Source organism: Brachypodium distachyon, chromosome 2 (assembly GCF_000005505.3).
Source record: "Brachypodium distachyon strain Bd21 chromosome 2, Brachypodium_distachyon_v3.0, whole genome shotgun sequence".
NCBI classification, from domain to species: domain Eukaryota; kingdom Viridiplantae; phylum Streptophyta; class Magnoliopsida; order Poales; family Poaceae; genus Brachypodium; species Brachypodium distachyon.
The window spans coordinates 22,035,329-22,096,957 of NC_016132.3; the positions used below are offsets into that span (position 1 = coordinate 22,035,329).

General features: G+C 45.7%; 5 protein-coding genes and 3 long non-coding RNA genes across 12 annotated transcripts; 3 read left to right on the top strand and 5 right to left on the bottom strand.

Moving 5' to 3' along the window:
• Positions 1-5,450: 5,450 nt before the first annotated feature.
• LOC112270993 lies at positions 5,451-9,596 on the bottom strand. 3 transcript variants are annotated; one of them, XR_002963745.1, is made up of 4 exons: positions 8,784-9,596; positions 6,265-6,347; positions 6,026-6,175; positions 5,451-5,806 (listed from the first exon to the last, which is right to left on the bottom strand). It is a non-coding gene; the product is annotated as an uncharacterized LOC112270993 (long non-coding RNA). The 3 variants fall into 3 exon arrangements; XR_002963744.1 differs by having other exon boundaries at positions 6,019-6,175; XR_002963743.1 differs by having other exon boundaries at positions 5,451-6,175.
• A 7,256-nt stretch (positions 9,597-16,852) lies between these two features.
• LOC100823050 (probable serine/threonine-protein kinase At1g01540) lies at positions 16,853-20,295 on the top strand. Of its 2 annotated transcripts, none has more exons than XM_014898033.2 (7): positions 16,853-17,699; positions 17,813-17,917; positions 18,033-18,155; positions 18,293-18,463; positions 18,581-18,710; positions 18,816-19,025; positions 19,812-20,295. In XM_014898033.2, exons 1-7 carry the CDS (start codon positions 17,005-17,007, stop codon positions 19,959-19,961), a joined length of 1,584 nt encoding a protein of 527 aa, XP_014753519.1. In that variant the 5' UTR covers positions 16,853-17,004; the 3' UTR covers positions 19,962-20,295. The 2 variants fall into 2 exon arrangements, with proteins under 2 accessions (XP_014753519.1, XP_010231330.1); XM_010233028.3 differs by having other exon boundaries at positions 16,855-17,699; positions 17,810-17,917.
• A 6,392-nt stretch (positions 20,296-26,687) lies between these two features.
• LOC100838388 (fruit protein pKIWI502) lies at positions 26,688-34,591 on the bottom strand. Its single transcript, XM_003568332.4, has 5 exons — positions 33,979-34,591; positions 30,270-30,369; positions 29,946-30,041; positions 29,782-29,862; positions 26,688-27,082 (listed from the first exon to the last, which is right to left on the bottom strand). The coding sequence occupies exons 1-5, from the start codon at positions 34,506-34,508 to the stop codon at positions 27,020-27,022; spliced, it is 870 nt and encodes a 289-aa protein (XP_003568380.1). The 5' UTR covers positions 34,509-34,591; the 3' UTR covers positions 26,688-27,019.
• LOC112270839 lies at positions 30,597-33,972 on the bottom strand. Its single transcript, XR_002963337.1, has 3 exons — positions 33,610-33,972; positions 32,354-32,424; positions 30,597-30,895 (listed from the first exon to the last, which is right to left on the bottom strand). It is a non-coding gene; the product is annotated as an uncharacterized LOC112270839 (long non-coding RNA).
• A 3,952-nt stretch (positions 34,592-38,543) lies between the features above and the next one.
• LOC100823367 (subtilisin-like protease SBT1.8) lies at positions 38,544-41,359 on the top strand. The gene has a single exon (XM_003566162.4). It carries the CDS (start codon positions 38,798-38,800, stop codon positions 41,135-41,137), a length of 2,340 nt encoding a protein of 779 aa, XP_003566210.3. The 5' UTR covers positions 38,544-38,797; the 3' UTR covers positions 41,138-41,359.
• Positions 41,360-42,040: 681 nt separating this feature from the next.
• Positions 42,041-42,853, top strand: LOC100838692. The gene has a single exon (XM_010233029.3). The coding sequence runs from the start codon at positions 42,304-42,306 to the stop codon at positions 42,622-42,624; it is 321 nt and encodes a 106-aa protein (XP_010231331.1). The 5' UTR covers positions 42,041-42,303; the 3' UTR covers positions 42,625-42,853.
• A 528-nt stretch (positions 42,854-43,381) lies between these two features.
• Positions 43,382-44,957, bottom strand: LOC100823671 (postacrosomal sheath WW domain-binding protein). The gene is made up of 3 exons (XM_003566163.4): positions 44,681-44,957; positions 44,377-44,579; positions 43,382-44,262 (listed from the first exon to the last, which is right to left on the bottom strand). The coding sequence occupies exons 1-3, from the start codon at positions 44,786-44,788 to the stop codon at positions 43,632-43,634; spliced, it is 942 nt and encodes a 313-aa protein (XP_003566211.1). The 5' UTR covers positions 44,789-44,957; the 3' UTR covers positions 43,382-43,631.
• A 3,445-nt stretch (positions 44,958-48,402) lies between these two features.
• LOC106866123 lies at positions 48,403-59,964 on the bottom strand. Of its 2 annotated transcripts, XR_002962963.1 has the most exons (4): positions 59,899-59,964; positions 48,833-49,279; positions 48,552-48,621; positions 48,403-48,451 (listed from the first exon to the last, which is right to left on the bottom strand). It is a non-coding gene; the product is annotated as an uncharacterized LOC106866123 (long non-coding RNA). The 2 variants fall into 2 exon arrangements; XR_001406051.2 differs by lacking the exon at positions 59,899-59,964 and having other exon boundaries at positions 48,833-49,557.
• Positions 59,965-61,629: the final 1,665 nt, after the last annotated feature.

Below are 61,629 nucleotides of genomic sequence, written 5' to 3' on the forward strand. Positions count from 1 at the left end.
AGGCCTCGTTGAAGTGATAATTGTCTTGTGGTGATGTGCCTTCTCATGTAACTTCCTTTCAATACAAGCACTACACACACGATCTTTATTAAATGAAACATTGGTTAGTCCTAACACATGCTCACCTTTGAAGAGGCTTTGCAAAGATCTCATATTGACATGGGCTAGCCGGCGATGCCATAGCCAACCCACATCAATTTTAGCCATTAGACATGTTTCTTCTCTAGTGGGTTTCTTACCGAAATCTACCACATAGAGACCTTGTTCCACATATCCAACAAAGGCTACTTTAAGAGTCTTGCTCCACAAAAGGGTCACACTAGTTGTGCCAAAGAAGGAATAAAAACCCATATGTGCAAGTTGAAGTACCGAAAGTAAATTGTATGAAAGGGACTCAACAAGCATGACATTCTCAATGGATGTATCCGAAGAGATGACAACTTTGCCTAGTCCCAATACCGTTGATTGTGAAAAATCTCCAAATGTAACTTGCTTGAACCTTAATGTACTCATTTTGGCGTCCACAAGCAATTCTTTGCTCCCGGTCATATGATTAGTGCATCCACTATCCACTATCCATGAAGATCCACCCGAAGCAATCTACTACAAGTTCAAGCTTTGGTTTTAGGTACCCATCTTTGAATGGGTCCTTTAGCATTAGCAACAAGGGTCTTAGGAACCCAAATAGACCAATGAACATATTCATAAGGAGAACTAACAAATTTGGCATAAACGTGCCCATCATTAGTACGACAAAGAACATATGAGGGATTGAATTCCCCGACACTATTATCATAGGTGGCCTTGCCACCCTTCTTGTTTTTTGGCTTCTTCTTGGCTGCCTCCCCTTTCTTCACAAAATAAGCATTAGTGTGCGGAGGTGCCTTGGCCTTCTTCTTGTTGTTGCTCTTCTCATTGGGGTTGTACCCAATTCTCTCCAATCCAAAAGCTTTCTATGATCATTCAAAAGATCATGAAGGTTCTTCTCCCCTTGGAAGCAAGTGGGTAGGCCCTTTTCAAGTTGAGCCTTCAACCTAGCATTCTCCTCAATCATAGATGTATGCTTAAAACAAGGATTAGTTGAAGCATTTTTATCATTAGAAATTAATTCCTTAACAAGAGAATATAGAAGATGATCACAAGACTCTTTGAGAGACTTGTACTCACTTGTCAAGGACTTGCGATCCTTTCCAAGTTTGGGACGAAGGGGTATATAAGTGGGTTCCCAAAAATCGAGCCGTTAGGCACAGGTCGAGGTAGGCCGGAACTTCCGCTGAATTTAGCCGGAAGTTCCGAATATTCACCGGAAGTTCCGCATATTCCCCCAGGACTAACAGAGAGCACCCAGAGGTTCGGATCCCCTCTTAATAGTACGGATGTCCTACGATTCAAATCAACCGAAAAAGCCGCTAAACACCACTACGCTTCTTTCCTTTTTGAGGGTCCACAATTCATCTTGTGTCGAGTTCTTTATAAACCCTGAAATCTTAGCACAAGATTAGATAACAAAACACGTTGTCATCACCACCAAAACTACTTAGGAGAGAAATGCCCTTTCAATCACCACCAAAAACATTTAAAGGAGAAATGTCCTTTCACACCTGCTATTGCAAATCAAGATGTAAATGGGACAATGATTCAGTTGTTGTTTATGTTAAGATTAATTAACATATAATTAATTAAGGATAATCCATGCTCAACTGCTACACCCCACGATCTCAAGAACCATTGGCGGTTGTTGCCTTCGGAGCGGTTGTCTCCAAAACGGAAGCATCTTGTACCCCTATATATGTGCTGTTACCATCATCAATAAACATGAACTGAATCATTTGTCTCGTTTACATCTTGATTTGCAATACGTTATCAGCACGCTCTCAACGAGCCCTTCGAGAGAACACAGAGAGAAGGCAAAAAGGTGAGAATCATGCCTGGGTTACTCTCACTGTTTCTCAGGCTTCTTCGTGACGACGGCCGCACCCATCATTTTGCCCGTCGCCATTGTCGCTATAGTGTTGGTAGCCTTCGTCGCCACAAGTACTGTACTAGCGGTCTTCGCCGCTTCGAGGGACGCTACCTGAAAGTCGTTGCTCCGACAAGCATGCCGTTCGTCGCCATTTTCCGCTGGCTACCCACGCCTCCCGTCACCAACGTCTGCGCCAGACGCCGCGGGACTCGTCAATCAGGCGCTTCTGACCCCTCCACTTTCACCGCTTGCATTGGTCGTGCCAGTGCCGTCGTTACCTCCGTCGTCCTCGGCTCCGGCGGGGAACTTCCTTCACCAACCCAGCAGCCGCTGACGGTGCCGCGGGTAACGGCGCTAGCAACTACTCTGCTCCGCCGACCTTGTCTACCTCCGTCTTCGGCTTCAACGCTGTCGACGATGCCCACGGCCTCCCTCCCACCCCGCCAGCTATGCCGCGCACGGGAGCCTGCCGTTGCCTCATAGCTCTCAGCCTCCCGCTCTCCAGTGCGCCGTCAAGCGGTCGCTCCATGCGCTCGGGGACGTGGAGCCCGGCGACGGTCAGCTTCAACAACGGCGTGGCACCTGGCACACACCTTCATGGAGGCTCCTCCGACGAGGAACTGGCCGGAGGGAGCAGCCTAGGCCACCGGTAATTTCGCGTGGAGGCAGCCGATGCTGGTGGAGTGAGAGAAAACGGTCGGGATTGGGGATCAAGAGGAATTGGCTCGATCCGTTTCCTTTCCCCGTTTTCTGCCGATCCATTTCTGCTCCCCGTGCTCTGCTGCACATGGACATGTATTAGGCTGGCCCATACATCACGTCCAGGACTCTAGGAAAATAAAAAAATCTACTTGAAGGCCCTATATTGTCTGGTTTTCGCATATTAGTTCTAATAACAGTACATCTATCTAGTTTACACTGTTTTAGACCCTGTTAATTGCAGCATTTTAATTTCAGTACTGTTCATATGTAGAGTACTATGTATTCCATATCCACTGTTGATGTAATATATTTCCATGTTTCCAACATGTTGAAATTATTGTATCCATTATATATTGATGTAATGAATTTCCCTATTTTATAGCATGTCGAGATTAATTTATGAGTAGATCTACTCACTACCTAGTGATCCCAAAACATCAATCGGAAGTAGTCACTTCAATTAATCTCGACATGTTGTAAAACACGGAAATTCATTAATATATAATGGATACAATAATTTGAACATGTAGAAACATGGAAATATATTACATCAACAATGGATATGGAATACGTGGTACTCTACATATGAACAATACTGTAATGAAAATACTGCAATTAACAGGGTCTAAAACAGTGTAAAACTAAATAGATCTACTGTTAATATAACTAATCTGCGAAAACCAGCAAATAGAGGGTCCTCTAGCAGATTTTATTTTTCTGGACATGATGTATGGGCCAGCCCAATACACATCCGTGTGCAGCAGAACGGGAAGTAGAAACGGATTGGCCGAAAAACGGTGAGAGGAAACGGATCAAACCAACTCCTCCCGATCCCCTATCCCGGCCGTTTTCTCTGTTTCCACCCGCATCGGCCGCCTCCACGCGAAATCATCGGCGGCCCATGCTGCTCCCTCTAGCCAGATCCTCATCAGAGGAGCCTCCAGGAAGGTGCATGCCGGGCGCCATGCCGTTGTTGAGGCCGAGCCGTCGGGCTCCACCTCCGCGAGTGCACGGTGCATCCACTCGACGACGGGCTGGAGAGCGAGAGGCCGAGCGCAATGAGGCGACGGCGGGCTCCCGTACGCAGCGTCGCATGCAGGGTGGCAAGGAGGTCGTGAGCGTCCTTGATGGCGTTGAAGCCGAAGATGGAGGTAGGCTATGCCGACAAAGCAGAGTAGCTGCTAGCGTCGTCGCCCACGGCACCGAGAACGGCTGCTGGCGTTGGTGAAGGAAGGCCCGCGCCGGAGTCGAGGATGACGAAGGTCGCACCGGTCGGCGACATCACTGTCACGACTGGTGCAACCGGCAAAGCTGGAGGAGTCGCAAGCACCTGATCGACAACACTCGCGACGTTGGCGACGGAAGATGTGGGGCAGCCTACGGAACGCCGACGAACGGCATGCTTGATGGAGCAGCGACATCCAAGCGACGTCCCCCAAAATGGCGAAGACGGCTAACATGGTACTTGTGGCGACGGAGGCCACCAAAACCATGTTGATGACGGCGATGGGCAAAACAGCAGCGGTGGCGGTCGTCACGAAGAAGGCTGAGAAACAACGAGAGTAACCCACGCATGATTCTCAGCTTTTTGCCTTTTTTCCCACTCCGTGTTCCCTCGAAGGGCTCGTTGAGAGCGCGTTGATGACGTATTGCAAATCAAGATGTAAATGAGATAATGATTCAGTTGTTGTTTATTGACGATGGTAACACTACATGTACATGTATAGGGGTACAAGATGTGCCGGTTTCTGGAGGCAATGCAGTTGTTGTTTATTGACGATGGTAACACTACATGTACATGTATAGGAGTACAAGATGTGCCGGTTTCTGGAGGCAATGCTCCAAAGGCAACAACTGCCGACGGTTCTTGAGACCATGGGGTGTAGTAGTTAAGCATGGATTACCTTAATTAATCACATGATAATTAATCTTAACAGCTGCTATGGTTGTATTCGTTTTCCTGCAAATCAAATGAGCCCTGAAACCCAATTAGGTTGAGGGCTTATGTGCAAAGAAGCCATGCCACTATGCCAGAAAAAAAAGGGCAGCAGCAACTCTGTCGCCCCACACCGCGACTAGAACGGACGTTGCCAGGTCAGTCCGCGGTCCAGCCAGAGTTCCAGGGATGGTCAACCGTCCCGCTACATCTCTGGTTGCACGATGGACCAGGCCCAGCCAGCAAAGCGCCTCCTGCTGGGAAGGAGCATCGACGTGGGGCCATAGGACAGACACCAGAAGAGCCTAGCTACCCGCCTAGGGTACTTTCGTCCTCAGCCTACTCCAAGGACATGATGTGCTAGATAGTTGGATTATTAACTGCACGTGCGTATGTTTGCCAACACGACCAAAGCACAGGATGTAATATCCGTTTTTGAACGATTAATACTCTTTGACCGACCAGAACTGACTTGTCGTCCTTCCTAAACATATTTTAACCCCTGATTTAGAATAAACAAATAATGAGTATAGGAGGTACTACCAGGTGAGATGATCAAGAAAAATAATAATCTAAAAGTTATCCTAAAAGGATTTTTAGTTCACCAGAGACCAGCATTGTGCGATCCTACACCATTTCAAATGCCATATGAAAAAAAGCTCCTTTTTTTTGCGGGGAACAAAAAGCTCCTTTTCAGCTCTCTAGAACCAGGGAAGGAAGAACTATCAGATTTAGATGGACTCCCTTCTACAGAAACTGGAGGGAGAAAAAAATGGACGAAGAAGAAACCATTGGACACTTAGATTTTTCTTTAACCCTCCGATTTCAATTAAGAAACCATATGTCTCATACTTTGGACATTTAGATGGAACCTAAAGAGACTTTGCTCAACTGCTACCTCCTCCTCTTCCCCCCATTATTGGAAGGGAAGTTCTGCATTTGCTTCGAATGCATCCAAATAGATAACATCACAACAGAATTGCTAATGCTAAGTTCATTTTAGACATGCCAGTTCATTCGAGGTGTTTTCTCTGTCCATATATTCTACTCCCTCCGTCCAACAAAGGATGTTGAAATTTTGACTAAATTTCAATGCATCTATACACTAAGTCATGTCTAGCTACATCCAAATTTTGACAAATTTAAGACATCTTTTGTTGAACGGAGGGAGTACTACTCTTCTCTGCACTCTTGACAGGTGTGGCCTGTGAAATCAGATAAAACAAAACCACATCATGCTCATGGACAGCACATTTTCATCTGATTGGTAGCGAAGTGGCAAGATGGGACCATTCACCATTGTCATTCTGCAAATTGCTCTGATCGAGGTTTCCAGGACAAACAAACCTACTCTATTTCGAAGTAGAGCAGACCCACTAAATTAAGGACAGGAATAAAGGTAAATCAAAGTACTAACCTCTTACCGCTTAGAGTTAGCTGGACAACACGGGTTGCATAGCATCAATGCCAAACTCCTTGTTTCGGTTGTTCAGACTCCAGACTGGTGCAGGATAATGGATCAACCGGCCAAGGGACCAAAAATGCCAGATTGCCAAGCCCAATGTTCTGCAATGCTGCAAAGAAAGAACTAGTCGCATCTAACAAACTTTAAACACACAGAAAGTAAGATCTAACCCAAAGGTATACGGAGTGAATAGCACACCTGAGGAAGTGATATATGCTTAGAACGAACCCTTTAAATTCAGGGCCCTCTTTCCCTTTTCAATCTTTTGAGATCAACAATACCTGTAAAGTAAAAAACGCATCAATGTCACAGAAATTAAAATCACAGTTGACAAGACATATGCTCCTGTCAATCATATGACAGACGAGTGATAGTGTTTGTGTGTGCACCGGTTGCGGAATCTATGCCATGCAGTAAATCTACAGATAAGCGTACAATACTACAATAATTTGCTCAGAGCATGGTCATGCATTATGTAAGTTTTCATTCATATATGTTCAGTATTGTATACAAAAATCCAAACAATTTCCCACTATTTGAAAATATCTGCATACGGAATTTTCAAATGCAACAAGCCGGTGGAAAGATATACTAGCATCTGTTGGTTAATCAAGTATAACCATGAATTGTACTACCTATTAACGGTTTTCGTATGATATAGATAACAATATGAGAAACTAAGAGCCCTTTTAAGAAACGATATTGAATATAAATGTCTGGTAGATACAAAAAAAGCTTCAACTTAGAACTCCTCCGAGAGCAACGGTTCCAGAAATCCACACGAAGAATACTGAATCGTGACTGACTGGCTGTTACAGTTTTTTAAGGACTGCTTTCTAGTTATATGAAATGTTGGAATACACAAACACGTGTTTTCAAGTCTGAAAACTGAGGCACAGTGGAACCTGCTGAGACAGGCAATAGCCAGTGTCAATCATCCACTTGCCAGGGTTTGTTTCAGATCCAAAAGATGCCAAGTAAATTTTATGAAGGGTCAACCCATTGCAAAAATTGAAATTCATTTGTTCTGACCGCATTGCCTTGTGCTTATTTCTAAAGCTGCTATGGGAAAAAGCTCTAAAAAATATACTACTACCCCCGTCCCATATACTAAAATACGTCTAGATACATGTAATATTTCGGCACTTAATATGGGACGGAGGGAGTACTATTTTGTTCGGTAAATAAAATGAAACTTGCATAAAAATGTCATCGCGTGATTGTAATCTGACATTTGATCTCATGTGGTTCAATCGACATGTTGCTTGTGCTTTTCACCAATCGAATATGGGGATAAAATTCCTCATTGATCTTTTGCTCAGTTTGAAATAGGAAAATTACATCACACCACATTAGCAAAATCATGTCACATGCCGGATTGGTGTGCATAAGTATTTTAAAAAGAGTTATTCCTTGTTTATATGTTTTGTCACAGGTTGAAAGTGTGTTATTCTACCAATCGAGCCCAAATATTATAGCACATGTCTTGTTCAATGATATGGTCAGGGTTTATGAAAGTGGGTTCCTCGTGGCAAATAGTGCAGAAGAAACCCAAATCAGCAAAAATCAATCAGAAAACCTACAAAATGCCAACTGTTTTTGCCCATTTCATGTGAAACCTAGGGAATATAGTTTATTTTTTGCTCACTCATGGATACTTGAAATCCCCACGGTCATTACAATTTCCAAAGAAATACCTTGGCGAACGACCAATTTTGTGTTCTAATGAAAAACTATGCAAAACTCATCCGTAACTGGATTACTGGAATAAATGTGAGGTAAATGGTACATTGGTGCTTTTGTCCAATTCACTGTGATAGTATATTCTGGAAGCTCTAATTTTCATTCGTCATTTGTATCTGTCTTGCACTTCATCTCAACTCCCAAGGATCAGCTTTCTGTCTTCTAGAAAGGTCATACATCATATTCTACCTAACAAAAGACTGCCATCAAATAAAATCTGTCAATTTTGAAAGGAAAATGCTGTCTGTGATAATGTGTATGCTCCCCTTAACCTGAACTAGGTTGGGGATGTATCAGACATAGTTGTAAGAGACAATCATGGTGTTACCTTTTTAATGAATATACGGATATTAGTACTGCTACTACTTAAGCTTGGCAGGTTTCTGTTAATTGGGGACTGTTTTTTTTAACGTTATTGGGGACTGTTTATTAACCTTAAAGAATGGAGACTTCAATTACGAAGTGAAGTGCAATTAAATTTAGTTGTATGAAACTGTTAACCTGGACATTTTATGTAGACAATCAGAACTGATGGATGCAGCTCATCGTTGACATCAAACTCTAATGAATCAAAGAATCACTGAATAGAATTATCAAACTGTGAATTCAGAGACTCAGAGTGAAGCGCTCTGAGTAAGTGAGTTTTGAAGCTTAGTACTTCCAGGCTTGACCACCAGCATATTTATACGGCAGCTAGGTGAATCAATCATCCTACCCCAATGTCTTAAGAGTGGATAGCACATTTAACTAATGCTAATCAATTCAGAATAAACCAAGATCTAGAAAAAAAATGCAGCATTCTAACATCCTGATTTATAAGCCAGTTTAGCATATCTAACCAGAGTAACCATCTACCGGAGAGCTAAGCTACAAAGCATACAGTGGCACAAACATGGAACACCGCAATATTCAACAAAATGCACCAGAAAACCATGATAACACTGCAGCATAGCAGATTAGCAGTACAACCTCACCTTGTAACATAAATGGCAGATGAATACTGTGACGTCCCATCCTTCAGCTTGAACTCATTGCTGTCATCACCAGAAACATTACCTTCCACAGCCATTACTAATGCACGCTATGTATTCTTCACCTCCCACATTTGTTCCAGGCTGCATATCTTCATCCAGACAACCAAATGCGGCACCCATCGCATCTCATTCTCCATCATCCTCCGCCGATCAGCTTCAAATTGAGGCGATGCTCCTTTGCCGCTTTAGGTTTGCACTTTTATCCTTTTCGTGAACCGAATTTGCAGATTGAGCAAGGAAACGACAGGAAACAGTTCCCAGTTTTGGCTCGGGCGGCTTCTCGACCTCGTTTCAATCCGGCAACCGTTTGGTCTCTGCGATCTGGAAAGCCCACCATGTGGAATCTATTATCGCAGCCAACGGCGATCAAGCCGGATATGAAGACAAAATCTGTCACGGGCGACGGCGGCGGCGGCGATGTAGAAACCCTACCCCCACCCGCGCGTCCCACATCGCGGCGGACGAGCTCGGAATCCGATGAAGTCGCCCGCGATTCTCCAGGTTGAAAGCGATAGGTGCTTTCAAAGGGGAGGGACTTGCGTCGGGCGGAGTCGGGGTCAGAGCCCTCGTCGTCGCCGCCGGAGAGAAGTGCGGGAGACAACGGCGCCTCGATCGTCCCCCGGACAGGGGTGGCAGCGTGCGATTCTGGGGGTATTCGTGGCCGCACACCACCTTCACCTTCAACTCGACCCCCACCACCCAGCACGGGAGCCCCTTCCGCCGCCGCGCCATTGCTTTCCAAAGTTCGCCTTGCATTGTGAGGCGTGGGAGTCGAGAGCGGGGCGCGCGAACGGGCTACACCGGCACGATGCGATTTCCACGGCCCGGCGATCCTCTACTCGGCCGCGTGGTCCTAACTCCGAAGGCCAGCATCGGCCCAGTACAAATCGTCCTAATAGGCCCAGCCCAACCCAATTCCCTTGTGAGACGACAAGCTTCCAACTGGGCTCGCTCTCCTTCCACACCTGGCCCAACTAGTGCCGCTTCGATCCTCGAACACCTTGCGAGCGTTGGCATCGTGCGGCATGGCGCTCCACCGCGTCCACCGCCACCACAGTGTTTCTTCAAATCATGGCGTGGCCGAATCGAAAGCGAAAGAGAAGCCAGACACCAGACAGCCTCGTGTTGCCCGTGCCCCTGGCTGGAGCTAGCTGCACTCCATGATCCCGGTTCCCGTGATGAGCCTGTGTGCCTGCCCGGCCCGCAGCCAACGCCCAAGGGGAATGATGAGAAGAATTGGTGGCCACGGCGACGACATCGATGGTGAAGTGAACACTTCCACACGTCCTTGGTCGATGGCTCAATGCTACAGTACAACTACTCCTCCCTGTATTCTAAGGAAAAAAAACAAGAGTACGTACTCCTCATCAATCAATCAATGCTGGTGCTAACACCCAGACCACCTACATTTCGTCGCTTGCTTTTAAGTTTTAACGCCGATCCGCTGCAGAGACGCACGCTGGCACGTAGATGTATCCTCTCCTTGCTCTGGCCACTGTTCGGGCCCCGTGGCTCCTCCTTCTCTAGCTCGCCCATGCACCGGTGCTTCGAACCTTGGACAGCGCCGAAAGCAACCAACGCGTCAGGGACTCAGGATTCGCGAAATCTTCTCCGCCGGCCCGCCGGCGTATATCGTTCAAGTGTTCATCGTCTCACTACTCTCTTTAAGACAGTGAGTTTAATTAACAGGCCGGGCTCCTCACCGCAGAACGAACACGAACGGGTGGATCTGCTTAGCTAGAGTATCCGTACTAATTCTAGCGCAGAGATCTGTGCAGAACTACAGGCTACAGAGACAGACAGACGGTTGCAGGGAAAAGGTAGAGGAGAACAGGCCGGCGTGACAGCGACTCGTGTCCGCAGTATCTATTCGGCCGTACCTGCCTGCGTCTGCGTCTGCATGTTGTTATTCCGGGGAGAAAAAACAAACAGCCTCTAGCTGTAGCTGTACGCCGATTGTTGCACACTTGTATGCATGCATAGAGAGATCGGCCATTGCTCTACAAAGAACATACTCTCAAGGTGATCATCCATGATTCACCAGCCATCACCACCTGGTCCTAACTCCTAAGCTTGGCCTCTCAATCCTGCTGCACCTACCCCCGTGTGTGGCCCCGTGGGCGCGCCATGGGAGCAAAACAATAAATGGACAGCGTACAAATCGACAAGGAGCAGGACAGCAAGAAGCTTCTCCTGATACTCCACGGTCCACTCCACTCGTTCACAAGAGCAGCAGCACGAGCAAGTAGATAAGTACTTCGTACATGAGCAAAGCAGCGGTACTAGCGCAAGTGGAGAGAATTGAAAGGCTGCCTGAACTAGCTAGTACTCGCGAGGCAGCATCAGATTAGACCCGGATCCTTATATCGATTTATAATGGAGAACGAAAACAGTTTGATCTGCCTTTGATGCGCACGCAAGCAATCCTGAATCCACTGTACCTGTTTTTGCAGTCCATTTAATTACGCAGGAGCGGATCGCCGATGTGATGTCCGTTCATTCGCCGTCGCTGTCTTGCCTCGCGGTGGACGGAAGCGGAAATATCCGACGAGGCAATCAATGCCTGCCCCGCGTGGCAGGCCTATGTTGCAAAACGAAAATCGTAAGTTTTGCAGAAATTTAGCAGGATAAGTTTGCAGAAATTTAACGGGAACAAGTACAGCTACAGCACTGGCACTGCAGTGGTGTGGTACTAGTGAGGGGTGATTCGGGAGAGGCCTCCTTTAGCCATCATGCCAGCTCGCCACTTTTGGCCCAGCCGCTGCTTCCAAGCTCCAACCGTGCTCCATGTTGTACTATTGGTGTATAAAGCAGAGCCGAGAGATGATATCGGGCCCTCTCCTCATAATTACTTGCTATCTTTAGTACTGCTCCTTCAGATCTATAGCATCTACTCGTAATTTACTTATTATCTTCGGTACTACTCCCATTGGCATACTATCAACAGACTTCACGCGCATGATGAAGGCTCACTTTAGCATTGCTGAAAATCTGATCTGTTGAACTTATTTTATAATTTGTTTTGAAAAAGTACGTACAAAAGTAAAAAAAATTGGTTACCCAAACGAAAACTTAGATAAAAGTTGGTTCGAAAAACTGTAATATCATAATCTGCCTCATTTTCTTAATGTAGCCGAAGTCTGGAACCAGCCTGGCTATTGCAGCTGGAAAAGACATAGTAATTTTGTAACCGATCAAGTCCTGCATTGGTGATTAGTGCATGCAGGGAACGGTAACTTTTTAGCACCATGGCGACAAATATTTTTCACGATACAGGTTTTAACTGCCTATGGAGTACTCCAATGTCTACCGAACAGTATTTCTGTTCCATGATGAACAAATAAGCCTTTCATATGCACCGGTAAGAAGCAGAAGACTTATATAAAGACTTACGGCCCGTTCGGTAACCATCGTTTCATTTCATTTGATAGAAATAGAAATGAAATCCAATTTTTGATAGGATTTCATTTGGTTGAATTTGAATTTCTTGTTCCAAAATCATGTGTGTCTACCACATGGATTTGTATAGTGAGAGACAATTCTAAAGGAATTGAGATTAGTTATAGTGCAATTCCATGAATTTTAGATTGAATTTTTGTGGCCAATTCCGTGCCAACTAAACAAGTTCTTCTTTGGAATTCCAAATGAATTTCAGAATTCTAGGCCCAAATGATGGGTGGCAAACGAGCAGTTAGTCTCTTTCTCGAAACCGCTAGCAGTCTCTCCTTCAAAAAAACACTTCAGCGCCACCGCTTCCTGCCGACGCTACCAAGGGTCTCCTTCTCCTCCACTTGCCGCTCTGGCGGCGGGAGTGACTAGAACATCTGCGTTGCGGCGCGGTAGTTATGTATCATAGAGTATAAATATAAGCTTTACTCGAATCTTTATCCATCTCGTTGAACACGATCTCGTCGGCAGCGTAGATAGAGGAAGGCAATGGATTGTCTGCTTGCTACTCTAGAGTAGTGGACTTTTGGTTAGGTCTTCTGTTTTGCAAATGGTATGCGTGCATTGCTGCTTCTTATTTGATTGGTGATGTTTGTCTATCTTTGGCTTCATCGCGGAGCTAGCAAGGTTAGGTCTTTCTAAATCTTTCGAATTTGGCATGGTCATCCAAACCCTCTTTCAGTGACAGCTCCTACGTCAACCACGTTTCATAGCTCCGATATGGTTTGAAGTTTCAGAGGTAGCTCGTTGCGCACAAGTGTATGAGGAACACGTCATCGTGCCCCCTAGGACTTATATGTAATTTTCATCTATTATATACTAAAAGCAATATGAGGGGTACCATGGGGAGGCTCCACGTTGATCCACATTACCTCAATTATTCTGGCCCTTGGATCTTGCATCTAACGATACAGATTTAATGATGGGGTCTGTTAGATGGGCTATCTCTAAACATTAAGTGGTTTCAGGCCCAAGTAGGTCCAATTTGTAGAATTAGCCATAATTAGAGGTATATCTGATAGGCTACAATAAACATTAAAATAATTTCAGACCCAGATAGGCCCAATATGTTATAATCGGTGGTAATTAAGTTAAATTTGTTTTTATGGTGCCAAACGTAACTACTCTGTTACGCGATGACATTTCAATATTATTTTATTGTTTTTCTTCACAGGTCATGAAAATATTAAATAATAAGCTAAGTCTATTAGTTATAATCTATATCTATATTTCTTCAAAAAAATAAGATATTAACATGTATTTGAATAATTATAAGTCTGCGTATGTCAACACGTGTCCCTAATTTCAAGACCGGCTACTAATTAACATTAAATATAAATAAATGATTTTCTACGAAGCAAACACTTATAAACAATAAAATGAGTAGCTCATGATCTAAATTTTTATCCGAATATAGATAGAAGAATTACGTAAACTTTTAAACTCACGTTATGTTTCGTTATCATGAATATTGTATCTACTAATATAATTTGACGTACACATGATCTATCAATTCAAACAAATTGATTCGTCAGTTTTCTCATATGAACTTTAGTTTTGTGTATGGATGGGTTATAACATTTAATTAGTCGTATGCGATAGAAACCAGATATGGATAGGTGTTCTGAACTTTAATTAGCTAATATCGCCTACTCTGACTCATGTCATCTGAATTATGTAAACCATTATATAATGAAAGCACAATACGTGATTGTAGAGAGAAAACACCACATTGAGCCACATGATCATCTTAATTATGTAAATTATTAGATTTGATATTTAACTGTCAAGATTTAAGGAGGATGATATTTGATGGGCTATCAATGAGACATCAAAGTAGTTTAAGACCTAAATAGACCAAATATATTGTAGTTAGTAGTAGCGCAATACTTTTATTTGGCGGTGTCAAACACAAAATGCAAACACCATTGGATAATGAATATGTTATGACCTCTCAGATTTAATTTTGTCTTCTTTATTCGTGAATCCCGAGAATATTTAGTAGTAAAGCTAGCTCTATTCAAGATGAGTCAATAACAGTGTTTGGAAAACTTTAACTCTGCATACCAATATCCGTTAATAAGATAAATGTGGGCTACACAGGACCTCTACGAGTCCTCACAATATAAAATTTTGCAAAGTGAGTTAGTGATAGTATTTGAAAATTATTACTCTATTTAGAACATTTTATTATTGCTAAGAAAAAATTGTTAGAACATTTTATTATTGCTAAGAAAAAATTGAATTGCATTGCATGTGTAGTCTCAAATTTTACTCTAACTACTAATTTAACATCATGTATGAGCAAATGGTCGGCTAGCGAAACAAACATGTTTCATGAAATATCGCTATAAAGTACCGTGGAAAACAAATAGTTGGCTCAAATGATTTAAACTTTAATCCGAGTATCGATAGAGCAATCAAGTAAAACTTTAATATTGCAGTATGACTCACTATGGACATTCAACCTACTAACATAATCAACTACACATGACAACCCGTGCAAACAACCAATCCATCAATTTCACGTTTGAGTTTTGAATTTTGTTACAAATGTGATGTACATCACATATGATCAATTATCTCAAGTAAAGACCAGCGGTCAATAGGTGATCTGAACTTCAGTTACCTATACTAAGTTATATAACCTACAGACAATCAATCAGTCTAATGCAAAAGTTGATCAACCATCCGACACACGGTCTAACGTTTAGTTCTATATTTTAATATAAAGTCAATTAAAAAGATCGTACTTCCAGGGGTTCTAAGATTAATTAGTTCTACTTCTCTACGTATATTTGGGTTGATTAATCATCTCTTCCTAACGACATATCATATAAATAATAGAAAATACATATATTCAGTTAGGAAATAAGGATGATTAGAAATACCATGCTAGTTTTTCTTTAAAAGATAGTTGGGCAGGGCCGGGGCTGGTTGATTTAATACATGTGCTTGGCCTTAGTGCCCAAAAAAAGAGAGCAGAGGACTTCTTTTTTGCGGGTAAGAGCAGAAGACTTTAGAGGCTAATTAGCCCTTGGCCTAAATGCCTCACACTCATTGCTGACCAGTTTCCCATCTTGGAGCTTCTTTGTCGGAGTCTTGGCACGCAAGCGATCGACCTCCATTTCTTGTTGTCTCGCCTCGTCCATTGCACTTCCACAAAGGCCGATGAGAGCATCAGCAGATGCACGCATCAGGGAGGAGTCATGGCACGCTAGACTAGAGGGAGGGGCACCTAAGCTTTAGGGGGCGCCAGGGTTATACTCATTCCACATCAAACGCCCTGCAGAAGCAGAACCGCCTGTCGGTCGCCGCAGGCTTGCGCTTTGCTCGCTGGTACATGGATAATGGACTGAACGGATGGCTGGAGTTTTTTACAAGCGAAAAGGAACCAAGAAAGAAAGGGGAGTGCGTTCGTACGTTTTGTTCTCTTTTTTTCTTGCCTCTCTACAATGATTTGAAAGCATGGCAGGAAGGATTTAAAAATGGATATCCCCTTAGTTGTATTTCTTAAAAGAAATGGGGTATATAGAAAAGCTGCGAGACAAAAGGCATCATGCGATCCTGTTATCCACTGCAATGGTGCTATTACTCGTACGAACAGTGCTTTGCACAGTCACACGCGCGCGAACGTTCTCTATTGCCAATACAAAATTGAATATAGGGCCAAAATTGTACTACTAGTACAGAATTTTTATACGCGTCAACTTTCTGCCACAAGTGTCATTGGTTCTCTTTCTGTAATGTGTCTGCGCTTGACCTTTTGTTTTCTTTACTAAGCTTACACTCATTTAATTTGTCGCGTGAGGTGAGATAGCAATGGAACATTGGAAATTACTTGCACCCACCCGGAGAGAAAAATGCAGACATGAGCGGGAGAGGTGAGATCCACAAACAGAGCCAATTTAGAACAGTGCTGCAAGATTGATGTAATACCGTCAGTCTGTCCCGGTCACTCCCTTTCACAAAAAGAAAGTGATCAGGTTCAGGTGACGGCGTGACGCTTTTGGGTGCTATCGCAGTGAAACTTTCTGCTACGGGCAAACACCACGCCAGAGACAGTTTTTCCCGTCCGTGGCCTGAACACAGACGAGCAGGGCCAGAGATTCCCTGCAAAAACTGCTTCTGGATTAGGATCAAAGGCGTGCTTAGTGCACGATCCTATTCAGTCGCTGCCAACCATCCGATCCGTTGGTCGACGGTCCAGATCAAGCTGGAGATACCGATGGAGAAACCCATGTGTGCGTTCGTGTCACATAAGGGAAGGCCGAGGACATGTACCGCCAAAGCAGAGTAGTACTACGCCACACTTGTATCACAGCAGTTAATTAGTATACGACCTAGAAATTAATTACTGCTCAGATCCCTGGGGTTCTGACTTGTGTGAGAGCTTTGCCACACAAAACAAAACTCCGTGTCGGTTTAACCCAGGCTGCTCTTCACCTGCCTCTGGGGAACGGGCCCCGGCGCACAGAAACGGACAACCTTCCGTGCCCAGCGCTCTCCCGGGCCCAGAGGAAAACCACCCAAGCTAACTTCACTGTCGTCTCGTGCTCTCGCTGCTCCCTCCCTCACTCCCGCTATATGCTCGGCAGCAAGCGCGGCATTTCCAGCGGTACTCTGCTCCTACCACCATGCAGTGGTAGCTGGGCAAGGGAGCATCCATCCATCCAGTGCGCGTGAGTTCACCGAGGCCGTGCCGTGCGCGAAAATGAGCGCGCACGCACGCGCAATGTCGCATCCGCCGCCTCCGCCGCCGCTGCTGACGAACGAGCTGTCGCGCAGGACGGCGGTGCTGGGGCTGCGGCTCTGGGTGCTGGTCGGCATCGCCATCGGCGCCGCCTTCCTGCTCCTGCTCCTCGCGCTCGTCACCGTCCACCTCGCGGCCGCGGCGCGCCGGCGCCGTCCCGGCAAGAAGAAGATGGCCGCCCCCGCGCTGTCTTCGCCGTCGCCCGCCACGACGATCCCGCCGGTGTCCAAGGAGATCCAGGAGGTGGCCGTCCACGTGGGCTCCCTCCGCCACTACCTCGAGATGGGAACCGCGTTCCTCAAGGACAACAACAAGGAGAGCGCACAGCAAGATGGTGGCGATTCACTGTGCGGCAGCGTCGCCCACGGCTCGCAGCGCGTGCACATCGAGGCCGGCAAGGGCCGCCGCATGGTCGCGCACGCCGACGGCCCAGGTCCCGTCGTTGTCGGCCCGCCGGCTTCCGACGCGGCGCCGCCGTCGGCCCACGAGGTGTCGCAGCTCGGGTGGGGCCACTGGTACACGCTCCGGGAGCTGGACGAGGCCACGGCCGGGTTCGCCCCGGAGCGCGTCGTCGGCGAGGGCGGCTACGGCATCGTCTACCAGGGCGTCTTCGCCGACGGACACCAGGTCGCCGTCAAGAATCTCCTCAACGACACGTACGTCTAAGCGCTAAAGCATGTGCCTTTCGTTTTCGTTAATTCCCCTGCCTAGCTATGAGCTCGCTGACAAAATCCCTTTTTGGGCGCATGTTGCTGGTGGGATGCAGCAGGGGGCAGGCCGAGAGGGAGTTCACGGTGGAAGTGGAGGCCATCGGCCGCGTCCGCCACAAGAACCTCGTCCGGTTGCTCGGCTACTGCAACGAGGGAGCGCACCGGTATAAACTGATTCAACATTACCACATGCCTGCCTGCCGTAATTTTTCTTACCAACAACGTATACTTGATCTTCTCACTCACCTACCGCGCGCACACTCTTGCTTTCTCGATCAGGATACTTGTGTACGAGTATGTCGACAATGGCAACCTGGAGCAGTGGCTCCACGGCGACGTCGGGCCTCTCAGCCCGCTTTCTTGGGACACCCGGATGAACATCGTGCTTGGGACAGCCAAAGGGTGGGTGAACTACCACTACCAGTCATCAATTGTTTCCTCGTTTCATTCCCTGCCAAGTCCTGCTCTAATTGCTAGTTATAGTGTGTGAATTTTGTTGTGATGGGATCGTTGGGTTCGGGATTGATTTGGTTCTTCAGGATCACATACTTGCACGACGGGCTGGAGCCCAAGGTGGTGCACAGGGACATCAAGTCCAGCAACATACTGCTCGACAAGCGGTGGAACCCCAAGGTCTCCGATTTCGGCCTCGCCAAGCTCCTCGGCTCCGACAGCAACTACGTCACCACCAGGGTCATGGGAACGTTTGGGTACGTGTCCGATTTTCAGCACCTGATTAACTGCATCTTTATTCTGCTGAAATCAAATGTGCAAGATGATGAATGCTGAATGAGCGAATACGCGAATAACCTCCTCTGTTTTGGCAGTTACGTGGCGCCCGAATACGCGAGCACCGGCATGCTGAACGAGAGGAGCGACGTGTACAGCTTCGGAGTCCTCATAATGGAGATCATCTCAGGCCGAAGCCCGGTCGACTACGCGAGACCTCCCGGGGAGGTTAGCAAGCTAGCTCTGCTTCTGGTTGGACGAGCTGATGGCAATGCCATACACTGTCAATTTGCTGCGTAGCCTTGGTCATCAGTTTCTGTGCCTGCATTTCAGGTTAATCTTGTGGAGTGGCTCAAGAAGATGGTGAGCAACAGGGACTACGAAGCTGTTTTGGATCCCAAATTGCCGGAGAAGCCTTCCTCCAAGGCTCTGAAGAAGGCACTCTTGGTTGCGCTGAGATGCGTGGATCCGGACTCGCAGAAACGACCCAAGATGGGGCATGCCATCCATATGCTCGAAGTCGACGACTTCCCTTACCGAGATGTGAGCCTTCTTGTTTCTCTACCTCTTCGTGGAGTCAATTGCATTGCTCATTCGCTCATAACAACATAGATACTGAAGTCAATTCCGAGTTACATATGGCGAAACTTGCGCAGTTGCCGGGTTACCGTCATAAAATACGTGAACCGGAGTAGTATTAAAACTGGACATCTAGGCATCTGGGTGTACTACCAGGATTAAAAAAAGCACAATGTTGGATCTGATTACTAGCTCTATGTCTGACCCTAGACCAAGTCTTCATTGCAGCTTCCTCGAGATCAATTAAGTTATCACCATGTTACCTGACTGTGCTCTGAACTGCCCTTGGGGATGTTAATTACTCTGTCATCTCGAGAAAGAACTACTAGGATTGATGACCTCGAGATCACCACCTCGACTTAATTTTTTTCCCAGGGTACCTAATCTAATCTAGGCCCCTATAAATTAGTGTGTTGCCCGTATGGCGTACATATGCAGATACTGCATTTAAATTCTACTAGCAGTGGTACTCCGTAGTTGATGCCGTATGTTCTGCTTGATGGTTTCGCTGGCCGAGCGTGTTTTGCTCGTCTGCTTTTGTCCTGCTGTTTGGCTGGTGGTTGCACAAAACCTGTTTCACAATTCAGGTCTGCAGGAGGTTCTTTTTGTGCTTGTAAGAATAGCTGGTTTCTTTTACAGACATCGCAGAAAAACACGTTTCTGCTATCATACTGCCATTTTGCATCTCTTCCGAAATCCAGAAACCGGGACTTAAAATCCATGTTGTTTTGGCACATAATCTTTGTTCAGGATCGTCGGACTCTGCGGCCGTGCCAAGGCAGTCCCCTGGAGAAAGCGAGAGTCCCCAGGAAGCCATTGACAGAATCAGGCCACAGCAGTTGCTACGAGGGCAACAGCAGCACCGCTGCCACCACGCCGTCGAGGTTCCGGGAGAGCTAACTCGCTTGCCCTGTCGCCGCACATCGTAGCTAGGTTCTGCCTGCATTCGGCTTTAGCAGTAGGCAGCTTGGAAACGCAGTGCTGTAACTTGCCTCTTGCTTTGTAAGTGTCGTTCTTACTTCTTGCTCTGGTTCGATCGGCGGCCTCGGTGATTGCATGCATCGGGAAGTTTTGTGGAATCCCTGGTTTGTGGAGGGCGTAGGTAAAGCATATCCTCGGAAGAAACTTTCCCCTGGTTTGGTTTGTCTGGTCTTGCTACGCGTTGCATGTGCACTTCGAACTGTTGTATAGTGATTTGTTCTTGTCTCAGAAGTCAGATCGTTTCTTACTCATACATACCGGTGTAAAAAAGCGTGAGCGCGAGTTTTCATCTTACCCACCCTCGCAATTTCAGAGCATCTACATTGTGGTGTTTTGAGGAAATAGCTTTCAGAGATCAGGCTCAAAATTCAAAAACCATATTTACAAGTATAATTTTATTTGATACATACATATGAATGTACATGAATGTATACTACATATATGCAAAATTTGGCTAACAAATACTTTCATTTGTACACTACACAAAAAAAACAATTGTTTGGATGTGCACTAAATGCACTATTCATGAACTTGAGGTCTGTATATTTTTTATGTAGCTCAACACATTATTTCTTAATAAAAATTATATATCTATAGTATACACTCGTTTGTAAAAAAGATTTTTAAAATGAGCTCTTTTACTGTACCCCTCAATGAATATGGACCCTCCGTTCTCTCTAATCCGATGGACAATGTTAGACAGTACTCCGACGTGAAGAGAGGAGAGTACCACCTCAAAAACAAGGGAGTACCTTGAGTTTAGAGGTAAAAACGTAATCATCAAAGCGGCAAGGTATGTTTGGATACTCTGATCACGTTGTTCTTGATGTTCATGGCTCCGTACTTTACGGCTTACAGAACAGAATTGTAGCCCGCATTAATTGGCTTCTTGGACTCTTATTCCTCACTGGGAGAGGTCAGCAACACCAGCAGCACTTAAAGAGAAGGCCGGCGGCCAACGAGGAATGGTCGCCCAGGTCAGGACCGATTTGTTGGAGCGGCGGCAAGCGGCCAGTCTAAACCGACGATGACAAGGACGAGGTAGGGCCGCGGATCACCGGGTTAGGGAGCAGTTATCGGCGGAACAATCGTGTACGTAGGGGAGGACGATGTGCGCGTGTGCAAGAAACGGCCGGCGTCGACACTGCATTGGCGGCTGCGTGCATGAGCGCGGTGGATCCGGCCAAGATATGGCCTCAAGCATGCCCGTGCCATGTGATTCTATCACGAAATTCAAAACGATTTGATTGGCAATTAGATAAAAGATCAAAGAATAGACTAAACTACCCTTTTAATCCAAGGGCCAGATTTAAGTGGTACTCCTATCCTCAACTAAGGAGTACTAGGGTACCGTAAAAAATCTCTTTAAAATTGGTACATATCATTTTTGTTTTTGTAAAACTTAAGAAAAAACAATCAGATTTGTTAACAATGCTAGACCGAACCAAGCAGTTCGATTCATCGGTTATTAAGAAATTTGGTTTTCTGAAACCGATGATTAACCGATCTATAAAAATAGTAACCAATAATTCGGTCCACTGAGAAATTTGGTTCGGTCTTAGATCTTAACCGAAGTGACCGATTCTCATTTTGCTCGGTGCACCCAAGAAATCAACACATGAAGGTGGTCGTTGCCTGCCTTCCGTGCAGCCCAACACGGATCGAAGGCTCGAAGCCGCAACCTCGCCTATAGAGTGATGCTAGGGTGGAAAGCAAAATAAGCGGCAGGGCGTCGAGGAGGAGGAAAAGGAAGGAGATGGTGCCGAGAAAGAGAGAGCAAGGAGATGGCATCGGGCACCGTCTACCGGACCACGATTGCTGGTTGCTGAGGTGGACAGCAGTGGCAACTAGGATTATGGAGGCAGGTGAATAGGGATGATCGGTGGACGGCACCTGCATGGCTCGTGCTTCGCTTCGCTGTGTGCTACTTCTGCAGCGGCGTGTGGTTTGGGTTGTGCTAACTTTGCTCCACGCTCCACCCGCTCATGCAAAACGCGCGCTGTAATTATGCGCTGATGTTTGGACAGTTTGCTATGCGAAGGAATCCAGTCGTACAAGGTCTTTTGCTGCACGCCTGCACTGTGTTATTTTTTTTCCAACAACAGCTTCTTTTTTTCCCGAGCAACTTGCCACAACAGATTTTGTTTGTCAATCAGGAAGCAACTTGTTGGGGGTCATGGATCGAATTGCTGGGTTAGAGAAAAAGAAATCTTGCTGGTGTACGATTGCACTGATGCAGAACTCGGCGATCAGCGCGTCTCCAAGGAAGAAGCCGGCGGCACTACCTCCGCCGATCCAGAACAGGAAGAGGGCGTGCGTGGCCTTTGCTCGTCGGAAGACCTGGGCCATCAACTGCTACTAGAAGATACCCATTCTGGGCTTTTGACACCAAAACGTGCGTTTCTGATATGCGTCACTCAGAGCGGTAAAACTGCGGACGTGCTTAACCTAAGTGCATAAATAACAAGGAATCGTCTTTTCGCATCATTATCGCCGGCCAGCCGCAGAATGGAAGACGGTGCTGCGGGCGCGGGACAGGAAAAAGGAAAATTTCTGACATTGCCGAGAGATGGCGATGCAGGACCGATACTACCCCAATACTGTATCCCAACCGCTGGAACGTGCAGCTGCACTTTTTCTGGTGTCCGGGCGCACGCAACCGAGAGACGTCCGATTGGGCTTGATCCATCGAACCGCCCAGCGCTCGTCCGACCAGGTGCATCGTTCTGGCTCCCCCGATGCGGTTCAGATAGGATAGTGGTGGGACCCAAATTCCATCCCGATTAGGATCGTCTTCCCCGTCCCCCTGCCTTCCTCCTGTGCACAATATTCTCCGTCTGAATCCCCCGATACAAATCCCCGAATCGACCTCCGAATCTGATGCCGTTGCAAAATCTGCGTCGGAACGGGCGCGCGGGCTCCGTCGGAGGTGGCTGTGATCCCCGGCTGCCGGGCCGTCAGAGGAGGCGGGAGGAGGCGATGACCAGGAATCCACGGCACGACGGATGGGCTGGACACGGCCGTTGGTGGTGCTGCGCGTCCGGCCGGGAATCCGCAACGTGCCGGCGGGGCTGAACTCGGCTGCTCTTGGTGCTGCGCGGACGGGATGAGTCGGCGGATTGCGGTGCGACGCGGCGCGGCCGGGAGGGGGCGGCGTGCTGCGGGCGGCAGACATGGGGAACCAGGAGACGGTGAGGGGGTGACGCTGGAGGGAATAGTGTACATGAGCCCCGCCATGTAGTCTTCCAGCGAGCTCGAGGCCGTCGCGTTGTACGGTGACAGACCCTAGGCGTTCGACTTCAGTGGCGAGTTCGAGACGGGAACACCTGCAGGTTCAGGTTCAGAACCTCGGTTGACTATGTTGAGCGGCAACCAATGGCATCGGCGACTAGCACGAGTCTGGAGCTGCGTGGCTAGATAGAGCTACCTCAACCAGCCTATTCTGCGTCGATCTGGTGTTGCAGCGAGGATCCACGACCTGCTCTAGCGTAAGGATTAGGTTGCCAGCAGATGGAGTAGCTCCCTTCCAACAAGGTCAAACGTCTTCACTTGATTCCTAGCTTCTGACCCATGAACCAGATGCTATTGGTTTCTGTTTTTTTGTTAGTGTAGAACTTGGTCTTGTGGTGGGTGTTCTGTTTTTCTGTTAGTGTAGAACTTGGTCTTGTGGTGGGTGTCGATCCTAGAACGAGGTGTATAATGGCCTAGGAGTGGCCAGGCTAATTACGGCTAGGAGCGGTCACATTTGTGTGGTTATTACGGGCTTAGCGTTATTATGCGAGCTACTACTAGCATATTTGGACGTACTTGGCTGTTATGGCATAGATGACCATTGCTAATGATCAATGTCGTAGTAATTAAACAACCCAGTCCATTAAACAATTGTTGAAGTAAAACAAGGAGACTAGAGATGACAGATTGCATGAGACTATAGACTAGAGATGGTAGTTCACATATGCTTGTTGGGTCTGTACAGTCAATTGATAAAACACTAAAACAGATTAGCTCCTTTCTTAGACTACTACCCTGTAAGCTTTCTTGTTGGCAGGTTAGCATCAATAAAAAATGTGGGTCTTAGGATTCGGTGGTTGGTTTGGTTCAGATTATTATTTGTTTTGAAGGGATGTTTGCGATACTATTATTGTTGTGAAATCAAGGAGAGTGTCATACACTCGAGATTGGTACATATCACAAAATAAAGCGTTATTAAAATGTGCAGTTGGTTGATAAAATATGCCCAATAGTTGTTTAAAGTTGACTCAAACTTGTTGCATACTACAAAAAGATAGAACTGTGCTTGAATACAAAGTTGCAAAAATCTGTAGTTACTTGCTAAGATAAGCCAAATAGTTGCTTAATATTGATCCAAAGTTGCCGCACACTGCACATAGGTAGAATCGTGCTTGAATTTTAGGTTACTAAAATGCGTAATTAGTTGCTAATCTATGCCAAATAGTTGCTTAATGTTAATCTGAAGTTGTCGTACCCTGCACAATGGTAGGATCGCGCTTGAATACAGAGTTGCTAAAATTTGTAATTAGTTACTCAGAAACGTCAAATAGTTGCTTAATGTACATCTAAAGTTGTTGCACCCTATGTAGAGATAGGATCGTAATTGAATGCAAAGTTGTTAAAAAGCTTAATTAGTTGCTAAGATATGACAAATAGTTGTTTAATGTTGATTCGAAGTTGCCGGTATGGCAATCAAAATGCTAGTATGAGAGTGAAAGTTATCGAATAGAAAACAAAGTAGCTAATATGTGAGTGAAAGTTGCCAGCATATTAGCCAAAGTTGTTAGTGTGTGAGTAAAAGTTATCGGTATAACAATCAAGGTTGATCGTTTGACAGTCAAAGTTATTGATATAGAAACCAAAGTTGCTAGTCTGTGAGGCAAAGTTGCGCGTATACCCAAAGTTGCCGATATAACAACCAAAGTTGCTAGCATATGAGTTAAAGTTGTCCGTATAGAATTAGACAAAGTTGCTTGTATGATAGTCATATTGTCAGTATATAAGCAATAGTTGCTAATATTCTAGTGAAAGTTGCTGGTATAGCAACCAAAGTTGCTAGTATGCGAGTCAAAATTGTCGGTATAAAAACAAAGTTGCTAGCATGATAGTCAAAGTTGATGTTATAACGGCCAAAATTGCTAGTAAGGAAGGCATAGTTGCCTGCATAGGTGCCAAAGATGCTAGGCATGAGAGAATGGTTCCAGCTTACAAGAAAAGTTGCGAGAACATGAGACAGTTGTCAATTTAGAAGAAAAGATGCGAGCACAAAAGACAAAGCCAAAGTTGCGAATACGAGAATCAATGTTGACACTGGATAATTCAAAATTGCGAGAACGGAAGAGGAAATTGTCAGAATATGAGAAAAATTTGCCGGGCAAAAGAAAAAATTACCGACACACTAGCGGAAGTCGCTATCGAACACATCAAACTTGTATGCGCTGGAGTGAAAGTTGCTAGAGCGAGCAAAATTCGCCACCTATATAGGAGCAAAGTTGCCATAACAGAAAACAAAGTTGCAAGGTTTTTGTTCACCTATAGCAACGCAAACAAAGTTGCCAACGTTTGTTCCAGTTTAGCAGTGAAGACAAAGTGGGCAGAATAAAATACAAAGTTGCCATCTTAGAATAAAAGTTGCCAACTTTTGTTCTTGTGTAGCACTAAAGACAAAGTTGTCGATTACTACCGCTAAGTTGCAAAAAAATACAAGAAATTGCATTGTTTAACAGAGAAGTTACTTTACAGAAAACATTGGTCAAAACATACTCAACTTGGATCTAGTTTTGAAGTTCTCGTCACGAGAGAATTAATGGTGAAAACGGATCATAATTCCGACGCTCAGATTGAAAGTTATGGCTTTTTAAATGTTTGAATTTAAATTTATTACACATGTGTCATCCTATGTGAGAGAATCATGCGGTAATTCACGTGTGCGGAGAGAGAGAGAGAGAAATAGAGCAACAGGGGACATGCATGCAAGACAAACCTGACGCGCTGATCAAACAGAGAGAGAACCACGCGAACAACATGGTCAGGTGTTTCCGAATTTATGGCCAATCATTGCGAGCTTGCCATATACGGGCCGTTGGCTGGTTGGGTTTAACCAACCAACGGCCGCTCACTAGCCCTGTCCATACTGTATTTAGGTGCGACCTTCGGGTTGTTCATATGGGCCGGAGGTTCGTACAAACGGCATTCTAAGTTTTGAGATCTTGTGCATTTTCTATAGGAGATCCTCCGGTGCACTGCAAATTCGTAATCTCATCTATAAGAAGCTTCCCATGATGTTGAATGAAATTTACCGAGTTACTGACTTCCTAAATATAATACTCCCTCCGTCCAACAAAGGATGTCTCAACTTTGACTAAATTTGAATGCATCTATACACTAAGTCATGTCTAGATACATCCAAATTTTGACAAACTTGAGACATCTTTTGTTGGATGGAGGGAGTACTCCATATGTAACTTTGCCCCAATATTTTGAGAAAAATATGCTAATATCTACAATCGCAAATAAGTATATCACCAAGATATATCATTTCAAATTTCATAAAACTAATCTAGAGTTGTATGTCGGTAGAAGTTTTATATGAACTTAGACAAACTTTAAGATTTTTTATATGAACATCTTATATTTAGAAATGGAGAGAGTACTTGTCAGTTCATTCCATATCATAGCCATAGGATCAATATTCTCTTTGCACACGCACAAATTTTGAAGTCTGATCAGAGCCGTTTTCAGCAGTGACTTGCTCGCCTTAGAAATAGCAAAACAACGACTTTACATTACCTGAAAAATATAGCCCATGTATTGTGACCCTATCTTTTGTTGATATACACCAAAAGAATGCACCATGACTCCCAAAATAGTTCAGGACTTGTCTTGTAAGCAGAAAGGCACGGTGAGAATAATATCTGTATAGTCTGGAGGCCCAAAAACAGCATGAAATGTTACACTCATTCTTCTTAGAAGTTCTTCAAGATTTTATCTTGTGATACACCCTCTGCCGCAAGGGCCGAGGTGACCTCCTGCAAAACAGGGGATATAACCATGGACCATGAGTGACCTATTAGTCATACCTTAATCAACAACCAAAGCTACAGGTGTACCTATACTCCCTCCGTCCAACAAAGGATGTCTCAAGTTTGACCAAATTTGAATGCATCTATACACTAAGTTATGTCTAGATACATCCAAATTTTGACAAGCTTGAGACATCTTTTGTTGGACGGAGGGAATATAAAACTTGCAAATCTACAAGTTCTATTCAGATGCTGTTGGATATTTATGTGGCTTTCAACATTTATTTATCTGATTATTGTTTTATACCTCAATATAGAAACATTCATATTATCACCAAGACAGCTACGCTGGAATACAGTAAAGAAATTAACTGAGGTCAACTCTGCTGAAATTTTTATATGTCCGTAGGTGTTTTTCCTGGATAAAATACAGAATAGAAAAGCTAGTTTTGTTTCACAGGATAAGCTATGCAATTTGTTACCCACATGATCATATCAGAATTAGCCTCACATGACATGTATACAATCTGATCAAGGCACATGATTCACAGATGTGCTAGAAACTGGTAAAATTTTGACATGTTTGATCATGGTTGGTGACATGATTTGGGAGTCTAAGGGGTTTTCCGAAAACAGGTACAGAATATTTGAACATGATTGAGGAGTCTAACGGATTTATTTGCCCTATAGCCTCAAACAGATAGAATACTTGAACACTTGAAATGCTAATAAGCATATGAGATAAACCACGAAAAAACAGAGGAATAGAGATTGACCGCATGGCCCACTATTTCCAACACAATTCCAAATAATTTCTCTCTCCAGCCTCTAAATTTTTTTTCTCACAAAAGATTTTACTGCGCATATGGCTGTCACACATTTCCCTTTATTATATATTTTTCTTCTTGCTTTCTTTTTACCTTTTTATTTGTTTTTGTTTCTTTTAGTGCTTCATTTGACGCACATGAATATTTCATATGACAAGTATAAAATATTTTTTTGATATGCATTAACTGTTTTCGTAGATGATAAACATTTTGGTACGCAGAAAAAACTGTTCGTTGGCTATGGTTCCCGCTGAGTTTGTGCATGCTTGTGGTTCAAACAATCAATCATTTATCTAGAACAGGATAAGAACAAATATGTGCTACTGTAAATTAGCTAAGAAAAGGGTCATCCACATCACATCACTGGGGAAACTTGTCATTTGCATTCAATTATCTCGAAAAACTGGCCATTCACGGATAAATCAACATAAAAGTGGGTGAAGAATGCTTTTGTGTGCTAAGGTTTTAGGGGGTGTAGGGGAAGGGCTCTCACCTTGAAAGGCAAGGTAAGAACTGTTCTCTGTTTCTTGCTTGATTTATTTCTCACATATGCTGACAATATAAACTAAGTAGCCAACCATAGATTATCTCCAACTGAGTTAAGGCCCAAGCAAAAAGAAATCTTTTTAATCTTGTAATTTAAAGAATATAACTATCAAAATGATAGATTATGCTACCCAAAAAAAGATGATAGATCATGGGGATCTTATTCCATAGGTACCGATGTACTTCCATACATACATCACACCCCGCACAGACATTAGCTCGTCCTCGAGATGTTGGGCAGGGGCAATTGTTGTAGTCCCAATAGTCCTCAAGATGTCACATTCTCAACAGCCTCCAGGTAGGCTTGCGGCATTTTGGCGCACAAAGGTGGCAAGTAAATGCGCAGAGCGCTCCACAGCCACTAATTGTAATACCCTGGCTCAAATTTGCGCAATGCCCAGCCCGCTTATAGGACAGCCCACATGTCATACTTATAGTCTTGTCTTCACTTCGTATAGAAGGGTCATCATGGAGGTGTTATGTTTGGAACACAAGCGTAATTATACAAGGCCAACTCTATCTAAACTACTGTAGTAATGTTGGACTAAAACACCACAAAACATGGGCCTCATGGGTCGAAACTGAAACAGGTGCTCCCCATACAAGGGCTAATCCCCTCGGTATCATACCGCTAGCTGACAGATGTCCAGGATCACCCGCCAGTATACCTCCTGTGCCAACTGCCCTCCACGGGTCCACACGCACACGTAACCGTCTCATAGCATGTCGCTTACACTTTCATCATTGCTTCGTGTGAAGGGGTCAACCCAGAGGTACTATGTTTGGAACGCTAACCTAACTCTCTTGAAACTAGCAATGTGAGACTAAACTACCACACAGCTGCTCATAGGCCTCATGAGCCCAAACTAAAATGGGTCAGAGTATTACACTAACAGAATGAGCTCACACAGATGTGTCACGCAGTTCGCTATGCCCATCAAAATCTACAATTGCATGTCTCAAGCGGATTGAACTACTTAGGACCAAGTCACAGCGATTGGACTACTTTTGGATAAGCCACAACCCAGCCAAACAAAGCCTTAGTATGTTGGTAAATGAGAAGCAAGTGTCTGTGCCGTGACATAACTAAAATCAAACTTAAGATGATTCTAGCAAAGGGTCCAGAGGCAATGACAAATGGGGCAATCACACACACACACACACACACACACACACACACACACCATTGCATTTTTAGCATACTGATGCATAACTTTCAGAAATTGGTTGTGTCGTGTCACGTGAGCAACAATAACCAATTATAAACGTGCATAACCTATAACAAGCGGCAAAATTATGCAAGAGTATCACAACAACATAGAATAATCATACCTCAATCATTTGTTTTTGTCCACATAGCACTGCTCCGGTAGAAGTAGGACTTGCAATGCTCTTGGCTTCCAAGAAAGCATGCTGAAAATAGAAAGGTATTGCAAATTGGTATCTAAAAAGAGTAACAGCAAGAACAAACAGTAATAACAATGAACATACATTACCTGAACATATCCCCGTTTGCCTTGCCAACTATCATCTGGTTGTGACAAGACTGGCACTATCTTGAGCCCAGTTGACTCCCAGTCTGCAAACCTATCCTGCCAGGAAGAAAAATATGTATATTACCTAGCTGTTGCATGCCAAAAGGTTCTTTCTAGGGAAGCAAGAGGGATCCCGCATAAGTCTCACTTGTTCAGTTTCCAAATCTTCTATAGTCAAATTTTGAGCCAAGTTTTAAATAGGAGATTTAGGAACTCCTGCTTGCATCCCTAGTTCTTCCTGGAGATATGATTTCAATACGGAAATACGAAGTCAAATGCCCCAACCTGATATGCCATTGTTTGAAGATTTCTGGCACCATAATAAAGTCTCACGTCAGCTCTTTGATTGGCCGCAAAACCGAACTCAACAAGTGAACGAATTGGGCTGCAGAAATAACAGATAAAATTAACCCTGCCAGTTTCCATCAAAGGGGCCTAAAATCAGGCTACATCAGCGTGACTCAAACAAGATATACGGAAATTGAATTGTTAAGATGAGTTTGCATGACATGAGATTTACTTCTCAGAGAGTTAAAGGAGTGAAGGAGCAATTTCCTTCCGTGATACGCTAAAAGATTTTGAAAAGAATCGAAACAAAAGGGAATAACTAAATAAGTGGACCCCAATGGAACAACTATATTTTTCATGCAGATACAGGAACACTTATTCCTATTTGACTTGCATGTGTTAAGCACGCTGCCCGCGACCACCTTGAGCGTATTTTCCTGCAGATTACATGAAGATTGCTTCCTGTTTGACATGCAAGCATTAAGCCAGCGGCGATCACCCTGAGTTGGCATTACTTCAGCTTTCTTAGTCGTAGACAAGTTCAAAAAGGCACAAGGCAGTGAGTGGGCATTTTGCTGCCGCCCAGCGCCAAGCTCGCCTGGGCGTTTTGTACGGATGTGCTGCTGGTCGAAGAAAATAAGGCAGATGAGCTGTAGTTTGAAACAGAATAGGAAGGAGAAAGACAGAGAAGCTAGAAGCTAGACGGGCTGACCTAGCCCATTAAATCACTGGCCTGTGGATCCAGACACTATTGAATTATGTACACCTAAATGAGTTCAAAACACAAAAATTCAGGGTTCTTCCCCCACACCGCCTCTCCCCCTCTTCATGTTTCTCCCTCCCTACAGTGATGGTGTGGCGATCAGCCGGTGAAGCTCGATTCCTCGCTAAGGAAGCTCGATTCCTTGGTGGAATAGGTCGATTTGTGGTGGAATCCTCCCTGGGAGGTCAATTCCTTGCCTGGGAGATTGATTTCTCACTGCACGACCTTGCTAGCCACTTAAACCTCAGACTATGGCCAAGTCACCGTGTTATGCTGTCACCCAGCGCCTATGCACGCCTAACCTTACATCGATAACTGATATGAATCTGGTGTCATCTTTAAAAATAAGTTTTTTTTTTACTGGTGCCAATTTTCATCTAGGTCACCTCTCCCCTGACCATAACTGACCAAGTGGTGGAAAGCCCAAGAAGAGAGCAGTGGCGACAGGATGATGTGGTGGTGCCACGAAGTCGACAACAACTCACAAGTAAAAGAGTGATGGTAGCTTGGGTGGCCAGTGGTGTTGGACCAGTAAATGTATGGTAGTACCAAGAAAAACTATCGTTGGGGGTTGTGAAGGGGGTGGATGTAAAGGTTGAGAGGAAAGGTACCATTTAAATAATTTGTTACAGGTTATTTGATTATCCCACGAAGCCACTCATATTTAAATAGTCCAGCCAAGACGAGACATAAATGCACTCTAAATGCTTGTTTGGTTTCTATATTCAGCTCTCATATGAGCATGCCCAGTGGCAAAGCCACGTTAACGCCTATGTACTCGCTTGACTACACAGGATTTTTACAAGTTTACTACCCCAATGTATACTTATCCTAATCCTAAACACATCAGTCTTAGAAATTTACCACACAAGCCCACTAGGACATTAGCCCATGTAGCAAAACAAAACAAAGTCTTCGAAGATAATCTAATCTTCTGTTTCAACTTCTCGGCTCTTTTCTACTAAATATCCAAATCCAGCCGGCCGCCGCCCAGAACCACAACGTGATGGTGTGATCAATTGATCACTGATGTCTAAATTCTGATCACCATGAGATGCATTGCCGTGATCGCAAAGAGCTAATTCTACCATAAACATGCTGCAATGAAGTATAATTTTTTTTTGTTCCTATTTTATTTGCTAATATCTGTAAAGCTTGACATCACAGGATTTGAATCCTGGCACCGCCACTGAACATGCCATGTTAGTTTATTGCTAGAAGAGCACGGTGATGGTTCTTCTCTTCTTGAATCATGTATAAAGTATAAACAGAGCATATTACTTCTCTTAACAATGCATTTTCTCTAACTGCAGCTTACCAAAATATTTCTCTGTCAAGACATCTGTGCATGGCACTATGGCAGGTCTTCATGAAGGTATTTTGTCAGATCTGGTAACGATAATAAAAACTTAAAAACTTCACAAACCAACATGTCTGCAAAAAAATGACCTACAGAACAGTAGCGAGCAAAATAAGTGCCTAGCATAGTTCTGGAGCATGCTTTTGCCACAGTTTTAGATTTACTATACTGACATGGCAGCAGCCAATGAATAATAAAATGAGGGACTTTGATGCCTCTTTTATGCCAACGGGGTCAGCTTCGACGTACCCCTCGAGCCCGAAGGCTGCACATTCCACTTGTTCAAGACGAGATGTGGCTTATTTCTTTCTTCACCCAGTATGCATCTCTTGTTCACTTGGTTGGATTTTTGCATTTGGTGGTTTACATAATAAGTTGTTCAATCTAGTGGGTTTTACAATTGAGCTGACAATTGGGCATGAGAAAAGGATTTGTTCTTGGGTATCTGCTTGGGGCATGGATCCATAATAACAAAGGAGCAGAGCTGAGGCAAGAAAGCAAGATTCGTCTAGATCTGAACTGGTTTGGAGAGATGAGAGAAAAAAGAGAAGGCAGTTTCACTGGACGTGTTGCCAACCTTGTGTTACTGTTTCATTGACACGCTTCTGCCAACCACGTGCCAAGGTGGAAAACCAGTAAAGTGGGCGCACCATTGGCATGGTGTTCGGAGGGGTAGATTTTGCAAGTAACTATGGTTTATAGATTGATAATAACCCCTCTATGTAGGGTGGCTCTTGCTTTGATCCACAAACCGGATCATATTCTCGATTTCCTAAATGACATGGGTATTTTCTTAACTTACCAAGCCAAATAATATTATCTTTCGGAACCTAAACATCCCAATGCGCAACAAACCAAACAATATTGACTCCTTCCCTGCCTTGTCGTGGCAGCTATAATGTCTACCCCACATGAAAGATTCAAGGGTCCATCGATTGTGTAAAAACTTTCGGAAAGTATCTGAACTTGACAAGGAACACACAAGATGTCTGCTCAAGGGGAAAAAATAGTGAATTTAGAGATGGTGATAATCGTAAGAAAAACTTATATTTTCTAAAAGATAGAGGCGGGAGCTCTGCTATCAGACCAGAAATAGATTTCATATCAGTAAGACCTAACACATGTCATCGAAGCCAGCCATCGCCCGGGCCCTGAGCACACAAACACAGCCAAACAAAAGGTACATCCAGCAAAATTGTGGTTCATGATCAAACCTTTGCTTAGTCTGCATACTTCGTATAATTCATCCGACTCCATGTACAAAGAAGAACAAGTTGGCGGGGAGGTTTTACTGAAGAAAAAGAAAATACTTACAAGTGTATTTCGTTCCACATGGGTGTCTGTACAACGATTTTGATTTGTGTATTTTTTCTCATCTTTGGGAAGTTTTAACAGAAAGAATAACCATAGATATGCAAACTTGTTAATACTGCTACTATTTAATATTTCATATATCTGGGCTGTTTCGAATGCTAAAACACACTTCCTGCAAAGGTATGACCATTTGACTACTAACTGCTGCAGTTTTTGGCAGATATCAAAAGTAAGAAAAAAAACACATTCATCCGAGAACCAAGAAATACCTTATCCCGGTTCCGGTAGCAAAGAGGAGCACGGTCTCCGCGGCATCAGTGGGAGTTATCCTCTCAATTGGGAATCCATTCCCCATGACCGCGCCGAGCTCCAGCACATCTTCGTCGCGGAGCCCGCAGAGCTTCTCCGCCGTAGCGCCAGGCACAGTCTTCACCAAGAACTCGAAAACGCCTTTCCCCGGCGGCGAAGCGATGGCCAAGAAGGCAGGCTTGAGCTCGTCCTCGCCGGGGACACGGACCATGAGATACTGCCCCGGTGCAGTGTAGGACGACGCGAGGTCGGGAGCGCCGGAGAGGTCGACGCATATGTGGAAGAGCGACCCATCGGCGGAGGCCGGGCCGACGGAGGAGACAGGAACCGCGTTCCAGACGGCCGCATTCTGCTGGACCGCAGCGACGGCTAGGGAGCGCCTTTGGCGCCGGAGAGAGGGGAGCGAACGCACTTTGGGGCAGGCGAAGGCATGCTGGGAGGAACGGAGGTGGACGGACGTGGAGACGGTGACGGCGGCGGCCGTGGCCATGGCGGAGGGTTAGCGGTAGCCTTGCAGGCGCGGGAGGGGATAGGAATGCGATGGACCTCATCGAATCAATGGATGGACTAGCCCGGCCGATTCACGCGCAGCGCCGGACGCGCGCTGTGCCGTTCGATCGCGGAGATGTACTAATATTTAATACTTCTATAAAATATATTTTTCATTATTTTTATCGAACTCAGTTGGTGATCGAAGTCCGTCAAGTTAAATTCCGGCGAACAATTTGTATTTATGTTATTCCCTTATTTCCTCAAATCATGACGTATATTGTGTCTCCTATCGAATATGTTTGGTTCTTGTCCAAAGTTTGCCCTACCAAAATTTTGGTAACTTATATTATTTTGCTCTTGTTTGGTTGATGGCGAAAAATTTGGTTGCCAAAAAAAATCTTGCCACACCTTTCTTCACAAATCTTGTCAACTTGTTGACCAACCATGGGCCAACAAATTCTTGACCAAATATTTGGCTATGTTGGTGGCTGAGTTCCGACACCGGGGGCTAAACACACCCTTTTTGTCCGTGGAGGGCGAGGGAGTTGCTCTGGCGGCTGGGACGAACGACACAGGTTCACGCACAGATGCACACACGAGATCTACCCAGGTTCGGACCGCCGAAGCGTAATACCCTACGTTATGCTTGTCTAGTTGCTTGATGGAGAAAAGGTGGCTACACAGGTCCGGGGACGCTCAGCCGGCTCCCGAGGGTTCTTCCTTCCTACTAGAGCCTATCCTATGCTGCTCTCTATCACCTTTCTTGTGTATCCCTCTACCCTTCTACACCGCCACCGGCCCTCCTTTTATAGTGCAAGGGGATACCACACAGCGGGCAAACTATTCCTACACGTGTCGCGCGGAACTTTTCCTCCACGCGTCTCACCTCCCTCTGGCCTGACAAGACCGGATGCACCGCCCAGCCCCTTGACGAGTCGGCGCGGGTCTCGTCTTGTCGATGAACATGAGGGATTCCTTGCCTGTGCGCGCCAGTCGTTGCGCGCCCCTTCTGCAAAGCTGCTATCGGGCGCAGACAGGAAACGCCCCGCGTCACCTCGTTCCTGCACACACGCAAACTCTCCCCACGGGGGTCAACTCCCGGGCGGGTTTGTTAGCCCCGCGGGGGTTAATTCGCCGCGGTCTTCTCCTTACCCCGCCGGGTGGTCGGCTGATTGGCGTGTCCCGGGTGGGCCCTCGAATCAGAGGCTATGGTGGCCGCGGAGGGGGCAGTTGGCGCCACGTGGCCATGCAGCGTATCCCTCCGTGGCACCGCAGCCTCGGGCCTAGGAAGCCACCATACCTTGTCCACTCCTTGTCCTTCGAACTTAACCTTCCTGTCGATGGAGCGCCGGATTCCCCGCCATGGTGACGGCGAGGAGGGAGCTCCCAGCGGTCTGTCGCTGGCTTTCCCTCGCCGCACCGTGGCAGGGAACTCTGGGGTCCACAGCCGCTTCATCAAATGTAGTATCCTTGGTCTTTGGAGGGAGACGCCGGGGGCGCAGGTGCGGCAGCACGCCGCCACCCCTGCCGGTGGCGATGCTGCTGCACCTGCGCCTCTAGTGATCCCTCGTTCTTGCTTATGCCTTTGACAGAGCGGGGCAGGGGCTTATATAGTTCCGGACCAGCACCGGAGTCTGATACCTTCCTGGTTCCGTAGTTGGCCCCTTCCCGGCCTTGGGGCGCATATCAGGGCTGCGCTTTTACTGCCCTTTTGACGGCCGGGAACTTGCGCCACTGCCCGCGCGCTGGTGCCACGTGGCACCCCGGGGCCCATGAGCACGACAGGCTAGCTCCTCGATAGTTGTGACGTGACCATTTTTTCCAATTGATTTTTACGGATCATAAGAATATTAAGTAGTAAGGCCATCATAATTTTTTTTTTGCATGTATGGGTTATTAGCGGGCATTTAAATAATTGTAACTATACATGCTAACATTTCATCCTAAATTTAACAAGGATACTAACTAACATCATATACGAGTGACCAACTAGACATCGAAAACACTTACAATCACATATCATTGCAGGGTCAAAAAGAGAACGATTAGCTCACGATCTAAAGTGTGATCCAAGTACTGAATAGACTAATCATGTAAAAATTTAATCTCACGTGATGATTTCTTATAAAGCAAAATACTACCTAGAAATATAGCTAGGCACACACACTATCTATGTTGAATGCAAACAAATGATTAATCTATTCAACTTGCGGACTTTAAACTTTAGTAAATATGTGATTTATATAGCACAAGTCGTGTCGGGTAGTGACCATCATCTCGCAAGTGATGATATGGACTTTATTCCTGAGATGCACGACAAAATATCACCTCAAAATATCAATGAGTTTGCCGCAAACATTGATCAACCAACCAGGCTCACATTGTAAACTTAAAACCGTGGATTACGATCTAAACCACGTACAAATTTTTTTTGTCATATGTAAGACACGATATAATTTTGTATTTCTAGGTGTAATGTGATGTTTATTAATATTGCATTTGCACACACACATTGTTTCCCGTCCAGTTTCACGTACAATTTACTTGGTGCTTTCAAAATAATACATTAGTTCGTATCTTAAACAGGAACGAGGCTGTGCACTTCCTGACACCGTCGAAGAAAGCAATCTACTATTCCCGTTACATAATTTTTGTCGAAATATTACATGTATCTACACGTTACGTAGAAATAGATACGAGCCAACAATTATGGAACGGAGGGAGGGGTAATCTCTGGGCGTACTTCTCTGCTTGTGCCGGCAGAACACAAGAAGGCCGTACGTGTTCCTCCTCACAGTAACAGCCTACCCCTCAAGCGCCCACTCGGAGACGACAACCGACCGACCGCGCGTAGACCGTGGTCATCACAAGATGGAAAAGAGGGTCCGCTCCGCGATCGACCGCGACCGGGACAGTTGGATGAGGCCGTCGTGATCGATCGATAGGCCGGCAGGGTCGCGTACGTGCGCACGCACCCAGCAGGCACAGTGGAAGCGGCACCAGCGCAAATGGCAAGGCGCATCGATCGAGCCGGCCGGCGCGTGCGGTGTGGAAGGAGATAAGAGAATGCGCGCTTTGGAGCCTGGCCATCCACGAGTACGACCCGGCCTCTTCCTTCCGGCGATCCAGACTTCCAGAGATAGATATATCAACCCACCACAGCCGGTGAATGCGGGCGCCCTTGTCGCGTGAGCTTCACAGGTCGATAACATGTCACGGTCCAGCAATAAAACCGTAGCCAACAGCCGGTGCGCCAAGAACAAATTAGGAAGCGGCCACCCCGTCGTCGTCGTCGTGGAGAACTCAGAGGCCTGGATGCCCTCCGACGACGGGCAGAGAGGACGGTGTGCTAGCATGCATCTTCAGACGTTAATTAGTGCGCCCTCCGCAGATAGTTCTTGAGAAGGCATTCAGGAACCTGGCTTTTGCAAGGTTTTGTCCTTAGATTGCATGGGTCGTTTCCATGCTAATCAGTACTAACATGTACCTCTGCACGCCAACGAGAAATAGTGGGAAATTAAGGAGTACGGATGGATCCCTTTCCCCGTTGGATAGCCCATCACTGTCTGATCGATTTCGAGCTCCATATATAGCATATAAATGCAGATATTTGAACCGACAGGCCACGTTGCGATTATTCGCTCCTCAAATGTGCATGCTTCTCCAACTGATCACAGCGTACCCAGTTAACTAGCAGGCAAAACGATAATCGTGTGCGCGTGCCGAAATCGGCTCTTCCCACATAACGGATCGCTATGAAACTCCTCAGGACTCTGGAACATGGGCAATATGCACTAAGACACAAAAACATCCAGTTGTGTTCTAACTTGTCCATTGGATTTCTTCACTAATCGGGCGGACATGTGTACAGTACATTTCTCAATGATGAACTTTCCATGCACGTTCTATCTAGCTGGATCCATCGTAATGCGAATCGGCCAAATGGAGCGCACATCATCAATGGTAGATGCATGATACCCTATCATACGCTTGTAGAGTACTCGCCAAAATGCGCGCCCGGCCGGTCCGCACCCTCAAGTACACGACACTGCGCGTGCATGCTTGATGGTTCGTATGCGCAGAACGGCCGATCGAAGCAGACGACGAGGCAGGCCCATGCCGCGCGCTTAGCTTGCAGTGGATTGTCCAAACAGGAACTGATCAGCGACCACCAGTTGGGTCGGACTCCAAGAGCACCGGGAATTTGAAGACGCGTCAAATCGCCCGCGCGCTTGCAACATGGCCATGCAGGTTAAATAGCGGAGCAGCTAGCTGCAATATATCGACATGCGCGCACGGCATTGCCGGAGCACGACGTACGTACTCGTTCGTAGCTGGTGGTCTATACGTACACATCGCGCGATGTGGACATGGCTGGCGCTGGTGCTGGTGGCGCTGTGCGTGCCGGCCGCCGCGTCCTCAGCCGACACCGCGGCGGAGGCGGCGGCGTCGTCGTACATTGTGCACATGGACAAGTCGGCCATGCCGAGGGCGTTCTCGAGCCACCTGAGCTGGTACGAGTCCACGCTCGCCGTGGCCGCCCCGGGGGCAGACATGTTCTACGTCTACGACCACGCGATGCACGGCTTCGCGGCGCGGCTCCCCGCAGAGGATCTCGAGAAGCTCCGGCGCTCCCCGGGGTTCGTGTCGAGCTACCGCGACGACGCTACGGCGGTGACGCGCGACACCACGCACACTCCCGAGTTCCTTGGCGTCAGCGCGCCGGGGGGCGTGTGGGAAGCGACCCAGTACGGGGAAGACGTCATCGTCGGCGTGGTGGACACGGGCGTGTGGCCCGAGAGCGCGAGCTACCGCGACGACGGGCTCCCTCCCGTGCCGGCCCGGTGGAAGGGCTTCTGCGAGTCGGGCACGGCTTTCGACGCCGCCCAGGTGTGCAACCGGAAGCTCGTCGGCGCAAGGAAGTTCAACAAGGGCCTCATCGCCAACTCCAACGTGACCATCGCCATGAACTCCCCGAGAGACACGGAAGGGCACGGGACCCACACGTCGTCCACGGCCGCCGGCTCGCCCGTGTCGGGCGCGTCCTATTTCGGCTACGCGCGGGGCACCGCCCGTGGCATGGCTCCTCGCGCCAGGGTGGCCGTGTACAAGGCCCTGTGGGATGAAGGCACGTACCAGTCTGACATACTCGCCGCCATGGACCAGGCCATCGCCGACGGCGTCGACGTCCTCTCTCTCTCCCTCGGCCTGAACAACGTGCCTTTGTACAAGGACCCCATCGCCATCGGCGCGTTCGCGGCCATGCAGCGCGGCGTGTTCGTGTCGACCTCGGCAGGCAACGCCGGCCCGGACTTCGGGTTGCTCCACAACGGCACGCCATGGGTGCTCACCGTCGCGTCGGGCACGGTGGACCGGGAGTTCTCTAGCATCGTCAAGCTCGGCGACGGCACGACCGTCATCGGCGAATCGCTGTACCTGGGGGGCAGCCCTGCAGGCACGTTCGCCAGCACCGCGCTCGTGTACCTCCGCGCGTGCGACAACGACACCCTGCTTTCCATGAACCGCGACAAGGTCGTGCTGTGCGAGGCCGCGGGCGACTCGCTCGGCTCCGCGATATCCGCGGCGCAGAGCGCGAAAGTGCGTGCCGCGCTGTTCCTGTCGAACGACTCCTTCAGGGAGCTGTACGAGCACCTGGAGTTCCCCGGCGTGATACTGAGCCCGCAGGACGCGCCCGCGCTGCTGCACTACATCCAAAGGAGCCGCGCGCCCAAGGCGTCCATCAAGTTCAAGGTGACCGTCGTGGACACCAAGCCCGCGCCGGCCGTGGCCACGTACTCGTCGCGCGGCCCGTCGGGGAGCTGCCCGGCGGTGCTCAAGCCGGACTTGCTCGCCCCGGGCTCGCTCATCCTCGCCTCGTGGTCGGAGAACGCCACCGTCGGGACAGTCGGTTCTCAGACGCTATACGGAAAGTTCAACATCATATCAGGCACGTCCATGTCGTGCCCGCACGCGTCCGGGGTGGCGGCGCTGCTCAGGGCCGTGCACCCGGACTGGAGCCCCGCGGCGGTGCGGTCCGCGCTGATGACGACGGCCACCGCGGCGGACAACACGTTCAGTCCCATCAAGGACATGGGCCGGGACAACCGGGCCGCGACGCCGCTGGCGATGGGCTCCGGCCACATCGACCCGACCCGGGCCCTGGACCCGGGCCTGGTCTACGACGCAGGGCCGGAGGACTACATCAAGCTCATGTGCGCCATGAACTACACGGCTGAGCAGATCAAGACCGTGGTGAAGCCGCCGTCGAGCCCCGTGGACTGCTCCGGCGCGTCGCTCGACCTCAACTACCCGTCCTTCATCGCGTACTTCGACCCCAGCGGCGCCGCGGGAGAGAAAACGTTCAACAGGGTCGTGACCAACGTAGGCGACGCGCCGGCGAGCTACAGCGCTAAGGTGAAGGGCCTGAGCGGGTTGACGGTGAGCGTGGTGCCCAGTAGGCTGGTGTTCGGCGGGAAGCACGAGAAGCAGAGGTACACGGTCGTGATCCGGGGGCAGATGAAGGACGACGTGGTGCTGCATGGGTCGTTGACGTGGGTGGACGACGCCCGCAAGCACACGGTGAGGAGCCCCATCGTGGCGATGATTGCGAGCTTGTCTCAGCTATAGGACATACGTGCACAGTACAGAATTTTACATGTATCCAAATCAGTTTATCGAAGCAGAGATGCAGAGGTAAACGAACAAGGCAGTCGCAGGCCATTGCAAATAAGGCAATGGTTTGTTTAGATACCGAAAAAAGGTTTCGCTAAACAAAAGATACCCAAAAAAGGATATTGGAATGTTCGATACAAATAATGTTGAAATGTTTCGAATGATTTTTTTTCATGATTTTGCTATTGATAAGTCGTCCTTTTTTAGTTAGAAATCAATCGACAGGTCAGCCTTTGTATCTTAATCCAATGATAGCAAGTAAGAGGTGAGAGAACGAGGATGAACATCAGATCTTAATCCAATGATTTTGTAACGTCGACTAATATTTAAGACGCATTTTAAAAAAAACAGACGACTTAAAAATAGCCACTTCTTTTTTTTCATGTAATGACAGCCAACAAAAAAGTTATACGACTTATATTTTAGAAAAAAAAAAACCAATTAGCATATTGATTGAAGTGTGACAAGATCAACTGCCACATGACCATACCGCCACGTGCTCCATGGGGTCTCCCGACTCGGTCGCGCTGTCGCGGTAGCAACCACGCCGTCTCTGATTTGTCGGGTCCGACCCGACTCCCGCGAAGTCTAGCCGCCGGTTCCCTTCGCAACCAAATGGTAAATTAGATCGATTTGTTCATTTCGTAAGTTTAGGAATCTTACGCATATTGAGTTTAACATAGGGATCTCGCGGGTACTGTATATGAGTTCAATCTAATTAACGTTAGCACAAAAAACCTATGTCCGAAATTTCCCTATGTCCGAGTTAACTGGGCTCCCCCCGTTAACCGTATGGCCATGGGAGTTAACTGGGCTCCCCCCGTTTAGAGCCCGTGGCACAAACAGTGTATGGGCCCGTTTTGCTGTTGCTCGCATGGGCGGACGGTCCAACTGAAATCATCCTCCATGTCCATCGTCTCGAATCCTTCATCTCAATCTGGAAGAATCCGGGCTCTCCAGAAATTTCTTGCCCTTTCTCGGGAAGAAACTCGTCACACAGATCGATTTAGATCGAACCGAGAGGCCACAGCACCCAGAGATCGCGAGAACAGACAGTAATATCCTCAACCAAGACCAAGCAGGCCAGCCATCGGCGAAGGCGAAAGGTCAGTCGACGCACGATGTTCTTCTTCTTCGTGGGCGGCGTGGAGCAGGGGGCGGGGCGGGTGCTCAAGGAGGCAGCGGGCCGGTGCCTGCGCTGCGGCGGCACGGCAGACCTGGTGGAGACCGAGAAGGTGCTCAAGCTCTTCTTCGTCCCCGCGTGGCGGTGGCAGGGCAAGGACCCGGCCTACGTCTGCCGCGAGTGCGGGCTCCTCGCGCCGGAGTCCCTCGGCAGCGAGCCGGCCGGCCCGCTCCTGCCCCGCGGGGAACGGTGCGGCGCGTGCAGCCGCGCCGTCGACCCGCAGTTCCGGTTCTGCCCCTTCTGCGGCTCCGCTCTGTGATGCGTTTCATTCCGGCTACGGGCGACCGCCTGGAGAAGGAGGACATATCTGAATGTGTAATGCTTCTCTTGGGGGTTGGGGCTGAGCCTTTGAGACTGGAGACAATAGATTTGTACGAGTAATTAGTAAGGCTTTTGATCGTAGTAGTAAAAAAATTGTGTCGTATACTCGGTATGTGGATGTTGATGTAGTCAAATGGTTGCAAACGAAATAAAGAAGATTAATCGAATCTTGCCGGTACCGCAATTGCACAAAATCTCAAAACTCATGCACCAAAATCATGCCAGCTTGAGTTGACATGCATTCGGGGCACGCTGACAACGCATTCATCGTGATCCAGTTTACATCTGCTCCTTCCGTTCCTTAAATTAAGTTTACATCTACTCCTTTGTTTTTTAAATTAGGACGTATAATGTTTTTTTTGACTGAACATTTGATCAAAATTTAGTTTATTAATATATCTATTTTTTTAAATAAAATTGATATCATTGGATTCGTATTTAAAAATAGTTATTTATAATTATGATTTATATCGCATAAGTCACACGTTGATGGAATAATCTTTGGTCAAACGTTTGGTCAAAGAAAACAATGTATGTCTTAATTTGAGAAACAGAGCGAGTATATATTGCTGGACTAAGAATTTCGCATTCACAGTGTTCCGGCCAAAGCTCGGCCTTGATAGAAGGCAGGCAATGACACATTGTATGGCTGTATATCACCTTTGCAGCTTGATCTGAAATCTCTGAACTGAAAATGTACAGCAAAGCAGTAAGCAAGCACTTATGATGATTCTCCCAAGATTACACAAGATTTCTGAACTGAAAAACATCAAGCAGCAACACTAGTCCTCTAACAACGATACACAAGATGTCCATGGCTAGAGATAATGAGAGATGCACGTCACATACACAAACAAAACCGAGATCACGAGTCGAAGTGTCGAACAAGGTGGTTTGACTTCAACTGCGGCCGGGCACTATTGATTGGACTCTACACACCTTGTGCTACACCTGTTCGTGTCCCTTAGGAGGAGGCGGGACCTGCGCGTGAGGTTCATAGCCCTGAGCAGGGGCTGGAGGAGGGGGAAACTGCTGATTCGGCGACATCGACCCGTAGCCATGAGCAGCAGGAGGAGGGAACTGCTGGTTCGGCGCGTGCGCTCCATAACCTTGGGGAGGGAACTGCTGGTTCGGCGCGTTCGCTCCATAGCCTTGAGGAGCATACTGCTGGTTCGGCGCGTGCGCTCCATAGGCCGGAGGAAACTGGCCGTACCCCTGCGGCGACGTATTATACTGCGGGTAGTTGGGCGGCGCCTGTCCGTGGCCATACCCCTGGGGAACCGGCGGCGGCGGGAACTGCGGCTGCCCCATCGCCACCCCGGCGCCGGCGCCCGGCTGCTCGCCCGTCTTGGGCCCCGCGGCGGCGGCGGCCGCGGCAGCGGCGGCGTCAGCTGGCTTCCCGCGGAGCAAGACGTAGGAGGTGAGCCCGAGGGCCGTGGCGACGAGCGTGAGCACGGCGGCCCCGGCGAAGATGCCGTCCTTGAGGACGTAGCACACCGGGTACGTGTCCCGCGCCACGTTGGCGTTCCACGCCGCGCCCTCCACCAGCATCGCGAACGCCGCCACCGCCGCGATCCTGCACGCACGCCCGCACGCACGTTTGATTTTAGGACGCACGCCAAGTGTTTGTCGTTTGGACTTTGTAGTAGAGCTAGCGAGTGTTGAATTGAATTGATGGTGGATTACTCACCAGGAGATGACGGCGCAGACGACCCCGGCGATCCGCCTGGTCTCGGACGGCATGGCCCGGGACTTGCAGCAGCCGCAGCAGCCGCCGACGGCGGCCACGGTGATCTGGGCCATTACCAGGAAGATGGACGCGCAGATCCCCAGCGCCAGCGCGGGGTTCTGCGGGTACAGGCACGTGCCGTCGAGCAACAGTATGTCCGAAAGCTGCATGAATTCCAGGTGAGAAACCCATCAACGAACACGCATATGTACCAGCTAGGCAAAAGAAATTAATCGGCGGTGACAGCATCAGCATGCGAGCTTACAGTGAGCTTGGTGCCCTCGGCGGAGAACCCCAGGATGGCGCTGAGCACCCCGAGAGAGCCTACAACCGCGCACACGATGATCATCGTCTGGTCCATCTTCCCGGCCATTGTTCTCGGCTCTAGCTCGATTGATATGATGGCTCCCGATCCGGGTTATGGTCCACTGGCGTACGCGTACTGTTTATATAGAGAGCTAGCTAGCTAGCTAGCTCGGATGCGCGCATACATAGCTCTGGCTGTGACGTATTTGGACCGGCGCAAGGATATGTCACACTAGCTACCAATTGGCCCCTAGCTACCAACGGGAAGACTTTAACGTAGAACCGCCATGTTCTGCCATGTTCCGCGTAATTCCTCCACGATTCATATTGGTTGATTTCATAATTGTGGAAGTTGATGTCCTCAATTTTTATGTAGCAAGTTGATCGAAAGGATAGAGAGAGCTTCAGCTCCTTCGTTTTTACGCGATCCAAGGTTCTGCCGGCGCCGTAAAATACAGCGTTACTACAGCATTAGTGCTCCCCAAGTCCCCAATTAAGCAGTGTTGTAGTCCACGAAAGGTACTCTAGCTGTTGTTCCGGACAAATGATAGAAACTTGCATCTTCCGTCCCGATCTATTTCACACTGCGTCGGCACCAATTAGTACACACATATTTATCCATCAGTGTGACGTAACCAATATTTTTACCATCATCTGAAAATACCGGCCTTTTAATTACCCCTAAAACTATTCAAACAAAATTTGGGATTTACCAAAAGGGCAGTAAAAATATTTGTTCAATCTGCATCGATATGAATTATGGTTGTGTCCAGGGAGGCACCAGTGACTGCCCCCCCCCCCCCCCCTCCCGTCCCACTGAAAAATCAAAGTTTTAAATAACGGGATAAGCCATTTAGTGGTGGCTTTTCTAGCAGCTAAGAAGAGATCTACATCACAGTTATAGCCGCCCTAAGACATTTAGCGATATTGCTAAAATCATGAGAAATAACATATCACCCATCGGCATCATATATCACATATAGCGACGCCGTTGCAAATAGCCCACCCGTAGTAGTAGCTGCCTTTTTAGGAGAGAAAGGGGACGGGGAAAGCATGCTAGCTAGGTTCCGTAATGATTTTTGGAGGGAAGAGTAAATGTGAAATGGGCCAGGCGAACGATTTGTTTGTCCAACGACAAATATTTATCTAAACCAGGTCCTATTTTAGCGCCAATTATAGTTTTAGTGATGCTATTAGTGTGTTTTGCCGTTTAGCGCTAAAACATCATATCTATAGCGGGACTGCTCCTACACCGCTATAGCGACTGGTATTTTGAGCAAAAACTCCGGCACAATTAGTGTGGCATGCATATGCATGTGGACTAGGGTTGTGAACGGTGGCCATTTATTGTCCACTTACCGCCATTTATGTTTAGGATTGTTGACGAGAGCAATGCGAACAGCTTGCGAAATGTGAGATATGGACCTGACGGGCAATATTCGGTGCCATTTTACATCCTTAACGTGGAGTAGAGTTTCTCTGAATATTCACCAGGAAAAAAGCCTATAGGTTTGCTATATACTGAGTATTTAATTTGTCCACAAATATCTACTCCCTCCATTCCATAATTCTTGTCGAAATATTACATGTATCTAGACACTTTTTAGTAAGAGACATCCATTTTTAAGACAAATTTGAGATAAGAATTATGAAACGGAGTATATCCTGTCCAGCCATATATACAGACAGCTCTAGCTAGCTAGCAATCCTCTACGTATACTACGTAGTACTCCGTACAAGAAAGAATACGACATTCGCCTGCTTTGGATTTCTATGACAAAAAAAAAGTTCTATTCCTTTCAGTAATAAGTACATGTAGTACATGGTGGGTGTATCCCTTCGCGATCTTTTTTGCCACTTGGACCCATGCACTTGCCCGGGCACGTACGTTTGCTAGGTCGCCGACGAGAAACGCACGTTAAATTATGATGTCTTGTCTGTATGCACCGTGGTGATCGATAAGCCAGTGAGAGACACCACAACGTAACGGGTCGTTGTTGCGCGCGCGCTTGATGTCTTTGAGTGCTGATGAGTATCCGTTGACATCTGACATTGATGCCATTGGCAGCTGGCTTTGACCAAATCAAACAAGTTAATTGTATCGACCAAGGAATATGTATGCATGGTGACAACATGCAAGTTGCCATGTTGGGTTGGGATAAAGAATATGTACTGTAGATAGTTGAGTTGAGTTGAGTTAATCAGTTAAGGCAGCTGTTATCCGTGCTTGCACAGCCCCTCTCTCTCTCTCTCGCTTCACCAGTACGTTAAGGAGGATAAACGAGGTTTGACTCGTCCCATGGTCTATATATATAGAGGGGATAATCATGGATTGATCTGAGCATCTAATTAAGCTGGCAACAATATCATGGCTGTATGCTGAATCGCTCCAAAGTCCAAAGGCCGGCCACCTCATTACATCTGTCAACCAATTGTTCATAGGATGGACTTAGTTGATCAAAGTATTTAGATACGCAGTACAGTTAACTGCATACAGCCTTACATGGAATAGTACTTTCTTTCATGCGAGTTGACTTCTTATTAAAGATCACTGCTGGTCGTCGATCAACCGAGCTCTCCTTTGCCACAAACGACTAGACGAATGGCGATGTGTGGTGCTGTATAGAGGGTAATCCGATAGAGAATAGTCAGATACACGGGACTCATGTGCCAACTGCGCGTTACTGACGTTAAGGCGAGCAGAGGAAATCATGTAAGCGATCGCCGCATCCCGCAAGTTGCGCGCGTAAACTCTCGGGTCCCGTATTTCTGCGCGCATGGTCAAGCAAACCGGCCGGAGCTGAACTGAGGGGTCGGGAGAAGCATCTGCAGTGGTCGTGGGCTGGCCACGGGTAATTTGGACGGTTGGTTTATTTTCGTCTCGTTGCCTCGTTGGGCCCGGACGGTAGCCGGTTAGTCCGGCCAGTTCGGCCTTGCCAGATCACTGCTTGGGCCAAATGCCGTGGCACCGGGCCTCCAAGCATCTTACCTTCGTCATCGTTATTCTCTATACCTATACCTATATAATATAATATAATAATATATATATAATAAATATAAAATATAAAAAGTATGGACCGTTCCCTTCATCAAAAAATTTCGTCCCCTGTCAAAACGCTCTCCTCGTCCGATCCCACGCCCCAGCCCAGCACCCCGCAGGCCCAGCAGGGCTCGAAAGAAGAGATCAATCGGGCCCAGCACCCCGCAGCCCAGCAGTGCCCCAAGGAAGAGATCAATCGGCACGCTCGCCTCGCCTACCAGGTTCTTCCGATCGATCTAGATCAGGCAGGAACTGCCATATACAATAATCACGTAACTGAATCCAATACGGCAGCGGCCATAAGCGGACGCGCGCATGTATACATAACCCGTATCAGCTTAGGTACCGTCCAAAATACCCTAGGAAGAGATTGATCAGGCACTTTCCTTCCCTCGCCCCACGCTCGCCTCACCCACCCCAGGAAGAGATATCCATCATCTGCTTTCCAGCAACGATCCACGCCCCGTCCCCGCGTCTCACCAATCAATCCAGCTCCAACCATAAGGTATGATCCTTTTTTCGCTGCAAGTTTTTCACAGTTAAGATGATAGCAGCAAACCAGATTTTGGCAACTTAGATCTTGAAACTACCAACAAACATGGAAGAAAAAAAACATATTTAGTGCTTGTGTACCTCCCAGTTAGCCCAGCGCTCCATCAATTGAGTTCTTTTAAAGATTTGCTCGGCTCTCTGAAGAAGATAACATGGATTACTGCCAATCATCATTATATATTCAGCCGTGTCATGCATGAAATTCAAACTATAGAGTAGACGTTCATAAAGGTCATACCCCGAAATCAAAGAAGAAATTTGACCTGTCTACCATAAATAATTCCAAAGCACTTCGCCGTAACAAGTATCTGCAACAAGTCATCAAAATCACCAACTGAGTGGATGAAAAATAAAAACTAAACTATATGGTGCGTTGATTCACAGATGCTGCATCGAGTTATTCACTCTAACAGCACAGAATATACATATTTTGTTAGAACAAAATAGGAAATATGCATAGTACAAGTATATCAAAAATCAGCTTCTAACACTGGAACCAGATCAGAAAATATAATTTACCTCCTGCTATATATCTGATGTAGAGAAGAGACCAACCAACTCCTGTCTTTATCTTGCTGGTAATATTGGCCACTATACAATGTACCACAAGATAAAATTGATGACTATATGCTAATGCCACGCTGAAATCAATATACCTTAATAAGTTGATGAACAACCATCTGCTAATTGCATCTGACTATCTATGCTAATTCTATTTTTTTTACTTTGTTGTACCTATGCTTTAACCATGTGTTGACTCCATCCTTTTTTTGTGCTTGCAGAACATGGATCAAGATTTTGAAAACCGGCCTTTAAAGAAAGCAAAAAATTGTGAATCAAGTGTTTTGGATGATCCATTAACATCACCTTCCATCTCAGCATCATCTTTGATTTCATATCTTCAGATAAATAGTGATCCATTGGGATCACCTCCATCAACAACCAATTCGACATCATCTGCACTTTCTGTAATCATGAACGAAGAAAAAGCTTCAGCAGATGATGATAATCAAACTGTACCTCCATCAGCAACAAATTCGACACCGTCTACAGTTTCTGAATTTATGAACGAAGAAAAGGCTTCAGAAGATGATGATAATCAAACTGTTTCAGCAAATGATAATAATCAACTAGATGAACATGAAGAAATCACAGATGATCTGACATATGACTATCTACCACAAGGTATTATTTTTACTTTTGTACCTACGCTTTGCATTATAACTACAACCAATTCGACATCATCTACAGTTTCTGAATTATGAACGAAGAAAAGGCTTCAGAAGATGATGATGATAAGCAAACTGTTTCAGAACATAAAGAAATCATAGATGATGTGACATATGACTATCTACCACAAGGTAAAATTTTCTTTCTTATTATTCTTCTTATTATTTTACTTTTGTAACTATGCTTTTCATTATAACTATCTGTTGATTCAAACTTTTTGTAGATTATGCATTGAGCGATTTAGATGAATGTGCTCATTTAATAATAAACGACTCTTCAGAAAAAGAAATATTGGTGAAGATAGATCAAGTATTTGTCGAACAATGTGAATTGGTATGCCTGCAAGATAGTACCAAATGGCTTAACGATGCTGTAAGTACCTTTACTAACAATAAAAATGTTTATGATTGTTGTTAATATATTCATTAATATATTTTTAAAATGTTTATAGGTAATCAGCGCATACATATGTTGTATAAAGGAAGTGCATGTGCAAAATAAGAATAACCCCATAGTGTATTTTGAGAATCCCTGTTTCACCGGACTGTTAAAACGAGATGGAGAAATTGGAATACATGGAGCTACCTTTCTGACAGATATTGTCGTAAAGTATCTCCAGCATGACATGGTAATATCCATATCCATAATTGACAAGTTTTCTAAATTACTTCAATTACTTCATTATTATATATTTATTGTAGATTAATCTTCCAATAAACATCGAGCGCTCACGTTGGTATTTAGCTTGTGTAAATGTTAAAAAGTCCGAGATACAAGTGCTCGACTCATTGTGTTGGGAGCACAACCGAATTGACCTCACTAAAATGGTTAGTTGCTTATAGCTCTTGAATGTTACATGGGTCTTAAGCTTATGTGTATTATCTTTTTTAGTAACATTAATAATTTTACAGCTGCAGGGACTACAGTATCATTTGGACATTCTTAAAACTCAAAAAAACTTATGTAATCATAATTGGAAAGACCTCGATGTTACTAATTGGGCGATTACGGAAAAACTCCATAATCCAATTCAGGAAGATAGGTATACATATATAACACATATATATTTTATAGTGGCTATATAATAAATGTTGGTTTTCATGTCAAGTATGATTTTTTTTGTTCGAATCATGCAATTCATCTTGTGGTCTATTTATGCTTAAATTCATGGAATATTGGAACGGACATACACTATCCCAATACATCACACAGGTAACTAAATAATTCTTCTACTTGATAATATAGTGGGCGCCCTTTTAATTGTTGATAGATGCTAATAGTTGCTATACTTCGCAGAAAATTATTACTGATTTTAGATATAAGTTAGCTGCCATACTAATATGTTGGAAAACAAACACGGCACAAGCGAGTGCAATGATTGAAAGTGATTACAGTGAGGAAGATCCGAACGATGTTATGATGTTGGAAAGCCTGGACTCATTATCTTCTGTGGAAAAAAAAAATACCGATCACTCATATCTGTTCTTTCTAACATGAGTGTACATGAGTTACAAGGTGGACTTTGTAGCTACATCAAATCAATCAAGTGTGCAGAAACTTTAGAGTAAGCCATTAATTGCATATGATTTTATTTTAATAATTAAATATAAATGACAATATACATTATCTTCTTTTCTTTGGGACAATGATTTGCATGAAAGTATGGGTACAAAGCTCTAAACCATATCCCATTAGCTTAACTCTCAAAAAGCTGCAAGGAATGCTAAATGAAGAATTGCCAATGGACTGTGATTGCTTCAATTTGGTCGTACGAAAGGTTATGTTTGACGATATCCAACAGTGAAAAAAAGAAAAGGAATGATATCGAAACATTATATTGACATGCAATTTTGGGTATTTTCTTACATTAATAACTATATTTTTTATGGCTATAATCCATATTAAATCTTTACTTATATGTTACATATCCTAGATTATTACTGATTTTGGAAGACATCCCAAATTCCGGAAAAAGTTAGATGTGGAAAAACTAGCATATTCCGTCCGTAGCTGGCCTGGTATCAAATATAATGTTTCATCCTGCAAAATGGTAAGGCAATACCGTTCCTACATATGGTTTTAAAATACAGCTAATGTCAATCTTATTTCAGATTCATATTCCAATAAAATCCAGCCGTGAATTCATTCTATTCATACTAGACAAGGATACAAGAACTGTCTACATTTTGGACCCTACTCCTATTGATCCCATCTATCAACGCAACCCACATGCAAAATATGTGTACAGACTTATATGGATTGCTGAACATTTGCCGAAAGCCATGTCAGTGACATGCCCTGGGTCTATCCATGAAAATATTTTACTATGGCATCAAGAAATAATAAATAATATTCCAATTCAGAACAGGTAACATGTTTAATGAATAGAAATATGTACGACATTTATATTTTTTACACTGATTATTAATATATATTGTAGGGAATTGTCCGGATATCTTGTTACCCACTTCATGTCCACATGGGATGACGAAAAAGTGAATTTGCCATTTTTAAAGGTAAAAAATATCATAAGCATTTAAATCATTATATTTTTTACACATGACATGCTGATCCTATTTGTTTACAATGTATAGGATGGATATGAACTCAGAAAACAAATTTTGGGAAAGCTACTAACATTCAAGGAAAATGAATGTGAGGACAACATGCCCATCGGTGTACTTGATTTCATCAATTGTATCAGGAAAATCAAACCAAATATAAATGTGAAGAACTGAGGATCAAGACGCAATAAAGAAGCAGAATCTCCAACTCTATTTCCAGTTGGTGCTTCATAACTGCCGCCACACTTTTAGAGGATGTCAAAGACTCAAAATGTTTAGTTTGAATTGCTTTCAGGACTACATATGAGTAACAAACTGTGATGTTTTAGTTTTTGTCCAAAACCTGGTAATTGAGTTGGAGTGAGTTATTATGATGTGTATGTTCTTCTATAATTATATCATATATAGTTCCCACTGAGAATGTATTTCCTATTTGAGATGCTTGATGATCAACAGTCAACGAGGCTGCCAATCAGACCCATAGCCCCGTGCAAAGAAGATAAATGTTCTGACTTATCTGTGTTGATTTATGCCCAGCTGGGTCAGCAGCAGGCTCAAAGTTTAGGTATCCAGCGCCGGTTGTACCAATCGTTGACAATCTTCTTCTTGCTTCAAACTCATAATCTCCAATGAGCCCTGTGGCAATATTGCCTTTGTGGTGCACTTCAATCTACAATGATAAAGTGAGAAAAGAGTACAGAATGGTAACAGTTATCCTAAGTATATAGAGAAGAAAAATAAATAAAGGATGATTAGCAACACGAACCTCCAAGTGATCATGGTCTTCTTCTTCTTCATCATCGAAAGCAGTAAGCAAAGCTGCAGAAGTCAGAAACACAGGAAGATAAAAAAAATAAGGAATTGTATCAATAACTATATATACAAAAAATAGGAAAAAGGGCTCGAATAGAAAAAGAGAATCAGACTCAAGTTCCGAAGTAATTACAGCAGATGAGATCGATCGATTCCTCTAACAGTTCGGTCGATAAAAGGCATGGACCCTTTTTCCTGACCAAAACCAAAACCAAATCGGGCCTCGAAGCGGACTCGAACACAAGCTCTATGTACCCAAGACACACACGATTCCTTTTGAAAAAACTATATTAGCACCCACCCCAGGAAGAGATCGATCAGGCTTTCCTTCCCTCGCCCCACGCCCACCACGCCCACCCCAGGAAGAGATCACGTGAAATTCCCCTCTTTCGGTAACTCAAAGATAAAAGATGAATAGAAAGCAGAACTCACTTTGCTGTAATGAACTTGATTATGTGGTCGTGTTAATGCTATTTACCAATTCAAAACTGTCGTGTTAATGCTATTTACCAATTCAAAACTGTTTCTGTTCTTTTGTTTCACACATTGCTGTTTTTTTATTGCATCTATGGACTGGTTTGTAACTCAAATTGAGATAGTCTATTTGTCATCTTCTCCTGCCTAATCTTTGTGTCTATTTGTGTTCTTTTGGAAATTGTTTGACATGGGTTGGAATGTAGGTAGTTGTAAACTTGTAATTCCTTGTGAAGTTCAAGTTAATGTATTTCACCTGTTAGACCTGATCAGCATTTACATTTTGATGCCCCAGCCACAGCTCAAGTTCCACCCAGCCTGATGGATGCCCTGCGGTCACCAGAGCGTACTACCTCCAAAAACATATACAACACAGTCAACACAGGTAATATTTTTCAGTTCAATTGCAAAATTACTATGACACCCAACAAACAACTAATTAAAATTCTAATGCAGGAGAAAATGTGGGATATAATACACAACAAACTCCACCAGATCTGAATGAACTTAGGAAACAACGTGCTAGAGAGCGATAGGCCCAGATGGATAAACAGAAGAAGGATGATCTGAACAAGAAGAAGCGAGAAGCCTACCATCGAAAGAAAACTACAGCAGCCCCTGATGAACTTAAGAGACAACGTACTCAGCGATATGCCTAGATGGATAAACAAAAGAAGGATGATCGGAACAAGAAGAAGCATGAAGCATATCATCAAAAGAAAGCTAATCCATCCGTTCATTCGCAAGAACCGCATTTGGCGACAGCTTTAGGTGTGCCCACCCAGATACAAAGCACACCAATTGGTATTGATTCCCAAGAGTTGGAATTGGTGACAATTTCAGGTGCTCGATAAGACCCCACCCCTTCCATAGTACACCAAGAACCCACACCATCCATACCGCGGCAAAAAAAAAAGATGCCAAACAACGGAAAAGCATGCAGGATAGGGAAAGATATGCAAATATGACTACGAAAAAAAAAGCGTGCATGGGATACGGGACGATATGGAAATATGACTCCCGTGCAAAAGCAAACAAAGAAATCTCGACGCGAGGATCGACACAACGCTCTAAACCCAGAATCCATAGCATTGGAGAACGCCTTCTATATCCCAGAGGTTGTTCATGCGCAGCACGCCTCCATACCCGCGTGTGATTGGTCCATTCCTGAGGTCACCGGTACCCCTGTTTTTGTCCAAACTACTTCGGAACAGATGGAGAATGAGGAGACCTCGAGCATATCCTCAGTAACATGTCACGGAGAAAACATGTAACGCCTGGAGAAAGGAAGAAATTAATGTGTCGCAGAAACGAAGAATTTTATGCAAGTAGTAAGAAGAAAGCACCTGAAGCTGATGGTAATTTACTTGCATCATTGTCCTGCTCTGATATGAGACATCTCTAATGCTCATACTTCCATGTTTTGCTCACAGATATTGCCTTTCCAACACCCAAGGAGCAAGTACATCCAACGTGCCCACAGGCCAATCCTAATGGTAATTTAGTTGCTAATAATTTTCATTCTGAAACCTTTTTCAAGCGTGGGCCTCACAAATTAATTGTACAACAGGAGATCATGAGTACAAATGTTTCCTGTACTCATGTTCTTATAATAAAAAAATTCCATGTTTTCCTCACAGATGTCAGCTCTCCAACTCCCGACTGCCAAGTACATCCAACGTGCCCACAAGGCAATACTGACGGTAATTTACTTTTTAATATTCCTTCATAAACCACTTTCAGACTTGACCTCTTGAATAATTGTATGACAGGGGATGATGAGGGTGTCATATTAGAGGAAGACTCTGATGACGACGAAGACTACATGTTTGCTGGACAAGGTAATTTCTCATGTTCCAAATCATCTTGAGTATATATGATGCATGTTTCATGAACTCATGTTTCTAATAACCATTTTAGAGGAGGAGACCAATGAGGACGTCATAATGGATGAGCCAAGCGATGGCTATGCTACGACTTCAGACACACCAGATCCCTATGACATGGTGTACAGCAATATGCCTCTAGAAACGCACATGCTAAAGGATGTGACAGATTGCATACATTGCCACACAAAGAGGTTCGAGTTTGAGTCGCCTGGGTTCTGCTGCTGTGGTGGCAAGACAAAACTAGCCAACCAAGATACACCACCTGATCTCATGAGACTATGGACGAGTGCAGACCCTGATGCAAGACATTTTCGTGACAACATCAGATTTTTCAATGGCCATTTCTCATTCACCTCGCTGTACTGCAACCTTGATAGTGATACCACAAACACATCAAGAAATCCTATCTACACTTTTCGTGCCCATGGACAAATGTACCACAACGCGCGGTCTTTTGGCGCACAAGATGGTGTCGAGCGCAAACACCTAGAGCTCTACTTCTATGATGATGACCCCAGTTTAGAGCATAGGTATCACAGTTGTCGGAAAGAGCATGCCGAGAAAGATAAAGAAGTAATCAAACAACCGGTCGACATACTTCGTGGCAATCCGTACGTGGAAAACCTCAGGTCAATGGGGCAGGTCGAGGATGTTGACGACTACCGCATAACTTTGAACCTCGATCCACGGATGGACCAAAGAACATATAATGCACCGCTCACTTCTGAGGTAGCTGCTGTGTGGGTGGAGGGGAGCAATCGCCAAAGACAGTTCGACCATAGCGTCATTCTGCAAGTGAATAACAGAGATGTATATGGCATCCGATCCTACCATGGCTGCTACGACACATTGTCGTATCCTCTATTCTTCCCCAAAGGCGAACTTGGGTGGCACAGTGATATACCTAAATACGGTGTCAATTATGCGGACGTCATGGCAGCTCGTGCAGCTCCTATCGCTCATCGTGGCAAAGATAATGAAGATTATGAAGGTTTGTTTCTAAATTTACTTGTCACCAGCACATTAAACACTTCCCACCGTGCTATCGATTTTATGACACTATTAATTTTGAACAATCCATGCAGCTTCTGGAGGCAGGCTATGTGTTTCCGTACGGGATTACTACTGCTACAAGTTCCAGATCCGTCCAGGAATATTCAACCCAATCCTGTATGGCAAGCGTCTTTTCCAACAGTTCGCGGTAGACACGTACATAAAGATCGAAAGCTCTCGTTTGGACTATATATATCGGGTAATCAGGATAACATAAGGGCAGATTTGTACCAAGGCTTGGTGGATAGCTTGAATGCTGGTGAGGGCAGGGCAGATGCTATTGGAAAGCGGACAGTATTGTGCTCATCGTTTATCGGAGGTCCACGAGACAAGAGACGTCGCTACATGGATGCTATGACTTTGGTACGCAAGTACGGAAAGCCAGACGTATTTCTCACGATGACCTGCAACCCAAACTGGGATGAGATCAAGCGCGAACTGTACCCTGGCCAAACACCTCAGGATCGCCCAGATCTTGTTGTGCGTGCATTCAGGGCGAAGCTAGAGGAACTCAAAGAAAAATTGTTCCAAAAGGACATCCTAGGCAAAGTAAAAGCATATGTGTATGTGGTGGAATTCCAGAAGAGGGGACTGCCCCATGCCCACTTCCTTCTCATCATGGAAGGGAAGTACAAGCTAACATGCCCCGAGCAGTATGACCGCCTTATAACAGCTGAGCTCCCAGACAACAGGAAGTACCCAGAACTATACAAGATGGTCGTGAAGCACATGATGCATGGCCCATGTGGTGTTTTGAACCGTGATTGCCCGTGCACGAAGGATCGTGATGCTTGCAAGAATCATTACCCACGGCCATTCAACCCGGCTACAATACAGGGAAAAGACTCCTACCTGCAATACAGAAGACGTGAAGACGGTCAAAAAACGATGGTTCGAAAGGCATGGCTAGATAATAGGTGGGTCGTCCCATACAACCCACACCTACTGCGTTACTTCAATTGTCACATAAACGTTGAAGCATGCGGAAGCATAAAGGCTGTTAAATACCTGTTCAAGTACATATACAAGGGCCATGACCGCGCGTCTGTCGCTATGAGCCAGGCTGACAAGACAGACAGAAACGGAGATATAGACGAGATCAAACAGTATAGGGATGCTAGGTGGGTGACGCCTCCAGAGGCCTTGTGGAGGACATACGGATTTGAATTGAGTAAAAACTCACCACCTGTGATGCAACTGCAGCTCCATCTACCAAACATGCATATGGTGTCGTTAAAAAAAACCGAAGACCTACAACGGGTAGTCAACCGTAAAGGGGCTGAGAAGTCAATGCTTACAGAATACTTTGAGGCCAACAGATTACATGTCGAGGCCCGTTCTATACTGTACCGGGATTTCCCCGAGTGGCATACTTGGCAGAAAGCCAAGACAAAAAAAAAAACAGAGCAGACATGCCAAAACAGTAAATACTGGCAGAGAAGGAAGAAAAAAATAGGACAGGTTGGACGAATTGTGTCAGCGCATCCGGCCGAAGGGGAATGCTATTACCTGCGAGTTCTCCTAAACAACGTCACTGGCGCAACGTCCTTCAATGACATATAGACCGTCAATGGCGAGAAACTACCTACATTTCGAGAAGCCGCACAGAGAAGGGGATTAATCGAAGGAGACAACAGTTTAGATGATTCACTTACTGAATCTACGCAGTACGAAATGCCACCATCTCTACGAAGGTTGTTCGCAACAATATTGGTATTTTGTGAGCCAAGCGATGTTCGCGGACTCTGGGAGAAGCATGTCGACGCAATGTCCGAAGACTTTCGCCGTGATAACTCATCTAAGGTTTCAGCCGAGCAACAGGCTCTAATAGATATCAAGAATATGTTACAGTCAATGGGCAAGGACATAAAATCTTTCCCTCTTCCTGATATCATAGAGGGACATGACACTGCCAATGGTATCGCACGGGAGATCTTTGAGGAGTCCATCCTCCAGCCCTATGAGGAGGACACAAAACTATCAGAGTCACTTAATGCCGAGCAGAGGGCAGCATATGATGAAATTATGTCCACCGTTGGCGGTGACGACGGTGGCGTGTTCTTTGTGGACGGACCTGGAGGAACAGGAAAGACTTTTCTGTACAGGGCTTTGCTCGCTACAATACGCAGCCAGGATAAAATTGCAGTGGCGACAGCAACATTCGGTGTTGCAGCTTCCATAATGCCTGGTGGAAGAACTGCACATTCACGGTTCAAGATACCACTGAACATCGACGATGGCGGATTTTGTAGTTTCACCAAACAAAGCGGCACCGCCAAGCTCCTACAATCAGCCTCACTTATTATCTGGGACGAGGCTTCCATGACAAAGCGACAAACAGTGGAGGCACTGGACAGCAGTATGCGTGATATAATGAGCAAACCAGCCCTGCCATTCGGTGGAAAGACAATTGTGTTTGGTGGAGATTTTAGGCAGGTACTGCCTGTTGTCCGTAAAGGGTCAAGGGCTCAGATAGTTGACACATCACTACGCAGGAGTTACCTTTGGGATTACATGCGACACCTGAAGCTGGTACACAACATGAGGGCACATAAAGACCCGTGGTTTGCGGAATACCTGTTGCGCATCGGCAATGGCACCGAGGAAACAAATAATGATGGTGACGTTCGCCTTCCAGACGAGATATGCGTGCCATCCACTGGAGAGGACACTGACCTTGATGCACTGATACACCATGTTTTCCCCAGTCTACATGCCAACATGTCCGATCAAAGCTACATCACATCGAGAGCAATCTTGTCGACACGAAATGACTGCGTGGATAGGATTAACATGAAGATGATAGAACGATTCCAGGGAGATGAGATGGTGTATCACAGTTTCGATGAAGCTGTTGACGACCCTCATAACTTATATCCATGCAACTTCTTGAACAGTTTGACACCTAACGGGTTGCCACCACATCTGTTGAAGTTGAAAATCAACTGCCCTGTTATTCTCCTCAGAAACATTGACCCTGCAAACGGCCTTTGCAATGGCACGAGGCTCGTAGTACGAGGATTTCAGTGGAATGTGATAGATGCAGAAATTGTTTTGGGGGACCATGCTGGAAAGAGGATTTTCTTGCCAAGGATCCCCCTCTGTCCGTCTGATGATGAGATGTTTCCTTTTCAGTTCAAGAGAAAGAAATTTCCTATCAGGCTCAGCTTCGCCATGACGGTCAACAAGGCACAGGGGCAGACTATTCCTAATGTCGGAATCTACTTGCCCGAGCCGGTTTTCTCTCATGGGCAGCTGTATGTCGCCCTATCCAGATCCACGGCCAGAAAGAACGTCAAGGTCCTTGCAGTCCAGCCAACGGACACTAAAAAGAAGGGCTCCAAGGGTACTGCTAAAACGTACACTAAGAACATCGTCTATAAAGAGGTCCTTACATCATAGAAGAACTATTTCAGCAGACACATATTTATGAATTAGTTTATTATGTGCACATCATCTATGATATATAACATGCTATTATGTGGACCAAAAGAATTAGCACATCAAGTGTGGATTCATTTAAATTAATAGTAGACACATATTTATGATATAGATTTTTAACCTTGGAGATGAAAATGGTGTACTTGTCATCAATCCATTGCTGAGCTTGCAGGACCACGTGACCATCGCTTCTTTTCACGGTCATCATAGAGTTGGCATATGAAAACAGATGTGAGCTATGTGTTCTAGATACAACATGGACTGATTGCATGTCTATACAAACAAATTCTGAAGGAACGAATCGCTGAAAGAAAAATGAAGGAGTGGTGCAGTTACAAATCTTACCGAAATAAGGGCAGCGCCACAACACCACTTGTTCAACGGACTCTTAACATTTGTCCCAGTAGCCATGTAACCATTCAGACCAGCAGCAAAATGTGATAACACACATGTCCCAAAACCTGAAAACAACAAGAAGCTATCAATGGAATCTGAAATTCTGAATATGGACTAGGCATAAACATTCTGGACTGGCCCAACACAGAATACTCAAACAAAGTGGCGGTTCAACATAATAGAGATTTAGGCTGCTGTCTTAGTGGGACAACCATACGATTCAGAATTCAGATACTATGTCCATTAAACAGAGGGACAAGTCCAAAACCTATCATTTTTGTTTCAGTTGGGCCATTTCAATAGCTACCTAGGTTTCATTGAAGAAATTCAGAATGAAGGTAATACAATGTTTCATGAACATCCACCATCTCATAGACCCCCTAAAAAATTACCTTTTTCAGATCTTGCCTGAACTGCATAGTCTTAAACAATCTCTGCCAGCTTGATCAAAATGGAAGAATATGCTCTTGCTTGGAGACCAGTTCTGCTGCAAGAACAATAAAAGTTCCACAAAGCAAAATTGGACAATTAAATAGGTTTTGACATTAATTTGAGGATGCTGGACACCTTCACCTGATAAAACAAGCAATTATGTCCCCAATTTTATGTCTTTCTTGTGTCATTGTTAATCCTTCTTGCTTGTGTGATCTGTGTTTACAATGGCACCTAATTTTAGGTAATAGAGTAAAACTGTTGTTTCTTATCTACCAAGATTGATCCAGCCATCTTCTGCATAGAGATTATATTTTATCACAGTCACAGACCATCAAGCTGAATGCATGCACACAGCGCTATAAACTCCAAGAGAAACTTGATTGGTTTAATGCAAAAAAAAGAAGCCAGAATCATAAGGGTTGTGAAAAAAGTTTCTCCGGTCACAAGTGGCAGAGAAAGCATGAGTGGACTTGATACGTTAGAATAAGCCCTGAACCTACTTAATTAGTTAGTTGCATAAAATGAAAAGCTTGCTGTCAAAAGCTTACTGTCCGTCGTTTTGGCGAGGAAGAATGAAACTTGGGCAAGGCCCCTGACAAAACAACCAAACCTGACCAAGAATATGAACCATTGTAAAACTTTCGCTCTGAAAACGTCCTCAAAACAGCTGTGAAAAAAAAATCAATGGGGACAGCTAAGATGCACCTAGCTGACCAAAACTGAAAGATCTACTGCCTTCAATCAGGAGTATATATCAATGGCCCGATAGAGGCCATCATCTAATTGCCGTGCATACTCAAGCAACAACAGAAGCTAGAGCTTGGAATTTTGGAGGTTTCAGATTGACATCCGATGTAACCTCTGCAAGATCGCCACCAATTAATTTGCAAGAGCAGTGATTGGTATCCTCGAAGGGGATGCCATCACATCATCCACGCATGGGGAAGCACCACCATTCGCCTGGTCCATTGCCAAGAAATGCTCAAGAATCCTGTGCACGCACTCGACATTATACCGAGTT

What these genes read in the sequence shown, in the direction of transcription:
- LOC100823050 (XM_010233028.3), top strand. Translation starts at nt 17,005, where the DNA reads ATGAGCGCGCACGCACGCGCAATGTCGCATCCGCCGCCTCCGCCGCCG. An exon ending in GTGCTTGGGACAGCCAAAGG is followed by an intron (nt 18,156 to 18,292) that starts GTGGGTGAACTA and finishes TTGGTTCTTCAG; the next exon opens with GATCACATACTTGCACGACG. An exon ending in AGGGTCATGGGAACGTTTGG is followed by an intron (nt 18,464 to 18,580) that starts GTACGTGTCCGA and finishes CTGTTTTGGCAG; the next exon opens with TTACGTGGCGCCCGAATACG.
- LOC100838388 (XM_003568332.4), bottom strand. Translation starts at nt 34,508, where the DNA reads ATGGCCACGGCCGCCGCCGTCACCGTCTCCACGTCCGTCCACCTCCGT. An exon ending in TTCAAACAATGGCATATCAG is followed by an intron (nt 30,042 to 30,269) that starts GTTGGGGCATTT and finishes TCTTCCTGGCAG; the next exon opens with GATAGGTTTGCAGACTGGGA. An exon ending in GCAAACGGGGATATGTTCAG is followed by an intron (nt 29,863 to 29,945) that starts GTAATGTATGTT and finishes TTCTATTTTCAG; the next exon opens with CATGCTTTCTTGGAAGCCAA.
- LOC100823367 (XM_003566162.4), top strand. Translation starts at nt 38,798, where the DNA reads ATGCGCGCACGGCATTGCCGGAGCACGACGTACGTACTCGTTCGTAGC.
- LOC100838692 (XM_010233029.3), top strand. Translation starts at nt 42,304, where the DNA reads ATGTTCTTCTTCTTCGTGGGCGGCGTGGAGCAGGGGGCGGGGCGGGTG.
- LOC100823671 (XM_003566163.4), bottom strand. Translation starts at nt 44,788, where the DNA reads ATGGCCGGGAAGATGGACCAGACGATGATCATCGTGTGCGCGGTTGTA. An exon ending in CCGAGGGCACCAAGCTCACT is followed by an intron (nt 44,580 to 44,680) that starts GTAAGCTCGCAT and finishes GAATTCATGCAG; the next exon opens with CTTTCGGACATACTGTTGCT. An exon ending in GTCTGCGCCGTCATCTCCTG is followed by an intron (nt 44,263 to 44,376) that starts GTGAGTAATCCA and finishes GCGTGCGTGCAG; the next exon opens with GATCGCGGCGGTGGCGGCGT.